At 36.6% G+C, this 72,089-nt stretch overlaps 1 long non-coding RNA gene across 1 annotated transcript; it reads left to right on the top strand.

Moving 5' to 3' along the window:
- Positions 1 to 23,109: 23,109 nt before the first annotated feature.
- On the top strand, positions 23,110 to 37,577 carry LOC149135631 (uncharacterized). The gene is made up of 3 exons (XR_016241932.1): positions 23,110 to 23,320; positions 35,575 to 35,632; positions 37,090 to 37,577. It is a non-coding gene; the product is annotated as an uncharacterized LOC149135631 (long non-coding RNA).
- Positions 37,578 to 72,089: the final 34,512 nt, after the last annotated feature.

Here is a 72,089-nt window from a genome sequence, read left to right as displayed (position 1 = left end):
AGTACACTGCGGACAATATTTCTCATAATATGTAGGGAATGTTATCGTTTGAAAAATATTGGCACATGGCCAGCAATTTCGGGGGAGGGATAAAGTCGATTACATCGACCTTAGTATTCAACTGGTACATATTTTATCGACCACGAAAGGATGAAAGGCAAAGTGGACCTTGGCTGAATTTGAACTCAGAACATAAGGACGGACGAAATGTTGCTAAGCATTTTGCACGGCGTCCTAACGATTCTGCCACCTTACCGCGTTAGTTGTATTATATATATATATATATATATATATATGAATGTAATAATAATAGAAATAAAGTGTATAACATATAGTGTAATAATTATATTCGCGGGATCTATTTTAAAACGGGGGCGCCAGTTTTCATTTATGTTTTATGTAGTGTTTTTGGTACGGAAAGACTTTCAAACTTCGTATACTTATCTATTTTGTGTTATAGAACAGAAAAATATTTTTGTATTCGAATTTATTTCATGTAAAAAATTGTCCTATTTCGATAATTTCTACTAATCACTGACGTCTATTCAGTTGAAAACAGTTAGCGCTGTAACGGTGTATATCGTATTAATCCCCTAACCCTAACTAGACTGTTAACCGTAACCCTAACCTTAAAACTAACCCTAACTCTAGAATCCGAACTCTAAAATTGTTACACACATAGATACGCACAGCGTAATTTATTATATAAACAATATATGCGTATAAATTACGATTAAACCGGATGAAATACGTCACAGGGAATAACATTTTTATGACCGCCCAGCAGTAACTCTATTGAGCTGAATAGACGTCAGTGATTGGTTGAAATTACAGAAATACGACAACTTTAACATGGAATAACTTGCGAATTCCTTTTTTTTGTTAAGAAGACTAAGAGTAAAAGATGTTTTATATGACACATTCTACCAGTGTCCCAAGTTTCAAAGTGTTTCGTTAAGAAAATACTGGCGCCCCCGTTTTAAAATAGATCCTATTCGCGTTATATATCATATATTATGCACTTTATTCTGTTTTGTTATTTGCATGATTCCCTCGATCCGTGGAAAAATTGTTTAGTGTGATACCAGTCTGTAGAGCAAAAGTGTTGGGAGACCGTTAGTCTAAATAATTTCGCTCCATTAACTTTAAACATATGGCAAGACATTTACCCGATAGATATTACATCACCAAAATGTAAAGTGTGATTTATACACGGCGTGATTTGAGAAATACAGAATATCTACGGGGAAAAGATCGACACTTGACGAAGGTTGTGCATTGTATAAAATGCATCGATAAACCGTATAAACTGTACTAACACTGCTTCATCTTATAAGCAGTATTAACACCACTACATATTAAAACGTGCACCAGCCACACCCTGGCTTATAAGATTCACCAACACCGCAGTTAAGATGCTTCAGCAATATAACATCTAACAAAATGCACCAGCAACACTAAATCTTTTAAAGCGCAGCAGTAACACTACATTAAATGAAACAAAACCGACAATTTTTTTATAATACGCTACATCTATTAATATTCCATATTTTGTTTCTACTTCTTATCAACATAGATCGCTTATAGATAGCTTTGTATATGGTTTTTCAGCACAAACACTAGATTCTCAATACCTCCTACTCCTCCTGCTCTCATATCCTTCACTGTCATCACTCCCACTACAACTCTTTATCTATCTATCTATCTATCTATCTATCTCCTGTATTTTCTTTCACCCCAAAACCAGGAATTTTCAACATCCCCTCGTATATATATGACCGCGTGTGTATTGTTGGCGATGTTCTTTCTCCGTCATCCCTTCTTTGGACTTTTTCTATATTTCTGATGAAGAGCTCCGCTCGAAACGTGAAATCCTCTTTCTTTTCTTTCCTTTCTTGAGCGTCCAATAACACTGTACTTATTCCACGTCCTCGCGTAAATGTTTCTATTTTCGCTTTTGTAAAACACAATATTTTAATAATTTAGAAATATTTTTAAGTGAATGTAATTTCAAAAATGTATGTTGTTTGTACAGTAAGTATTTATATTTTAGCTTTCTGTAAATAGACAATATTTTAATGCTTTTTAAAATTATTTTCAAGTGAATACCATTACATAAAATGTTTTTGGCATAGTTAAAAAATATCTTAAAGTGAAAATGACTTAAAAATACGGTAGATATTTCGTAAAAGACCCGTTCGTAACCTCGGTGTGAAATAATTTTTTTCCATAGTTTTTTTTCGAGTGCATTCAACGTATTTGACCTACAAAGATTTGGCTGCTATTTCTAGCACGCCATGCTACCACGTAACAGCTGTTTGCAATAAAGGACTCGAAATAGTTGTTACGTGGTAGCAAGGCGTGCAAGAAATAGCAGCCAAATCTTCAAGCACATGAAATAACCGAGAAAAGAAAAAAAATCCAGGAAACAAAACTCTGTTGCTGGGAAACTCAGTTTTCTGGTGACCCAACGAGTCACGGGTTGTCTAGTCTAGTATATGTGTGTATCTCTCTCTCTCTCGATCTTTCTCTCTCTCTCTTTCTTTCTCTCTCTCTCTCTTTCTCTCTCTCTCTCTTTCTCTCTCTCTCTCTCTCTATGTATGTATGTATGTATGTATGTATGTATATATATATATATTCAGCAACACCAGTCAATACATTATCCCCTTTAACGAAGGATTTCGCCCTAAACGTTAGATTTCTTTACTTCCTTAATGCAAAATAATTTATTCCTCTTTGTAAACTTTTTGTACCAACATCATTTACCGACGTCGACTGTCGCTAGTTTCCTGGGAATTCTACTCTCTAATGATCTCTTTCAGCAAACGCCATTAACATTTGTGTCTACTGTTTCAATCTCATATTACCCAGAGCACCAATTATTACTTATGTACACACACACACACACACACACACACACACACACACACACACACACACACACACACACACACACACACACACACACACACACACAAAGACCGACCGTCAATTGGCAGAATCATAATTGTTTTGGTCCTATACGCTTGGAGCTAGAATCCTGATGATGTCATTTTTGCTTGCCATCCTCTCTGGATCCATAAATAACGTATATGTCTCCCGCTGGAGTCAATTTTTTCCCACGCTATTTCTTTCTGTCTGTCTGTCTCCCTAAGAAAAAGAATCTGCTATGGTCAGTCCGCGAGAAGGATGGGCTCCATTATATCAAAGACAATCAAGACTCGAAGCCTACACACACATACACACACACACACACACACACACAAATGTGCGTTTTCTGCGATGGTTTGGTAAGCGGTGTCGATTTTACAATTCTGTAAATAATAATAATAATATTTTATATGCTTAAAGATTATAAGCGATTACCGATATAAGTAAACTGTTTTTTACGTCCAATTACATGATAGGATCTGGTCTCTAGTGCCCTTTAGTTTTCGTAATCAATATTTTTTTTACAAATTTATTGCTCTAAACGTGAATTCGGATCTTTTTTAAAACGGGGGCCACATTTTTCATTAACGAAACACTTTGAAACTTAGATCACTGGTAGAATGTGTCATATAAAACATCTTTTTCTCTTAGTCTTCTTAAAAAAAAAAGAAATCCATAAATTATTCCATGTTAAAGTTGTCGTATTTCTGTAATTTCAACCAATCACTGACGTCCATTCAGCCGATATACATTAAGTGCCGACTACATAAACAAACGATTCTGAAACAATTAACCCTAACTCTAACCCTAACCCTAACCCTAGGGTTAGAGTTAGGGTTAGGGTTAAAGCAAATTTAAAATGAAAAAAGCAAATAAAACGAAGAATCGTTTGTTTATGTAGTCGGCACTTAATGTATATCGGCTGAATGGACGTCAGTGATTGGTTGAAATTATCGAAATAAGACAATTTTTTACATGAAATAAATTCGAATACAAAAATATTTTTCTGTTCTATAACACAAAATAGATAAGTATACGAAGTTTGAAAGTCTTTCGGTACCAAAAGCACTACGTAAAACATTAATGAAAAATGTGGCCCCCGTTTTAAAAAAGATCCGTGAATTCATTTAATTTTTATTAAGGTTTTTACTGAGATAATTTGTGATATAAACACACACACATGCACACATATTCTTGACCCTGCTATATAACAAATTTATTAGCTGCAATCACGTGACATTAATGGTATTTTAAATTATACTATCGATTTCCATTATAATGCTGCAAATAATTTTAAATCACGTTTGCAAAGTGCTTAAGCATGAAATTTTAGGCTCCTGAATAATTCTATAGCATTTTTAATAGGTAATTTGTATGTATATATGCATCATATTTATATATATATATATATATATATATATATATATATATATATATATATGCATATGAACCAATACGCAGAGCATGTGACAAATTCATTTATTCACAATTATAAACAAACAGGTGAAAATTTTTTTTATCACGTATTCTTTGTATTGATAATTGAATAAATGAATGGTTGAACTACTTTTCAGCGATTTCCCCACCATCCATTAAAACTCGATCAAAAATCTTGTTTCCATGTATTTACGGATATTTTAGCTTGTATGTCGTCACACAACTTTCTCAGAGTAACGCTCGGAGAAGTTTCTACGTCTACAGGAATATGCACATTTTGATTTTAAACTTTAAATACTTTGCCTTCGTTTGAAAACAAAAACCTTCTCTAAGCCATAAATATGCGTACGTCAGTCTATATATATATTTTATATATGAATTAATAAAATCTGACCCTGAAGAGATACAATATTCCATATTTTATAACATACAGGAGTGAGTCGGGATATTGCATCGAAATGTTCATTGGTCATTAATAAAGTCTTTACAATGGATCGCGTTATAGCTCTTATTTAAATTGATATGCACACAAAATTGTATAAATATATATATATATATGTATATATATATATATGTACGTATGTACATATATAAATGCTCGTGAAATTTACATGCAAATGGCTGAACACTCCATAGACACGTGTGCCTTTAACGTAGTTCTCAGGGAGATTCAGCGTGACATTGAATGTGACAAAGCTGGCCCTTTGAATTCGGGGGTACGACTCATTTTTACCAGCAGAACAGCTGGACAAAGTGAAATAAAGTATCTGCTCAAGGACACAATACGCTGTCGGGAATCGAACTCACGACCCTACGATTGTGAGCCGAAAACCCTTGCCATAAAGCCCACGATATGTATGTATGTAAGTGTGTGTGTGTGTGTGTGTGTGTGTGTGCATAATACATGCAATCTCTTGTTTCAGTCGCTGACTTGCGGCCATAGTGGTGTACCGCTTTGAAGGATTTTAGTCGGACAGATTACTCCTAATATTTATTATGGGGACGTAAACAAACCAACACCATTTGTCTTAAGGTGGTGGGGTACAGAAAAAGATACACATATATACATATATCGAGAGAGAGATGGGCTTCCACACAATTTCCTTCTATCAAATTCCTTCACAAGGCATTGGTGACCCGGGGTTATACAGTAGAAGTCTCTTGCCTAAGGTACCATATGGCAGGCCCGAACTCGAACCACACAGTTGCAAAGTGAGCTTAACCACACAGTTATGTCTGCGCCTATACCCACTTAGCTTTAAGTCAGTGATTCTCAACCATTTTTTCGCCTATGGAGCCCTTTTATTTCTATTTTACTTTTCTGGACCTCTATAAAGCATTCAATATATTTAAGAAATATTCTACTGTATTTCTATAATTAAATATTATTAGGAATTGTATAAAAAGATTATTAAAATACTTTGTGTATTGTAAATGTATAAGCAATTTGTTACACAATTTTAACAACAAAATCTTATATGTACCCTTAAGGGCCATATGGAACCGGTTCAGAACAACTGCTTTAAGCTCTGAGATTTTAGTAATCGGAGAAAGATTTGGTCATAGTATAGTGCAACATGCTCTATATTTTCTTGAAACGATCTCACGGCTCTCTGTAACTAACCAATAATACGCTTTGATCACAAAGAACAAACGGCTTTTTGTGTCTTAAAAGCAGCTTCCTACTCGATCAAAAAAATGTGTTTGTTTAAGTTTCCTGAAAGCCACAAATTCCTCGTAACAAATTTTCGAAACCACTTTTTTGCAACGCTACATAAATTCAGAGGAAACTGGCGTTTATTTATAGTACCATCCCTTCTACCGTTCTGGTTTCTAGTTTCATTCTTGATGAATTATTGTCTTCAGTAAATGTCCCAAATATTCATCTGACAGCAGTCTACTTCAGCAATTACTACAGCGATAAAACATCATCAACCTTTATCGTTATCTGAAGCAAACAAGGTGGAGATGCGCGTGTATATGTGTGTGTGTGTGTGTGTGTGTGTGTGTGTGTGTGTGTGTGTGTGTGTGTGTGTGTGTGTGCGCGCGCGATAAATTCTTGTTGGAATTGCAAGGAAGCCTGACCAGAGAAACAAACCTCACAACTTGCTATGATTCTATTCGACACTTTGATATATATTGATGAAAAATGACGTGAGGTCCCCCACCACATGTAAACTCAACAAAAATAACAACGGCAAAATAGTTAACGCGCAGAGAAACAGAAATGTCTTTAACGTTTATATGCATACATACACAATGGCTGTCCACGCGTGACCAAGGAAGACCATCACTGACCATTAAGAACATTGTGCACTCAAATTTATACATTACGCTTGTAGTTCCGCTAGTAACTAATGAGCCTAGCTCTTGATAAACTTACATATCCACAGGTATTGCAGTTCAGGCTTCCCCCATTCACTACACTGGCGAAGCATTTTCGAGCATCTCGCTTAAATTTTGCATGAAAAATGCAAACTTTTATTTCGCAACCATCGGAGCGCTAAGCGCTATTCACGAACGCACGTTCGTGAGATGGTTGTAATATATAAACAATTCTGTATAGGAACCGGAAAGAGAAGTATGAACACGCAATGCACATTTGCACACTGAGATTCATAAAGCGGAAGAGAAATTAAAAACGCAATGCCACTATAAAGTCAGACAGAGAGTCGTTGTACGAGTTTCTCAGTTGGAGTCAGTGTCAGTTACGTGATATATACGACATCGAGTTACCGTCAGAGTAGACGTCTCAAAGTCATTGTCGTGCGGAGCGATCAGCGATAGCACAATAGACGAGCAAAAAACAAGACGCGGAATACCGCCACAATATAATAGTGACGACAAGAATATTACAGTGCCGACAAAAAACATACAAGGTAGCAAGGTTGTGAAGGAAAGTATCTCCTGTTAACCGTCATCCATTAAATCTTAAGATCTTGCAGATTTTTATAGTCCTAGATATTGTGATCATGTGTAGCATATAAATTATGGATTTGCATTCTCTCCCTAAGGTTCAGTTCTGGGGTCTAGGGAGAGATTGGTATGTATCCTGTATGTATGTGTGTATGTGCGTGCGCGCGCACGTGTATTACCTTAAGCACTTCATTCACGAACAGAATTGCATATTTTACAATATATGAAGCGAAAGCGAAAGTAAACGAATATCTTACTCCTATAATTCTTATAGCAAAATCCCACAGAATACTCTTGCAACGAAATTATTAATTTATAAAATATGACTTTTAAATAACAACAAATTGACATTTCTCTCTTATCTCTCTTCCCTATCTTGATTAAGAGCATATGCAGGAAGCATATCTATCTGTCTCTCTGTCTGCCTGTCTACTTGTGTAGACAGTATAGCACTCACGATCGCGAGATTGTGGTTTCGATTCCTGGACCAGGCGGTGCGTTGTGTTCTTGAGCAAGTCACTTGATTTCGCGTTGCTCTGCGATCACTTCAACATCCGACGTGTGGTACATCGTGCACTTTTACAGGCAAAGTCCATTTGATGGAGGAAATGAGCTAACATGTAGCACAAACATTTAATCACTCTTGACATTTCACCTGTGTAGGTCGTATAGCAAGAAATTGCAGAAACCCATCTTCATCTATCTTCTTCGACAGGACAATACGCTGTGCGCGCGCGCGCGGTTTTATTTACCTCAAGGTAATTTTCATTGACTTTACAGTTATTATTATATATTATTTTTCCTTATATGCAGTTCCTGACAGAGAAACATAGACTTCACTGTAGTTATCAAAGTAATGATGGAAGAATGACTATGTAAATATGTAAGAATGTTCATTGGTTGGTATAGGGCAGGGGTTTTCAAACTTTTTGACTTGCGGACCCTTTTGTATTCCAGGCTTTACCTTAGGGACCCCCTTATAAACGCTTATGAAATTTATGCATAAATATTTGCTTAAAATAACATATATTTTTACATTTATTTATTTAACAGTATTTAACAAATAGGTTTATTGTCAATTAAAAGATTTCGATTAAAAAACATATATAAAATCAAATTGCCCATAAAAAGTATTTGCTGTCTTGTTCTTGCGGACCACAGTTTGAAAACCCCTGGTATAGGGAACCAGAATTGTTTAGAATGTAAGTACTTCTGACACGCCATCGGCATTGAAACAAAATAGTTAACTATAGTCAGTTTTCCTTAAAATTATAATGTTAATTCAATGCATTTCCTTTATTCCTTCCTTCTAGATTTTAGACATCTCTAGAGGGAATTCTGTATTTAGTATGAAGAATGCTGCTCTTCGGTATTTCTCCTCATTCATCGTAATGGTATTCATTATCGTTGCCACAATAGTCCTCTCTCTTCTGTTTACACACGCGCGCGCGCTCACACACACACACACACACACACACTAGCAGACATTCAGTGTAGCGAACTGAATAGAATATACTTTGCAGACCACTGACGAGGTGTAATAAGACTGAAACATGTCCTTTATTACCACAAGTTGGCTTTTAAAGACAATAGTCACGCCCATTCTAATTGTCAATATTTTCCAAAAATGTCGATAACTGTTCTTATTAGATTTACCTCCCTTATTTATTACTTTTAGATTTTAAACACATCCCCAGACGAAACTTGGATAATGCCAGTCGATAGAAAATTATCAACTCATTATTTTGACATATTTGTGACTCTATTTACATTATTATGTATTATTTCTAATGTCTTATTTCCAATGTCTCTAAAGTTTTCGGCTTCTGATCTTCATTTAATTGTATTTCTTTCAACAGACATTTTCTTGCACATCAAATGAACAGTCGTGAAATATCTTTATTGAGCCGTTTAATAGGAAGGCGCTGAAAGTTTCAACGTTTCTTGGTGTTTATCTTCAATATTTACTGTCTTTCAGCTTCACCAGACTGTTGTATACGCATTATTAAACAAAATGTTATAAGCTAAGAGACAGCTTTGCTTAAATGTTACTGGTGGTGGTGGTGGTGGTGATGACGACAACGGTGGTGCTGGTTGTCATGAGGACGGTTGTTGGTAGCGATGCTGGTAGTTGTGGTAACATTCGTATGCTTTTACAAAGAAAATATTATGTGAAGTAGCAATATCTATATTAAACAACTGTGCGGCAACTCTTATCTTTACACACACAAACAAAATACACACACGCATATATAAGCATGTATGTATGTATGTATGTATGTATGTATGTGTGTGCATACAGATATATGTCTGTATATACATATTCATATATATTTTTACATACACACACACACACACACACACACACACACACACACACACACACACACACATATATATATATACACACATACATACATTTATGAATATATCTATACACACTCACACACTTTATATATTTATATATACTGTATATATTATTTGTACTGATATGCTTATATATACACAGACATACTAAACCACATCAAGAGAAAATCATTTGACAGAGTGGTCAGAAGGTTACATACAACACGCTCCAGTTTCTTATCTACAGACATGCAGGTTCATCTCACTGCTTTTTATACTACTATTGTAATGGCCTCTGCTCCACTGAGTTCGCTAGTAACGTACCGTCTCCTCTCAGTCACTCTCGACTCACTCGTCCTTCCTCCTACTCTCATCACCCATATTGCACCTACTTTCTTCTGACACTATAACTAGCCATGACGCTCAGTTCCTTGTCCCAGAACGTCGGTTCTTTGGAAATCCCTTTCTGCTCAAGTTTCTACAACTGTCGTTTCAGTGGAATGTTAAGAAAATCATCAATGTCTTCAGTCTGACAGGGTCGATGAAGGTCATAGGCACTGCTTGACAGTGATATATATATATATATATATATATATATATATATATATATATGCTCGAAATATGAGACTAGAAAAATAGCCAACAACTGATGAAGGGTCCTTTATGGTGTTTGTTTTCCATTTGTGTCTTTCGTTGTTCGAAAGAATAGTTCATGTACTTGTGCTTCGTATTTTTTGTTGTACGCGTTTCGTGACGTCCTCTGCTCACATATGCATATATATATATTATTTATATTATATATATATATACTTTATTATTAAAGCTGAAAAACATCACAAAAACTGCTACTCAGTAGTTTGTACTACAAAAGGAAAACAGGACAAGTAATACAAAGAACGACCCTTCATCATTTGTCGGCTGTCTGTCTACTCCCCATTTCGAGCAATCAACGACAATATAAGTCTTCGAAGACAGTTGCTCCCATAAATACCAAAATAGAATTTTGGATATATGTAGGATCAAAGTTGGGAACAAAAACAAGACACTGGAGACATACAAAGAAACCGAACGAAAACAAACATGGAGGTTCATTAGACCAGAACGAGGGGAAAAAAGTGAACACTGAGAGAAATATTTTCTTTGAAAAGAGAAAAGATAGGAGAGATAGGAGACGTCCAGTTCTAAGAACGTCCGTGCAGGAAAAGAAAGATGGACGATGGTCATGTGTGAGCAACGAGAGAGAAAAAGAGAAAGAGGGGAGAGAGAGACAGATAGAAAACAGTGAAAAAGAGAAAAGGGGAATTAGAGAGGATTGGGAGAAAACAGTATAGAGTCGCATCGAAAAGGTTAAGATAAACTTACTTGGAAATGGATGCGTGCCGTTCAATTAAATAATAATATAAACGACAGGAGGCTCAATGGCCCAGTGGTTAGGGCAGCGGACTCACGGTCGTAGGATCGCGGTTTCAATTCCTAGACCGGGCGTTGTGAGTGTTTATTGAGCGAAAACACCTAAAGCTCCACGAGGCTCCGGTAGGAGTGGTACCGAAACCTGCTGTACTCTTCCACCACAACTTTCAGTCTTTCTTCCTGAAATCAACCCTAGTGTTCAAATGGTACTTATTTCATCGACTCCGAAAGGGTAAACGGCAAAGTCGATCTCGGCCTAATTTGAACTCAGAACATAAAGACAGACAAAAGCATTCTAAAATACATAAACAAATACATCTCCATTGCTAGTTTATGAGCGATTTGTGTATTTTTAAAGGTGTGTAATGTTTAATATCTCGTGAATTTGTGTCTCTGTTGTTCTGACTCGGTCTATTAGACTGTAGGAATATCCGTTGTTGATTAATCTTTGCTTATTCTGTGGATTCCTTCATTTAGTTCTTCGTTTGCAAAAGGACACCAAATAACTTTTTTAAGAAGGGATTTTACAACTGACATTTTGTTACTGTGTAGAGAATTGCTGTTTCCATGTGAGTATACGCATTTGTGTTTCTCGTGTACACACTCACACACACGGATGTTATATCTGTTCCTTTTAATCGGGATGTTTATACCTAGCAATGTTGTATTTGTTTTTATTTGGATGTTAAATTTCCACACTACTTTATTCTTTATTTGTGGATAGACAGAATACCTTGAACCCATGGCGATTCCATCTTTTTTGTTTATATGAATTTTCTTCTGAGCAGGGAAGAGAAACTTCCGCTGTACACGTTAGAAATAAAATCTACGAGAAGTCGGATTGTAAGACGCGTGGTTTTAATTTAAGGTGTTTACAGACAATATCTAAGATAACTTCAATTATTTCTGAGACGGGAACATTGATAAACAAACCTTCGACAATTAAAGCGAACACGGTGCCTATTTCATTGGTTTCTTTTAAAATCTCTAGAATTCCTTCAAATGACCAAATATATTTCTTCTGCGTATATTTAAAAATAACGCTATCTACTTGTTTGTCGATTTTAATAGGGTGTATATATTCGTGCTGTTACGGATCGGAAATTTTTTGTTGTTGTTGTACTTCATTTCACATTGCTTCAGTTACGGTTAGAAATATATTCCAAAATATAACTACACGTGAACTGTTGGCGATTTTGTTTTCTTCCTTCCTCCTTTTCTTTTGGAATTTCCTATGTCTCCTGTTTCCGAAGAAGAGCTTTGCTCGAAACGTAAAACAACCACTCTTTCTTTCCTTCTCTGGGCGTCTTATTGATACTTTGCATGTACCACGTCCTCACGTTATTTTTTCTCTTGTCTTTTTTTTCTCCGTTTTTAAAAAAAAAATTAATTATATATACTAGCCTCTTGATAATATTTTCACATTTGATACCCAATTCTGATAATTTTTACATTTGACATCTAATTATTTCTTTGTATAATAGTGCTCACTTGCTTAGTAAATATTGTTTTCATTATTTTATCATAGTCATAATCTCTCTTTTTTTTAGACAAACATCACAGTAGTCCAACAACAGAGGGAGAAGCAGTTTGTCAAGTTTTATCTTCCCCTCAAAGCAACATAGAAATTTCAATTCAGTAACCCGTCTGTAAGCTTTGCAGTGTGTGTGTGTGTGTGTGTGTGTGTGTGTGTGTAAGAGAGGGAGAGAGAGAGAGAGAGAGAGAGAGAGAACATTGCAAACAATGAATGAAATAAACATGAAATGAAAAAATTGTATAAATAAAAGGGCGTTACTATAGATGTATACACCCCACTAACTTTGTTGCCTCATGACATCCAGAAAAACGGATGCTTTTTACCAAAATTCTCTACAAATATCGCTTAGATGTTGTGGCTTCAGAGTATATAGGGATTTATGGGAAAGAATTTTTCCGAGGGGGTAGAGAGAGGAGTTTCGGAAAATTCACATGATTTGACTTTTTTCCCTCATAACTTTCAGGAAGATGGGTATCTTTTAATGAAAATTTATACAAACCGCTTTCAACCGGCATAGATTACGATTATAAAGAAATCTGTGGGGAAAACTTTTCGGGGATTTTCCCATTTTATTTAAACCACTGCCTTCAAAATGATGGGGTTGGTGGGGACATCTTTGTATGAAAAAGTTTTGAAAACTCTTTTTTATTACACCCCTCCCTCATCATCCCATTCAGGACCTATTTTGGCCAAAGAGCATTTACGGTAAATAAAATAAAAGAAATTGTTAATATTTTCAGCGGGAAGAGTGATTTAAGGGCAATTTGGCTGTTGTTTCTAGCACATCCAAAGACAACCCTCTTCATGTCTTTATCACTCTCGCATGTATTGCTGTTTTTCAATATCCGCCCCCCCTCCATAAATACATTTATATGCTACAGAGAAAAAAAATTAGGAAATTAGGAATTTTTTGCAACCCCACTCCCTGCACCCGATTGTTTCTGCATAGAAATTAAAATATTTGAGAGCATGAGAAAGTCATTGCTGGTATTTATCCACAGTGATTTAAAAAATTACGGAGATGTACTTGCATAGCACGTGACTTGATCTGAGATCGTGTTCTGAAGCAAAAACAATTGCAGTATGGAAGATATTTGTAAGCCATTCAAGAAGACACAAAAACCGTTGGTTTCAATTCAACATTAAAATTTCATTTGTATCAAAATATTTTCATCGCTTTGTAACCGCGACCTTTTCACTGATAAAACTTCACAAAAGTGATGCAGCACGAAGTTTTGTCAGTGAACAGCACACACACACGCACACACATTAATTGCCTTTCATTTGTGTGTATGTGTATCTATGTGTGTGTATTAGTGTGTGTGTGTGTGTGCGTGTCACTGTTGAAGTCGCTCGTGCAACTTGTTTGTGTATATATTGGCTTAGTGGTACAGAGAATGGATCTGTTCAATTTGGCTCACAGATTTTTTTGATTAATTTTTTTTTTAACTAAGCAATTTGAGACTTCGTATACTGTTGTTGTTCCTCTTCGATTACTATCGCAAACAGCGGTAGTTTTTTTTTTCAACTGAATATACGTCGATGATTGGTTGAAATTACCCAAATACGACAACTTTAACACGAAATGACTTCTAAAATACCAAATTCTGTCAAAAATGTTCAAAGTAAACTGTGTTCTGCGTGAGACATTCCACCAGTATACGAAGTTTCAAATTGTTTAACTAAAAAAATTAATTAAAACATCTGTGCACTAAACTGAACAGATCCTTACATTACGTGTACATTAATAGAATAAACTGTCGGTTTTCCAAATAGCGAATTAAAACTTAAAAGAGAAAGTGAGAGACTTTTCAAATGAAAATGGAATACTCCGCAGTGAATGCAATGAATATCTAAATTCGTGAAGAATTGGTCGTAGTGAATGCAATGAATATTTAAATTTTCTAGAAATTGGAATTTAAAAAATTCAATAAACATGAGAAATCGAAATTATAGGAAATTTCTTAGAACATGGATCTATAAAAATATTTCCATATGGTCAACCCTTTAATAATTGCTTTCTTTTAGTACTTTTAGTAATTGTTACATACCTAATTAATAAGCAGCTTTCTCCATTATAGTACACACACACACACATACACACACACACACACACAAGAGTTAAGGAATGGAGTTCCATTCCTTAACTCTTATATTTTATTCGCATACCTGGCAACCTTAGCTGCCTACCGTGAAAAATAAAACACCTTTTTTCAGCTTACCGTACTTCAATACAGAAAAAATCCACAACCTTCCGCCTCAATAAACCACTGTTGTTCCTGAAAGTTGCTTTTTACATTTTCTACAGTTTACTTGAAGCTAACCTTCTTCCTTCACCTCGATCCTTGGATCTTACACACACACGCACACATATGAGTGGATGCTGAAAAGTTCATGGCTTTGGGTAAAAGAAAATAGAAGAGAATTATGATTGCCCCAGCATGGCCACAGCTCATGAGCTGAAACTAGATAAAATGAAAAATAAAATGAAAATTCCCCACTCAGATTCACACACTTACTGAAGCGGTCTTTCAGTTTTTCTAAGCTCTGTAAAAGAACTCGTAAGGTTGGGTCTCCATCCAGGCCTTTCGTGACATCCTTAGAGCCAGGAACTTTTCAGCACTCATTCGTATATACTGGGGAATATTCTCTTTCGATGTAGTAGGGAAAAGGGGGGCTCCTAATTGTGTGTTTATTGTAGTAATTAGTTTATTGTAGTGAAACTGTTTTTCATGTTATTTTTCTGTTGCTTAAAATGTTTGCAATATTTTTGTCTCGGCTCATCGTTAATGACTTAAGAATTGTACGTAACTCACAGGAAACATATATACAGGTTTGACCAAAAGTCACCCGACAGTAAATTAAAATTCCATAAATATTATCTGCAATTCTGTATTGACTCGAATTGGAAAAATTTGTCGCTCAAGAAGGACTTCAGTTTGAACAATTTTCATGATGTTTCATATTTAGATGTTTTTATTAAATCCATTCAGTTGTTAAACATATATAAATCTTGGAATTAAATGGTTTTGATTTACTGTCAGGTGACTTTTGGCCAACCCTGTATATGTCACAAACAAAATAACATATTTCCAACACCTCCCTCAAACACAATGGGCTTCTTTCAGTTTCTGTTCACCAAATTCCACAAAGAAGGTATTAGAGAACCCTAATGTACTGCACAGTAGAATCAAACTCAAATACACATGACTGTGAAACGAATTACTTAAACTCAGTAATTTCAAGAGGCAAAGTGTTTTTCAACCTTTCAACGTCTTCATTTTCCCTACGCTAATATAATGTATTGTGTGTAAAAGGCGAGTTATTCACACATCTATTGATATTTTTCAATATTTTTCTCCCCATTATTGAATGATTATGTCAAAGTTACACACGTGTAGTCCCAACCGAGCGAGGCTGTGTTATATGTGCGTGTAAGAAAAAACCCCACATAAAAACATCTTTAATGTTCGTATTAATCTGTCAAATGTAATGCTTATTTGTTCACACTATTTTGAATTATTCAGGTTCAAAAGGTGTTTCCACAATATTTGCTTGTAACTTTGTAAATTTTTTTATATACAGATTTGAAATTTTGTCAGTCTGTGCTTTATATACCATTAGTTTATAGTTATGTAATTTTAGCTGATCTTGCTGAGTAAATTTGACTTTTATGGGCAGGTAAACTCAATTAACGGGTGTAAAAGCAATAACATTATGGATAAACACTAAAATTGAAATTCTTAACGCATCTTGCTTGTTTGATTTATTACTAAAATTATCCCAGATGGCAACCGACAAAAATTTTGCCACTTTTCAAGGGGAGGTACATTAATTTGAATTAATTAAAATACATGTATAATCGGTACAAGACTTTATTCTTTCGGCAAATATTTCATACCTCGGTGTGGAATAATTTTTTTCCAGTTTTTTTCGGGTGCATTCAACGTATCTGACCTCCAAACCCGCCGCAAGTCACTTTTTTCCGGAAAAGAAAGGTGGGAGGGGTGGTTTTGTTATCTCATTTTGTTTAATATATATATGCATGCCCAAATTTTACTCCTCACTCGCATCACTATTGAACCAAGACGGTTTACACACACACACACACACAGAGTTGCAGGGTTCATTAGAATCTAAGTTTTTCAACGTGTAGGATGCCAAGAAAGGCCAGGTACTGGGCTTGCTATATTCAGTTGTCGTTAGCTGGCTGTATGGTGTAAGTATGTATATACATGTGCACAAGTCGATCATAGACCGATAGAATAAGTACTCGATTTTAAAATACAAGAGTCGATTTGTTCCACTAGAACCGTTCAAGATGGTGTCCCAGCATGGCAGCAGTTTAATGATTGAAGCAAGTAAAAGATAACACTTATGAATGAAGGAGAGAGATCCACTTTCGCTTTATTACAATCATTCATGAACAATACCCACTTTGGACAGAGTTGAAAGGGATGGGAAAGGGACCAAAAGAATAATCAATAGTTCATTGCAACATATTTTGCAAAACAGGCAAAAGGTTGGTATCACATCGTTTGTTTACAGTCTATTGGGTTTCAAATAAATAGACACTAATAATTAATTTATTTCTGACAGCGTAAAGGGTTTCGTTGTATGGTAAGAGTTAATAAAAGTACGCTTCAGCACGAGTTTAACTGATTTGTTAGCCCCGATATTAATTTCAATAATCCATCTCTTTCACACGAGAACTTTGTTGGATCTCTATGGTTTATTGTATTTCAATCCAAACAATTAAAAAAAAAAATGTAACTCGTTGTATGCTGAAAGTGATTATTTCAAAAGATTTATCAGAGAATGCCTAATAGCTGTTATCTTTCTATAAATATTGTTTGTTTTGTGGTACAGGCATATTTATTTTTTCTTTATTTCATCTTCGTAAAAGAAATGTTCTAACAATAATGAACAACCCCAATAAAATACAAGCAATGAAACAAGAACACAGAAACGAAAGAAGAGAATACTATAAAAAACAAAAAAATAGAGAAAAAGAACTCGAAATCTGAAAAGAAACTTCTGTTGATTGAAACGTCAGACCATCTTCTATCTGTTTCCAATTGCTTGTTCAAATCAAATTAATTTCTGAAATTAGTTGTGAGTGATCTCTTCCGTTTTATCTTCACAGATAAGTTGGTATTTTGAGTTCTGAATAGAAACGTTTCGTTTCTTTTTTAATATATATATATATATATATTTTACAACCACCGTTATTATTGTGTTTTAGCAATATTCACAATTACAGACACAAAAAAATCAGCTTGTCTCATTTTCTTTAATATAGAATAATTTGGTGCAGGCTTTTCAATCAATACTTATGTTAGTTCATCCATTTTTTTCTTTCTTTCACATATGTTGTATACTAAATTAAATTATTACATCGCTTTATTTTTATATAGATTATTTTGACGTACATACATATATACATACATCGTATAATATAAAATAATAATATTTGTAATGAGTGTCTGATTACCTACGCACACATTTTAAATTTGTATGCAGTTGATACTTCACCCCTAAGTTCGTGTAATATTTGAGGTTAATGTTATAATACTAAGTATATTATTGGTTTCTGAATCCCCCTTGTTAGTATAGGACCTATGCCTAACCACGAGAATCAGGGAACCAGTAGAATTAATAGCCCCTCTCTTCTATCCTCTATCGCGTTTTCCCAGCATTCGCTCAAAACAAAGCCTGAACGAATCTTTGGGTATCTAGGGAGTGAGCTACTAATACTATACAATGAATTAAACCTTCCTACATGTATTTTTCATTAGCAATCATAAACATTAATGAATGTGTGTGTGTAAATGTATGTATATTTGTGCAGATATGGGTGTGAGCTTGAAGTCGCTTTGCAGCCATGTGGTTTTTTTGGGCAACTATGGCGGCACCTTGACAACGGCTTTTCTGCGAAAGCTCATCATCATTATATATGTGTGTGTGAGTGTGTGTGTGTGTGTGTGTGTGTGTGTGTGAGAGAGAGAGAGAGAGAGAGAGAGAGAGAGAGAGAGAGAGAGAAAAATTAAATACACAACCGAAAGAGCTACTAATAGTTTCATGCTATTATGATACTTGAACATGCATATTTCTAAAATATGTCATGTATGTGAAAGAAATTTTTCAGGCTCTGCTTGTGTGTGTGTGTGTGTGTGGGGGGGGGGGGCGTGTGTTTGATTCCCTCCCGACATCGTTTGACAACCAGTGTTAATTTGTTTACGTCCTTGTAACTTAGCAGTTCGGCAAAAGAGACCGATAGACAAAGTACCAAACTTAGAATAAGTATTGGGGATCTCAGTCTGTCATCTGTCTGACCGTGTGCCCCCTCTCTCTCTCTCTTTTTCTCTCTCTCTCTCTCTCTCTTTTTCTCTCTCTCTCTCTCTCTCTTTTTCTCTCTCTCTCTCTCTCTTTTTCTCTCTCTCTCTCTCTCTTTTTCTCTCTCTCTCTCTCTCTCTCTAGTTCCATCGACTTCACGTTCCATTACTTGAAGTGTTATGCCTGAAGGCAGTCTTCAGATGAAGGTTACTGGTAGAAATAATTTTAATAATGCCGTTGCCTGATAGAAAACTAATGAGATAAAATGTAGACTTCTGGACAACAATATTTAGTGTGGAGATTAGTAAACTTCCAATGTACTGGTCATTTGCATCTAGGTTCTCAAAGTGGCTCAATTTTTTTAATATAAATGGCCTATATATAATTTCTTCTTGTTTTACTGATTATTTTTTTTTTTTAAATTTAAAGCGTCTGACGTCTTACATCAGATTAAATATTTTTCTCATTACAGAAGTGATGAAAAAGAAGGCCATTATAATGTCCATTACCAAAAGCTGCAAAGCGACCACATTATTTGAAAGATGGCATAGCTCTGTTAATTGCCTTATCTATCCCCTCTCTCTCCCTCTCTCCCCCTCTCTCCCTCTCTCTCCCTCTCTCTCCCTCTCTCTCTCCCTCCCTCTCTCTCCCTCTCTCTCTCTCCCTCTCTCTCCCTCTCTCTCCCTCTCTCTCTCCCTCTCTCCCTCTCTCCCTCTCTCTCCCTCTCTCCCTCTCTCTCTCCCTCTCTCTCTCCCTCTCTCTCTCCCTCTCTCTCTCCCTCTCTCTCTCTCCCTCTCTCTCTCTCCCTCCCTCTCTCTCTCTCTGTCTCCCTCTCCCTCTCTCTGTCTCTCTCTGTCTCCCTCTCCCTATCTCCCCTCCCCCTCCCCTCCCCCTCCCTCTATATATATTTACACATACATGTATATTTATCATCATCATCATCATTTAATGTCTGTCCCATGCTAGCATGGGTGGGACAGTACCACAAAAGCCAACCAGGCCGAACCCTGCACCACACTTCTGTGACTGTACTGGTAGGATTTTTACAGCCAGATGCCCTTCCTAACATCAACTACTCAGCAGAGAGGACTTAGTGCTTTTTATGTGGCACAAACACTGGCAAGGTCAGTTTTGGCAAGGTTTTTACAGCTGGATGTCCTTCTGAATACCAACCACTTTACAGTCAGGACTGGGTACTTTTAAGTGGCACCTGCACTGACAGGGTCACCAAGTACTTGCAAGACAAAAACTTTTAAGAGGGAAGGAGGGATTGAAGGAGGTGATGATGAAAAGGTTATAGTGAGATAGATACAGGTGTCTTGCTGTAGAGGAAGTACAAGGTTACCTGGCTGGAGAAAGAAAGACAGGAATGTAGATAGAAACAGGTGTGCTACCGCAAAGAAAATACACAGTTGCCCAACATGAGGGAAGTGCAGGAGAAAGAGAAAGAGAGAGTAGGAGACCACAGGATGGAGATGGTAGCAAAATGCTGGGCATACTCACAAGGAATGGGAGATCAGAGTATAAATGAGTTGGTTGAGTAAAGGAAGAGAGAGATATAGAAAGTGGCAAGTGCCAGAGCATACCCTTGAGGTTCAAGTGCCATGATATAAGTGGCAGGATATTGCAAAGGGAGTGTGATTAAAGAATGAGTGTAAGTGTCAAAATACCTGGGTATATATAGAGTTGGAGGCGCTACCGGGTAGCAATGATACAGAGGAACAAGGGTGTGAGGACAGGATTGGGGAGTGAATGAAGTGAGGAAGGTGAATTTCCTCCTTCATAGTGAATGAAGGAGGAAATGTGAGAAAGAGAAGAGATGTAGATTGGTTTGTTGGATTAGGGTGAGGGAAAGTTTTCTTGTTATGTGTTGTTGGAACACCCAGGTCGGGGGCTGGCAGATGGCAATAACAGAGTGAGACAAGGGTTGTGGGTAGAATGCACAGGTCAGGGGTAATCAGAGAGCAATGATACAGTGGCACTGGGATAAGAGGACAAGATTGGGGAGTGGGAGGTAATCATAGTACATGAAGCAGAAATGTGAGGAAGAGAAGGGATGTTGAGATGCAGTTTGGTTCATCGTGTGAGAAGTTTTCTTGTTGAGTGTGGGTGGGATATACAGCGCTTCTAGAACTCAGTTTTGCTGATGTGGGTGGGTCTTCTCAAGAACTTCATACCACCAGACATCTTGGTCCATGGTCATTTCTTCTGTGAGGTCCAACTCCCTGAGATCATTCATTACCACTACTTCATCCCATGTCTTCCTGGGTCTCCCTCTTCCATGGGTACCATCCACTTTCAGTGATCGGCACTTCTTTTTGCAGCTGTCCTCAAACATACACATCAGATGTCCAAACCAACGTAGTCTTCTCTCTTGCATTCTACATTTGATTCCTCTTATGCCCAACTTTTCTCTTAATACATTTGCACTTTGTTGTACATGTGCACTGATGTTGCACATCCAATGGAGTATACTACCTTTGTTTCTTTCCAGTCTATGCATGTCTTCAGCATTCAGAGCCCATGTCTCACTACCATGGAGAATAGCCATTCGTACACAAGCATTATATAGTCTCCCTTTCATTCTGAGAGAGAGGCCTTTTGTTGCCAACAGAGGTAATAACTCACTGAACTTCCTCCACCCAATTCTTATTCTTGAAACAATACTTTCAGAGCATCCTCCACCATTGCTAATTTGGTCACCTAAGTAACAGAAACTATCTACAACCTCAAGAGAGCCTCCTGGGCATTTGAGAGAATCTAATTCCTGTGTGCTCTTAATGCTTATTGTTCCTGCACATCTGCCACATACAAAGACTATTCTATCTATTAATCTACTTGTGACACCACTGCATTTCTTTACACTGGATGCAGTGAATGGAATTTCTTCCAACTCCTTTCCTACATACAGAGCAGGGCCATTTAGCTGATGCAAAGAAAGTTTTATCTTTTTTCTTACTAACAACCACTTTTGTATTAGCTAGGATAACTTTAAGGTCCTTTGATTCCAGGTTTTGTTTCCATACCTGGAATTTTTTCTCCAATTCTGCTAAAGATTCTGCAATAAGAGCAAGGTCATCAGTATATAGTAGTTCCCATGGGCTCCCAGTTTTGAATTCCTCTGTTATGGTGTGGAAGACTATAATGAATAAGTGTGGGCTGAGAACTGAGCCCTGGTAAACCTCTACCTCTGTATTCATGGCCAACTCTCACCTTACTGACAGCACCACTGTACAGTGGCTATGAGAGAAATCCAGGTCATCTGATATGGAGACCGTGGTGCAGATAACCAGGATTAAGCTTGATATCTATATACATATATATATAAACACATATGAATACAGATAGATATATACAAAGATATGTATAGATACAAATAACTATATTCAGGAGAATACATATGTGCAAGCATATAAGATACATTTACATGGAACATAATAAATACAAAAAACATGGTATTTTTTAACTTAACAGCTATTTCTGAGAGCTCAGAATTGTATAATAAATAATTGTAATGTTCATAATTAGTAGATATAATGTGCAGAAAGTCAAGGACACGCACACGCACACACACACACACACACACACACACACACACACACACACACACACACACACACACACACACACACACACACATGTTTGGTGTTCAATATAATCAAGAACTTGATAAATATTGTAATATCTCTGTTATTCACCATATTCATAAACATATTCACCATATGTGGCTAGGTAAGATCTGTAAATATAAGAAACTTGATATTTTGATTCCTGCCCACAGTTGAGGGGCTTTGCAAGTTATTTGGTGACTTCACTTGTGCTGGTATCATGTTAGCAGCACTTAGTACACTATGTAAAGTAGTGTGTGTTAGGAAAGACATCTAGTTGTGAAAACCATGCCAAATCAGACAGCCAAGCTTGATGCAGTCTTCTGATTTACTAGCTCTTGTCAAACCATCCAACCCATGCCAGCATGGAAAATGGAAATTAAATAATAATAGTAATGACGATGATGATGATGAGGATGTACTTGGTTGGATTAAAACGGTCTCTCACCTCTGTTTGCTAACCACTTTACTAAAGGGTTTGAGTGCATTTTATCAAAGCAACAAATGCTTGTTGTAGTTACCTTGTGTCCAACAAGACTAAAAATATTTCACTATTCTATGATGTCTCCATTTGTTCAACACAGAGTGACCAAAGGCAAGATGAATAGAAGAGAGCAATGACAGAAGTTTCAAGGTAAATGGGTGAAGGAAGCAAGAGTACAGAGAGAGAAGCAGAGCAAACGAGAGGATGGTAGAGGTGGGAGTGCAGGAAGAGGCTGTGATGGCAGCTATATATTTGCTGCTGTGTAGCACCTTGCACAAGTGTCTTTTGCAATGGTCCTGACCTAACCAATAAATTGTGAGTGATTTTTTTATAGATGGAAACTGTATGGAAGCTCATCATATGTGTGTGTGAATGCATGTCTGTATGAATGTTTACATTTTTGTATTTTGCATGAATAAAAGCACTGAACTGCAAGTAATGTTGTTTGTTGATAAATTCCTATCAACTAATTGTCTTCTAGAGTTGCACTTTTGAAGAGGAGAGCAATGAAGAATCCCTTACCTGAAAAACAGGTAAGGGTTAATGATAGAAAAGGCATCCAGCTGTAAAATGATGCTGCAATACTATGTAATTGTCTAATCCATGTTAACGAGGAACAAATATTGCAAGTGAATGAATAAATATTTGTACATACATATATGTAATTCAAATGTGTAACTGTGATGTAAAGGAGGAAAAGACAGAAGCAGAGAGTGAATTATGGCAATCTTATCTGTCTATCTGGAAGGATCACTCACAACGTCCACATGTTCTGTCTGACGCTGTACCGTCTAACAAATCTGCTCTTGTATGCTGTCCACTTCCAACTGACTGCTGGTGCCTTGATGACCCTACAGCCCACTGTGGCCCTTTTGGTGGGACCCACAGGCCCCACTTCCGACAGGACATGTGTACTCCTTCACTTCCGGTCCTTCCTTACAACACAACCTGGCTCACAACACCAAACGCCCCCTCCCGATCTGAAGATCATTCAACCAACCTGCCCACACCCTCTCCTCAACCCTGACCACACGCCTTAACTTTTCTCCTAATCAGCCAACCAGCGAAGAGGGCACTGCTCCCTCTGCAACCAACGTGGGACTTCAGAACTGGCCTCAGCCTCTGGCATGTTGCTGCCAGCTTCGTCCCTTTGTCCATTACTGTTAACTCCATCCTCCGACGCATTGATGATCCTTCACACAGCCAAAACATGATGTTCCTCAAATTTACAGAGGTTATTGTCCTCTTTCCCCATTGTGATGTGCATCGGGTATTTGGGAGTTTAACCCAGATTTTTTCCCCAACCTGCATAAAGGCATGGTCTTTCTCTTCTGCTGGTTGCAGTAATGCAGTACATGGATGTCTCCACTCGTACTTGAATATTGCCCTGTGTGGCACTGATTCCTCAGCCCATCCCAATCTGGGTGACATATTATATCAAAAAACAGTCTTGACTGGTGAGATGTGGCCCCTCTCTGCAATGGTCTTGATGATGTGATGATGCCTCTCCACAACCCCATTGCCACTTGTCAAGCATTTCCCTCAGTACCTCCAAGTGAAATGCAGTGCCATTGTCCACAAGCAGATCATCTACAGGGTCTTGTTCTAGGAATGTCTGATTTAGTATTCTTGTGATTTCCTCTGCGGTCCCCCTAGACTGGCACCTGTCACAGCTCCTAACTGCTCTCTGCACACTCTGCCTGGTCACATCAGAGTCAACTTTCCTGTCCACCACCATGTGATGCATGGTATGCAGTCCCCTCAGCTCTGAGTCACTCATTCATCACACTGTAGCCACGCCTTACTCCAGATCCTCTGGCACCTGCAGCCAGCCTTTCTTTACTCTGGTCAGAATATCTGCTCTATTCCTCTCAGAGGGTACAAAAACCACACTCAGCTTCAGGTCAAACTCGGCAGCTAGCTTGCACAGAATTCCCAAAGAATTCCCTTATCAGCATCTCTGTGCCCCCTTTGGTTCACACCCTCCATTCGCTGGTGACCACTGATCCTACCCATCTAAGTACAGTGGCAGAATTAGTCCGGATCTTGATGGTGCGCAGCCCTCACCTCAGGGCCAGGTTCACCCCTTCAACACAGTATCCAGCTCTGTCACATTGATGTGGTTGCAGTTGTCCTTCTTCCTGAATCAGGCTGCATCCTCCACCACGACACCTCCAATTTCCAGGACAATTCCTGTTGCTATGCTGCTAGCATCACACAACACAATCCCATTCTTCAATTTGGGCATGTACCAGTTTCCTCTTGGTTGAGTCACTCTCTCCAAGACTTCTTGCATCATGGCAATTGTCTTCTTACCCACTTTGTCACTCCACCTCACTCCTTCAGCTCATCTCTTGATGAAGCTGCATGCTGTCCGGAGCCATCCTGCAATCGGGTAGTGTCTCAGCAGCTTCCCACACGCAGAAAACAGTTCTCACCTACTCATCTCCTTCCCTCTCTGCATCAGCCTTGTCTCTCCATAGCTTGAGTCACAGTGCAGCTCCTCCTTCCATCGCTTCTTGTGGTTTGGCAGTTAGCCTGAAACTCTTGAGGTAGCTTATGACCTCCTTTGCCAACACTATACTCTTGTCCACCAGGATGTTGTCAATATAGGAATTGGTGGCTCTTTCACTTTGTCTGCCTTTTCCAGGATGGTTTTGAGAATCGTCGCCATAATCTTTGGTACTGAATTCAACCTGAATCCCAACCTGGTCAGGCAGTATGTCTGACCCTTGTACCTTACTAGCTGATATTTCCACAGTCTCTCAGCTACATGCAGCTGCAGGTATGCCAGCTTTAAATTGACGATTGTGGAGATCCCTATCATCTGCCTCCACTCTCTCAAAGTTTTACTGCAAATGTCCATGGCTTCGCTGCCCGTATGTCACAATACGTGGTTGTTCAGCTCTTGGAAATCTGATACCGGCCTGACTTTATGCTTCATCAGTGGCACCACTGCCATCTGTGGTAGCATCCACTCTCCGCTTTCTCCTTCCAAAGGATCAGAATGCCTTCCTTGATCCACTGTTCCACCTCTCCCCCGAACTCACTTTTGGCATCTCCTTTCAGGGTATGCTTATAGTAGCCTACTGCGTTTTTCAATGTCGGAGGATCTCCCTTCCAGTACCATTCCACTGTTCACTGCTGGCTGTCGAACACAGTTCGAAAATGCTTGTCTGCAATGGTGTGTGCAGCACGTTTTTCTTCACAGCTCTCACCACTCTCCTGTCATGGACTCATGGTGCATAGCGCCCCTGCATCACCGAATGTTGCACTGGCTTCATTGACTGTGACACCTCACAAATGGACAATGGTGTCAATCCCCATCACCACATCGATTCTGTCCACCACGCAGTTGATCACAATTGCATGCAACCTCAATCTCGTTCCCCGTACCACCGTCTCCATATCGCAACTTCCTCTGCATTCAACTTCTGTACCGTCAACAGCCCTTACATTACTCACTCCACTCCATTCTTCTACCACCTTTGGAGTAATTAGGGTTGTAATTAGAGTCACAGTGCATTCAAGAGAATGTGAAATAAGTTTTGTTTTTTTAGCATTGAATCTCAAAGCGCATAAAGCTATAAGTGATAGTATGTAAATATTGAGTTGAAAAGCCCTTTTTGGAAGAAAAATTTGGAGGCTGCACTTCTGAGATGTGAAGTGCATATGGGACACAACTCATCTCCTGTAGACATGACAAGCTTTTGGGGGTTACTATTTATAGCTTCATGTCCTCCAAGAATGGCTTTTCTAAAAAAGAATTTATTATAAGTCTTCATTATTGCTTTGTTAATTAGGAATAAAAACTCAAATGTATTGATAAGAGAGGGTGAGGTGATTAAAAGATTGTGTGACTTTCATGGCTTTTTCACAAGCATTAGGAATGTAATTGGAATTAAATGTTTACAATTAGAAAATTGAAACTGGCTTACAAGATACCAGTAACCAAGAGCTTGCTTCCTCTTACAATCAATATTGGTTACTCACATTGGCAGGTTGAAGGAAAAAGAGATTTTTTTGGAGGTGCAAAGATCAATATTACAAGTTACAATCAATCAATATGCTCAGACTGGTTTCTTTATGCATTTTTTCCTTCCCCCCATTATTCACATTTTTTTTTGTTTCTCATCTTCCTTCTATTAACTGAAAATGTCATGAAGAGCTTTCTGACTTTATTTCTTTTGAGAAATATTCTAAGCCAGAACCAATACTGATTAGTTGACTTCAGTAGCAGACTGATATAGGCTTCTAAGCCAAGTGAAAGCCAGCATTCTTATAAAGTCATTCCTCAGCAGTAATGTGATTACGGTACAAATAACATTTAAGTCAGCATTATTGAATTTCCGTTCTGCAGTCATCAAAAGCTGCAATGCAGAATAGATACAATGTCAAAGTCAAACAAGTTTTTGGTGGCATAGAAGATGACCTTCCATATTTTTATATTTATTTATTTATTCTTAAAGAACGGGCAAAAGCTTAACTTTTGGTAAATTATTTCTGTCATTAATTATTGTTTGTGAAATAATACTAGTTCCTTAAAATGAAGATTGAATTAAATATTTTATATGAAGGGCCCTTTTTTGTTGTTATATCTATTATTTTTTAACCCCAGGTCAACCCTGATTGAGCAGAACTTTGACCTGAAGTATTCTGGCTACGACCATCCCTTAATTTTTAAGAGTGTATGGGACTGCATTATCTAAAATCTACATTTTTTAAAGCCAATACAGTGTGATTTGAGGTAGATTTGACTGTTATTTCTAGTAAGTTGCTCAACTTCATGAAGGCTGTCTTGGTTTGCTTTTTGTGTTAGACCAGAAAGCAGTTGCTTTTAGCTCAAGGTCAGCCATGTTCAAGCAGACCTGTTGCTAAAAGCAATCCATCCACGACCATCCCATCTTTTTGCATATCTGGAACTATTTTGTCCAAAATGTCTTTTCTGTTTTATGATTGTAGAATGTGGTTAGAAAAAAAAATTGATTACTATTTCTATTGAGTCAAATAACCTCATAGATGCTTCCTTACTGATCTTAAAGAATTTAGTTTACAACATAGATTGTAACCCTACCCATAGTATGTAAATTTTGTCCCATTAACTCTATTGCATATCAAAGACAGCTTTTAAATGTCTGGTCATTTCCTGTTCTCAGCTTGTAAGTTAAATTAGTGCACATATGAGGAACAAAACCTCACCTATCCCTTAGTAAAATTAGTGCAAATATGAGGAATAAAACCTCACATATCCCTTAGTAAAATTGGTGTACATATGAAGAATAAAAGTCACCTATGTCCTAGTAAAACTAGCATATGTATAGGGAATATAACTCATTTGTCCCCAAGTAAATTTGGTGCACATATAGGAAATAAAACTCACATCCCCCTTGTAAAATTGGTATACGTATACAGGAATAAAAGCCATCTTCTTTGTAGTCTCATAAATTTTCTTGAATTTCCCATTTTCCATTTTAAACATGCATTATTTCTTCTACAAATGAAATATCTGCCAAGTTCTGCCAATTTAATAAATGGCCGTATAAATCTTTATTATTTTCATGTGAAAAATATTTCCATCTTTTGTGGCATTCCACATTAGTTTCCTTTCATGTTTTAATAGTAATTAAATTTTTCTACAAGAAATATAGCTATGTTTTCTTTTAACAATTATAATATAGTGTATGAGATTATATTGAGGAAACTAGTAGACAAAAAGTGCAGGAAGCCTATTTAAGATTTAATAAGTGCAAAGCTCTTTTGTTTAGGTCAAGACAGCTCTTGGAGTTTGCGGTTATCTGAATTAGTTAATGCATGCACATATATATGTGTGTTCTGTGCAGATTTATATTGTGTATGTGTTTGCATATGAATAAACCTGCATTCATGAGTGCGTGTGTCGCAACAGAACATGAGTGTGTATGTTTCATTAGTTTGTATGTGTGTGAATATGTATTCCATATGTATAAGTAATTGCGTGTCTGTTTACCCAGGAACCTCAAATTGAGAATCCCTGAAATGCTATGCAAATTTTATGTTTTCCTAATCAATTGCATCTGGAGTATGCAAATCAGTCTAGTCTGTCCTTTTTTTGGAGTACCTGAGTATTTTTTAAGGTTTCTATGCAGATCTGTTGCATTTATGATGATAGGAACAAATGAAAATCTGTAACCTGAGTACAAGAGCTGTAAGTTTCTCATCAGTTTTCCATAGATGTTCCCCAACTTTTGAATAGACATTCTCATCTACTGGGCAGCTGATCTCTACAGTGGTGCATGACTTTTCCTCCCTGTCTCATACAGCTATATCTGGTCCTCTGTATTTACACCAGGTTACTATTTCTATTGGAATGTTCCAACAGTATTTTTTATTTTTTAAAATGTGGATACTTTCTGTTCTGGTGTACTTTTAGTATGGCAATCAGGACAATCCTTCTTTCAATATAGCACTGTAGACCATCTTTGCAACAATGTCATGTTTCTGTGAGAGGTAGTCTTTTGAGGACATTTTTGGACAGCTACTGATATGAGTAACACCTTGCATCCTGCTATGGCATAATCAACATTTCCTATCACAGTGTTGAGGGTTTAGACATATCCTTATCTCTTTTGTTGATCAGGTATTTATTTGCTATTTCCTGTTCCATTATAGCAAATGAATAGCCTTCTGGGTGAGATGTAATGTATTTATAATCACAGGTATTAGAGAGGCTGGTATTTTTGTCAATGTTACTAGAATTCTCTGTGGAGGCACAATGGCCCAGTAGTTAGGGCAGCAGACTCATGGTCATAGGATCGTGGTTTCGATTCCCAGACCGGGCGTTGTGAGTGTTTATTGAGCGAAAAGTACCTAAAGCCCCACGAGGCTCCAGCAGGGGATGGTGGCGAACCCTGCTGTACTCTTTCACCACAACTTTCTCGCACTCTTACTTTCGGTTTCTGTTGTGCCTGTAATTCAAAGGGTCAGCCTTGTCATACTGTGTCATGCTGAATATCCCCGAGAACTACGTTAAGGGTACATGTGTCTGTGGAGTGCACGTTAATTTCACGAGCAGGCTGTTCCGTTGATCGGATCAACTGGAACCCTCAACGTCGCAAGTGACAGAGTGCCAACAACATACACTAGAATTCTCTAGCTTGCAGGATTTGTACCATGCATGACATTCTGCTGGTATGATGTGCATGTCTCTGTTTAAGTAGGTCACTCCAACCACCTTTGGTTCACAAGGAGCAGTGAGAATATGTGTCCATGTTTATATATTCCATGCTTTTTATCACTTGAGTGAAGCAGTGTTGATATTGACCTTCTGCTTTGACATCATTAACTGGACACTCTGCACTTCCAAAGACCTGCAGAATAAAGATGTCTCATATTTGATAAAAAAAAAAGTAAAGGTTGGCATCAGGAAGAGCATCCAACTGAAAAATCTTGTGTCTAATAAATCTCTACTCAAACCTGTGTACATTTGGAAAAATGGATGTCAAACACATGAACAAATGACCAATCATCAAATTGTATTTACTCCATGTTAAATGTGACTGATAAAACCTATAACTGAAGACTTTCAGGATATGACCATCCCATCTTTTCCAATGTCTCCTTCCTTTTATTTTTTTTATTTTTAATGGCTGTGAGATTTGGTTGCTATTTCTAGCATGTTCCCTCATTGGCTTGTATTGCTAAATATTGAAATCAGCAGTAAATTAAATATGTATAACTTAATACTTAAATCTTCTAATTAGTCTGTCTTAATGGTAATGTAGTTGATCAACATATATAGTGATAATTACTGTCCTGAAGGACTTCTAATATGATAAATGCAAAAACTCATTTCTGTGTGTCAGTGTATCACACTTTCACCCCCTCTCTCATTTTTCAAAGACTTCTACTATTGCTCATGTTGGGGTGAGAGTAATTGTAGGCATAAAGATGGTGAGGGCAGTGGTGAAGACAGAGAGAGAGAGAGAGAGAGAGAGAAATAAAGAAAAAGAGAGGGAGAGAAAGAGAGACAGAAATTTAGGGAGAGTTGATGATGTTTTATTAAAAGTAGTAGTGTTGATGGTGGCAGTGGGGGTAATAACAAGAGAGAGAGAAAGAGTGGGTATGTGAGAGAAAGAGAGACTGAACACTGAACTAACATATTGAATGAACAAACACACATTTAGCCTTTTTGTGATGGTAATGAAGTCATAGTAATAGTATTAGCTGTAGTTGTGATAGAAGCAGAGGCGGCGGTGATGATGGTGGTGGTAGCCAAGGTGGTCAGGGATGACAGTGAGAGTAAGCGATGTGAAAGACAGTGGTGATGGTGGTGGAAGGGAAGGCAGTGAAGTCAAAGGTATTGATTGTGGTGGCATCAGAAGTCTGAATGGTGTGCGTATGGCAGATGTGGTAGCAATGGTGGTGATACTGTTGTTTATCATGCAGCTTTGCAATAAGTTCCAAGTCGACAAATTATATCATTGTTTTGATGAAAATTGTTTATTACTTGAAATATATCGTTCAAGTTTAATAAAATTTAATATGTACTCAATGCATGAAGTGTCATTATTGGGCTCAAGGGCTAATGAAGAACCCTCCACAGGAGCTAGCTTAAGAGCCGCCCTATCGGGTGGCTTTTAAGCTAATTATAAATAACTCTTTCTGATTAACATGGCATCAGTTTTATCCTTGTATTAAAAGCGTTCAGTATTTCTCTATGTCTGTCTCAGTCTATCTATATCAGTCTCTCTGGCTGTCTATGTCAGTTTGTCTGTCTGTCTCTGTCTTTCTGTCTGTCTTTCTTTCTGTGTGTGTGTGTGTGTGTGTGTGTGTGTGTGTGTGTGTGTGTGTGTGTGTGTCTCCCTCTCACTATGTGAATGTGTCTTTCTCTGTGTCTCTGTCTGTTTGTCTCTGTCTCTCTTTCTCTCTGTGTGTCTGTGTCTCTCTCCCCACCCCCTAGTGTAATGAATTTACTATGCTGACGTACTCCAATATTTAAATGGTAACCACCCTCATGTAGATAAACCTTGCTCAGTTTCAAACCACAACTATTGAATCTTAAATTAGTTTTAAATGAATAAAAATAATAATAATTTCTGAAATTGTTTCAAAGTTTCAACTAGAAACTTGAAGCTTGTCTATAATTAATTTTATTAACCTTTTTACTAGTAATTAATTGATAATTGCTTCATTGGCCTTGGGGGAATAAAAAGACAAAGTTGATTTCACTGAGATTTTTAATAGGAAAAATAGAACACTTCACTCTTTTAGAAGTCTTGATTCTGTTTTCATGATGATGATGATGATGATGATGATGGTGGAAAGGAGAGGAGTAGGAGGAGGAGAAGAAGAAGAAGAAGAATACTTGCATAGAAACAAGGCCACTAATTTGGAGAGTGGGGTTAATCAATTAAATCAACCCTAGTACTTCATTAGTGTTTTGTTTTATTGACTCCTAGAAGGAGAAAAGATAAAGCTGACTTTGGTAGTATTTGAACTCAGAATGTAAAGGGCCAGAACAAATAATCCCAAGACATTTCTTTTGATGCTCTTACAAATTTGCCAATCTACCATGCTAATGATGATAATGATGATGATGATGATGATTTCAAATTTAATATGGTTAATAATAATAATAATAATAATAATAATAATAATAGTGGTTTCTAATTTTGGCAGAAAGCCACTAATTTTGAGGATAGGTCATAAGTTGATACCATTGAGTCTAGAAGCTGAATGATACTTTATTATATCAACTCTGGAAGAATGAAATCCAAAGTTGATTGCAGCAAGTTTTGAACTCCAGATGTAAACAACTGAAACAGATACTGTAAAGCATTTCTTCTGAAATGTAATGATTCTGTCATATTAACAGTGACTCTAGGCCAGTAATTTGGAGGGAAGTGTATAATTATGGTGATAATGCTGATGATGATGATGATATTTCTTCCTAATATAGGCACAAAGCCTGAAATTTTTGTTGGGTGGGCTAGGATTACATTGATTCCAATGCTCAGCTGGTACTTATTTCATTGGTCCTGAAAAAATGGAAGGCAAAATCGATCTTGGTGGAATTTGAACTCATAATGTAAAGCCGGAAGAGATACCATTAAGCATTTTGTCTGCCAAACTAATGATTCTGCAAGCTAGCTACCTTAATAGTAATAATAATAATAATAATAATAATAATAATAATAATAAATATTCAAATACATAACAAAAACACCAGGACTTACAAATATATATAACATACAGAAAATTGCACTACTGGGCACTGCACACATCCTATGCAAAACACTTTCAATACAGTAACCATAAGAGCATCACAGCAAACCACAGCACATACCCAAGGCACACAGAGCTGCACTTGGTAGTGAAGTGAAAGCACACTATAAAAATAAAACTACTGAATAATAATAATAATAATAACCCTTTCCATTATAGACACAAGATTTGAAGTTTGTGTGGAGGGGTGGGGGGCAACCAATTGCTATTTCATTAACCCTAAAATGTTGGAAGTGAAGTTGACCTCAGTGGAATCTGAACTCAAAACATAAAGTCAAACAAAATGCCACGAAGCATTTATGTCTGGCATGTTAACAGTTCAGTCAGTTTGCCGCCTTAATAATAATAATAATAATAATAATAATGATAATGATAATAATAATCTTTTTTACGATAGGCACAAGGCCTGAAATTTTTGGGATACTTGACTGGTGCTTAATTTATTGACCCTGAAATGATGAAAGGCAAAGTCGACCTCGGTGGAATTTGAACTCAGATAGACAGACAAAATACTGCTGAGCATTTCGCCTGGCATGCTAATGACTCTGCCAGCTCACCACCTTAATAATAATAATAATAATAATAATAATAATAATAATTAATAATAATAATAATCATCATCATCAGGTAGTGGGTCTCATGGCTTCTGATCTTAACTGGTTGGAAGTGTTATCATGTACATTGTTTTGTCTTGGTATAAAAGATGGGCTACAGCAAATATTCTGCTCAATACCACAAATTTGCTTGACAGTTACTTGACCTTGACCAGTTGAGCATGTCCCTTAGTGGCTGACGATATGTGCATCTCTGATCATGAGCAGAAGTAGTGGGGGAGCATCATAGCCATGTGTTGATAGGAATTCTTTGGGGTTTGGATAGTTCATCTCTGGAAACATGGGTGTTTCGTTCATCATCCTTAAACAACCCTTTTTCAGGGACCTTTTGAGCAGGATGGGCTACTCGACCTGAAGAAAATTCTAACTGGGCCCCACCAGCAAGATCATGCACTGTTTATCCTCATATATGAGAACACTATGTCACACACATATGGTTGTGATGCATGTGCCTGGTGTACCCTTATCAGACTGGTAGTCATGGTGGGTATATTGAGTTTTGTATATTTTACCCTTGTGCCACTTTGATGACATGCACTGCTCTCTCACTCAATAATAATGATGATAATCCTTTCTACTATAGGCACAAGGCCTGAAATTGTGGGGAAGGGGTAAGTCAATTACATTAACCCCAAAAGGATGAAAGGCATAGTTGACTTCAGTGAAATTTGAACTCAGAACGTAGCGGCAGATGAAATACTGCTAAGCATTTTGCCCAGCTTGCTAACGATTCTGCCAGCTTGCCTCCTTAATAATAATAATAACAACAACAACAACAACAATAATCCATCATGCACATAATAAATTCCTGTAGTCCTTTGGCACAGAAAGATCATAGATGTAGACATGACTGTGTGGCCAAGGCACTACACTAGGACATATTACAGCAAAGAGGATTTAAAGGTGGAAGAAAATGGTATGAACGTCAACCAGAAAGGGTAATAGAGAATGACCAATATGTAATTTTATGGGATCTTAATGTACAGACTGATTACGAAATTCATGCCAGGTTACCAGATATCATGGTTCCTGCCAAGGGGAAAAAAGAGTGTACCATCATAGATGTGGTTATATCTGTGGACATGAATGTAGCAGTCAAAGAACAGGAGAAAATAAGAAAATACCAAGTTTTGATATTTCAAGTTTAACCTCAACATGATTTGAACTCAGTTTATGGAAATATGAAGTTGAGTCTTGAGAAGCATCTAGTGTGGTGCATTACTGCTTCAGGCATTCCGCAAATAATGACTAACTCTATGGAAACCTTTCAAGATAATTATAATGCAGGACTTCAAGGAAATGTGTTTTAGTGAAGAAGCACATGAAATAGAATAACTATTGGAAAGTAAGTATCTCATTTATTGGCATCAGCTCAAGAAATATCAAAATAATGGTTATTTTGAAGGAGTAAAATCAGAAACATTAGAATGACGTATGCTTTTTTGAACTGTGTGAGCAGATCAAAAAAGTTTCTCTCAAATATTAAGAATATCATGGTTCATGATGACAGTATTTTGGATTATGTATGCATAAGAAATATTAACACAGTAATTACATCTATCTATCCATCTATCTATATAGTATTATATATCATATGATATGCACATATATGTATATATATTATATATATCATATGATATGTTTATATATGGTATATATATATAATATTATACATATATCATTTTTTCACAGTGCTTAAGAGTCAATGCTGTTGTCTACGCAGAGGTCCTGGAGAAAGTTGTGAAGCCTTGTATGTATATATCTATATCCATTTATCTATCTATCACAGTATCAAAAGTGTTGTTACATACCACTGGTCACAATGCGCTTCACATTGCTTTAGCTTTCAAATGATGCCACCCCACTGGTTTGGCAGGCAGGTCAACATTCTCTCTTCACAAAACACCACTCCATTGCAGGGTTACCCATTGCAGCTGAGTATGTGTGTGTGTGTATATATATATATATATATATATATATATATCCTTTGTCATTTATTTTTTACTTCTTTCAGTCATTAGATTGTGGCCATGTTGGGGCACCACCCTAGAGAATTTTTTTAGTTAAACGAATTGACCACAGAAATATTGCTATGTTACTTAGGTAAATATTTGAATTATATTACGGCAGAAAACTTGGAATACATATTGGTGTAGGATCACTTATATATGACAAAATTCAATTAAAAAATTTTACTCTGTAAATATTACTACCTTATTTCTACTGTAAGTAAATGATATTACTATATTAAGTAGTGATGTATTACCAAGGAAATTGTTTATATAATACCATACTATACTTACATATATACAGAGAGACAGGCTGGCAGGCAAGCCAAGGGGATCAAATAAATTTTGGTAAATTAACCTAGAAGTGTCTCCATGTACCTTTGGATAAGCAGATTATTCTGGAAAATGTATTCCAGCTAATTCAACTGGTCAATTCAGCAAGAATGATATCTAATATGTTACAGACTCATATTTGGAACAAACCATGCTATCAAAATGCTTGTAGTGATGTTTTGTATACTATTAGAATATATATTTACACCCACACACGTGTGTGTATGTGTGGCCTGCCCTCTTACCAAGAGAATGGCATCATTCAAAAGCTAAAACAATGTGAAGTGCACTGTAACCAGTGGTGTATAGCAGAATGTGATACTCTGGTTGATACCATGATATATATATATATATATATATATATATATATATATATATATTACATGTTGATATATTTTCACAGTAGAGCGATGGTTTATATTCCCTACACAAAATATGTGTATAAATTACCACATGAACATGTATATTTCTTGGGTAGGATTTTATATAACATTACCACAGAAAATATTGGTATATATTATAACAGTAACTATCGATATAATAACTACTACAGTAAGTATTTTTATATTACCAAAGTAAATATTTATATTACCATAGTAAGTATTGCTCTATTACCACAGTAAATTACCACTATGAATATTTATATATTACACTGTAACTATTTATATGTATTTACAATAAGTATCAATGTGTAGAATGTATAGTATACAACGTGGAGAATATACCACCATCATTGCCCAAACAACCTTAACATTAGTTTCAGAATTCATCTGAGGCTGGGACCACATATCATGCACCTCCTACATAATTCAGGCTCACAACATATAAATTTACTCACTGCAAGACAATTTCTTTTCCTCAACAGGCCCTGACCTATTTAACAATATCCTAAAACAAATCAAAGAAAAAGATTCCATCGCCTTCAAATGAATCCTGGACAAATTTCTTCAAGACATACCAGATAAGTCACCTATATCCGGATACATTTCAGTCAACAACAACTCCCTACTTGACTTTAAAATGACTTAACAGATCCTATCAGGTGGTGCTATAAAGTTAGACATGACCTGGATCAATCTTTAGCTGAAACATATCTAAGTTATGTACTACACTAATTTATATACTACCATAGCAAATACTGATATAAGTACCACAATAAATATTGACATATTAGCACTTAACGAATTACCATGATAATTTTTTTTATTCGTGATGGAAGCATTACAGCTGGCTATTTGCAACATCAGTGCCTGAAGTCAGTAGAATTCTATAAATCATTGGTAGTGAGATTTGGTTGATATGTGGCTATTGTTACCCCTCTGGCATAGGTCACAGGTTATGGTCTCACTTGGCTTGCCGGGTCTTCTGAAGCACAGCATATTTCCTTTTAAAGCCTAGCCAGGCTCATGGGTCCAGTTTCCTGGTTTCCATGGCGTATGTGTTCGCCAGCTGGACAGGACTCCAGTCCATTGCAGTGTTACTCATTTTTTGCCAGCTGAGTGGACTGGAGTAACGTGAAATGAAGTGTTTTGCTCAAGAACACAACGCATCGCCCAGTCCAGGAATCGAAACCACAATCTTACGATCATGATGCTGACACCCTAACCACTAAGCCACACGCCTCCACTTACACATATATATATATATGTGTGTGTCTTTGTGTTTGTGTTCTGTCCATGTAACTTAGTGGTTCAGCAAAAGGAATTGTTAGAATAAGTACCAAGATTAAAAAATAAGTACTGGAGTCAATTTGTTCAACGAAAATTCTTCAAGGTGGTTCCCCAACATAGCTTCAGTCTAACATACATTCATACACGCATGCACGCATGCATGTGCACATACACACACGTACTTATATAGATGCATACATATATGATGGGCTTCTTTCAGTTTCTGTTTATTAAACCCAGTCGCAAGGCTTTGGGTAGAGTAGAAGACACTTGCTCAAGATGCCACGCAATGGTACTGAACCCAAAACCTTGTGGTTGGGGAGTAAACATCCTGTCATACTTCTTGCCACATTATTTTATTCCATAATTAGATTTTAATATCTTTAATTCAGAATTCTAATTGAAATTCTTCAAGGTACTCTGTAGTACTTTTAGCTATTTAATTAATATTTTATTTAATTAATACTTAATTACAAACTCCATAAAAAGAATTTATATTTAAAACTTTGAACATACAATGTAATTAATAAGATCAAAACTGACTTTTAATTCTTCATATTGAAAAGACAAAAAGAAATGTAAGTAAAGGCCAGTATAATCAGTGGGGTGGGGGGTGGGGGTAGTGAAGGCAATTGATTGATACAAAATCAATAATGTCTTACAGGCAAGAAAGAATCAGAATTTTTATTAAGAGTTGGGTCTTTCACAAAGAGAACTAACATGCTTTCAAAGCTACAAAAGTTGCATAAAACTTTCTCTTCTTACCATAAAAAAAAAACCTAGTTTGAGAAGACGCATATCAAAGGCATTCTATTTATAACTATTCTATAGTTATAATGCAGTGGTTCTCAACTGGGGTCCATATAAGATTTTGTTATTAAAATTTATGTGCAATAAATTGGTTATACTTCTACAATTCACAAAATATAACAAAATTTTATGTAAATTCTGAATAATATTTAATTATAAAAATATAATATGTTGTTTTTTTTTTAACCCTTTGACATTCAAATGTTCTACTTATTTATCCACATTATTTTGAATTAATCGTGCTTTATCTCATAACTTCAATATTTTAATGATGTGATTGTATATTTTTAGAATGACTCTGTAAGGTTGGTATGAGAGGTTAGATCTGGCCAGTTTGAACATAAAACAGGTAGAATATTTTGACCAGATATGGCTGGTTTAAACATCGAATTGCTTTGGGGTCCATCTGAGTAAAATATGAATCAAGGGGGTTTCACAGACACAAAATGGCTGAGGACCAAAGGCCTAGTGTGTCCTTCCATCTTATAAGACAACAGCGTGGTTTGATGGGCATTTGGCTGCTATTCCTAGCAGGTATACTTCTTTACAGATTTCTTCACAGTCTAGTAGTGTGAAGTAGTTATTGATATTGCAAGTGGGGTGATGCTTCTTTACAGATTTTGAAGTGTAGTGTAGTATATTCTGTGAAGAAAAGTTGTGTGGTTAAATGTAACTTCAAATAGATCATACAAACACATACACACATCACATCTATAGAAACACAGATACACATATATACAAATAAGTGCAGACAGACACTCTCTCTCATGCACACACACATTAAAATATTTCACTCAACACATATACAAATTCATACACATATGAACATATAAAAATGTATATACAAAGAGACTCATATTACACAGATATATGCACCTACAGATAGGCATACTCAACACAAATACACATAGACAAACACATACCATATATGTTTGCATACACAATATACACACAGAAACACATATTTAATGCTCATACCAAAGTAGTTTGAATCTAAAGAATTTCACAGTAGTATTTTCACCCTGGGCCCTAACCTGGACAAATTAGCTGCTTCCTTGCATTTAAGGTTAGGCAATGAAGCCAAAACAATTTGCTGGTGCTAAACATGAATGTCAGTGAAATATTTTATACCCTGATAACATTTAAAAGATTGGGAGTAAACAATTATAATTGTACCTTTAAATAATATGAGACGAAAATTACATGAGTGTGAATGTGACTGCAATCAGGACAGACCTATTGTAGCATAATTTACTGAGATTATATTGATCAGAGGCTGTCATTAATAGGCACGGCTGTCATGTGACAGTAGTTGTCACAGTAACAGGGAAGTATATTTTCATATCTGATATCTGTATTGTTCAGTGTGGCTTTGGAAGATTATTGGACTGCAGTCATGTTGGGGCACCCACTCCAACTTAAACGTTTTTTTAGTTCTGGTACTTATTTACTTATTTTTTGAGCCTGGTACTTATTCTAACAGTTTCTTATGCCAAACTGTTAAGTTACAGGATGTAAATGAACTGACACCAGTTGTCTGTCAAATGGTGGTGGGACAAACACAAAGACACATGCATAGATATACATGCATATGCATACAAATATACATACATATATATATAGGAAAATGAAAAAAAAGGCAGAATGCTAAACTGGAAGCATATTTTAATAAAGATTTCTAAACTGGAAGCTTATTTTAATAAAGATTTCTAACCGGTTTTCATTGCGAAAGCAAATTATCAAGAAGGAGAATGAAAATGTTTTTTACAAAGAAGTACAAAATGAAGAAAATAATATATAAAACAATAATATATAAAAAAAATAAATATACCCATACATTATATTGTCTTTGAGCTTTTGAAGTTCAATAGTAGTTCACGTATATAGTGGTAGGAAAAATAAGGATGCATGAGAGTTGAGAGTTTTGTTAGGTTTAAAAAAAGGGTTAAAAGTTTGTGTTAAGCAGGAAATGTGGTGTCAAAACAGGAAGTGTGTGTCAGGGGAGACAAATGTTTTTAGTTGGAGTTATGAACTCTTTTTCAACAGGAAGTTTATGTCTGTTCCTAGAGAAATAAGGTCACTGAGGGGTGTGTGTGTTAAGAAATGGTTGGAATTTCTCTATGAAAAGATTCTCCTTGTTGATTCTTTCTTGTGTGGAGATTCTGTCTTTACATTGATAGAAAGGGAATATAATGAATTTAGGGTTTTTGTTTCTGGCGCAAGAGTCTATGTGGCCACTGAGTGGAATTTGGCGGTATTGAGGGAGATTTATTTGTTCCTTATGGACTGCTACTCTTCTATGCAACGGGAGGCTCGTCTGTCCGATATAGAAGTTTTGCCAACCTGCGCAAGTGAGGACATAAATGAGGTTGCCAGAGGAACAAGAGAAATTGGTTTTGATTTTAAACTTTGTTCCTCGTTTGAAGGTAAATTCAGAGCCTTCAAGTAGAGGGGCAGGTACCACAATTAGGGCGTGCACATTTTTTAACTGATGGGGGTGGAAGTGGTGTATGTAGTTTGGCATTGGTTAATAGTGTTTTCAAAGATTTGTGTTGCCTTTTGCATTTAAGGACTTTATGTGTATTGATGATATTGTTCATTTTCAGGTCTGTGGTGAGTAAGGGGAGGTTTTGTTTGATTGTGGTGTATGCTTCGATGTTTTTGGGGTTGTGGGTGGAGATGTATGGAAGTATGGAGCAGTGGTAGTATGTATTATGGGTCCTTTTAAAATAAAAAAAACCCTTCATAAAAGGACCCATAATACATACTACCACTGCTCCCCACAAACACCACCCCAAACCACACTACAAACACACATACCCCCCTACCTCCCTCCACACAAAATACATCCTCTCCCAACCCTACAAAAACCCTTTTCCCCCACAAAATAATCCAAACAAGACCCAACTCAACCATTCTCCTCCCCCATGGACAAGAAGCATCATGAACCCTCCTTACGCTTGTTATTATCCCCATCTCAATGCCCCTTACTCTCACACCAATAACAAACGGAATCCTACCCACACCTACGCATAAATCTCCCACCCAAGGAACCCCATACCGTCCACCCAACAAACACCCACAATCATACCACTTTTTCTACAGATCTTCATACCCACGCCACTCACAACAACAGAACCACAATAACTACCTACCCCACTCCAACCTTGCATACAATCCACCCTACAAACACCCAAAAACCCACCGCATTTCTCACAAAACCTTAAACCATCACATCCCATACCAACACAATCACTATACCTACCCATCCACTTCCACCCTCTCCACCCAACAATACCCCTACCCCTACCCCTTCTACCAGAACTCTAACAATCACTACACCCCCTACTTCAACAACCATTTTCTAGACAGAGGGGAGAAAAACAGGCACTACCGCTAATACCGACCCATCAAAAGAAAACTAAAAAGAAAACTAAAATAATAAATCTCTCTAATAAAACCCTTACACAAACCCAAATTAACATCCTAGCCAGGGGCTTAACATTCACACCCACCCCAAGAACACCCAACCCCCCTGAGATCAAGGATGACATTTCAGAATTTTGCAGAAAGCTTCGTTTAACAGAAGCTTTTATAGACTTCAACAATGAGGATGACTCAATTATTAAAAACAAAAGCAACTTCATACCTTCCAAAGGAAGGAATAAAGCACTAGACGATTTTTGCAACCACATCCAGAGTTTCCCTTTTACCCCACATAAAACCAAGGTCAAATCAAACTTTAATAGCATAGAATGGAAAAACCTAAGAGACTTACAACAGGACAAAAACCTTACTATCAAAGAAGCTGACAAAGGTAGTACTGTAGTCCTAATGAACACAGATTTTTACGAACACCTAGCACTCTCCTTACTAAACGACAACTCCTTCTATGAAATTATCACCAACTATAAACAACAAAAAACTCTCAAAAACCTCACCAACCTTATACTCCAGCAAGGTCAAGGACTCACGGACAAAGAAAAGGATTACATCACTAATTTCAAATGCAAGCCCAGCCTCTTCTATGGCCTCCCTAAAATCCATAAGAACAAATCCATCACCGAAGCTTGCAAACTCTCCTCTGAAATCTACATCAACATCAAGGCACCGGAAGATTTAAAACTAAGACCCATTATAGCAGGCACCTCCTGCAAAACACATCGCTTAAGCAACTTCTTGGACATTCTTTTGAAACCTTTCCTAAGTCACATCAAAAGTTTCATTAGAGATGATCTTGACATGCTCAATCACCTCCTGAAAACAACAAACGAGGAGTCACTCTTGGTTTCTTTTGACGTGGTCAACCTTTATACAAATATCCCTCATGAATATGCTATTGAGGCAATTAAATTCTGGCTGCACAAACACCCAGAAACATTTCCTAATCGCATCAACACAACTTTTATCATAGAATCACTTAAGTTCATTCTGACCAACAATTACTTCCTGTTTGCAGACACATACTTTCGCAAAAAATGTGGTATCGCGATGGGTACTAAAGCTGCACCAGTCCTTGCGAACCTCATAATGGGTTTTTTTGAATTAACACTATATGAAATCTCACGCCAGAAATTTGGACACCTTTTCCACATCTATTTAATGGATAACTGGAAAAGATACTTGGATGATTGTTTCATCATATGGAAGGAACCTTATGAAAAACTTCTAGAATTCAAATCCATACTTAATAACATACATCCTAGCATTCAATTCACTATGGAATTCAGCAAGCATCATCTCTCTTTTCTTGATCTCTTAATTATAAAAACACCTAATAACCAAATCACAACCGACATCTACCACAAACCTACAGACTCACAACAATACCTCCTTTTTAGCTCATGCCACCCAAAACACACCAAGATAAATATCCCCTTTAATTTAGCTAAAAGAATTTGCACCATTGTCTCTGACCCAACCACTCGAGAAATACGCTTACAAGACCTCAAAAAAACACTGTTACAACGCCAATATCCCTCCACACTCATAGATTTTGGAATAAAACGTGCCAAGGAACTTGACAAAAACACACTAAAAACCAACCAACATAATAACACACCCAACCCCAAAATACTTCCATACATCTCCACCCACAACCCCAAAAACATCGAAGCATACACCACAATCAAACAAAACCTCCCCTTACTCACCACAGACCTGAAAATGAACAATATCATCAATACACATAAAGTCCTTAAATGCAAAAGGCAACACAAATCTTTGAAAACACTATTAACCAATGCCAAACTACATACACCACTTCCACCCCCATCAGTTAAAAAATGTGCACGCCCTAATTGTGGTACCTGCCCCTACCTACTTGAAGGCTCTGAATTTACCTTCAAACGAGGAACAAAGTCTAAAATCAAAACCAATTTCTCTTGTTCCTCTGGTAACCTCATTTATGTCCTCACTTGCGCAGGTTGGCAAAACTTCTATATCAGACAGACGAGCCTCCCGTTGCGTAGAAGAGTAGCAGTCCATAAGGAACAAATAAATCTCCCTCAATACCGCCAAATTCCACTCAGTGGCCACATAGACTCTTGCGCCAGAAACAAAAACCCTAAATTCATTATATTCCCTTTCTATCAATGTAAAGACAGAATCTTCACACAAGAAAGAATCAACAAGGAGAATCTTTTCATAGAGAAATTCCAACCATTTCTTAACACACACACCCCTCAGTGACCTTATTTCTCTAGGAACAGACATAAACTTCCTGTTGAAAAAGAGTTCATAACTCCAACTAAAAACATTTGTCTCCCCTTACACACACTTCCTGTTTTGACACCACATTTCCTGCTTAACACAAACTTTTAACCCTTTTTTTAAACCTAACAAAACTCTCAACTCTCATGCATCCTTATTTTTCCTACCACTATATACGTGAACTACTATTGAACTTCAAAAGCTCAAAGACAATATAATGTATGGGTATATTTATTTTTTTATATATTATTGTTTTATATATTATTTTCTTCATTTTGTACTTCTTTGTAAAAAACATTTTCATTCTCCTTCTTGATAATTTGCTTTCGCAATGAAAACCGGTTAGAAATCTTTATACAAAACCCATTTTATATTTTTTAAATTTTATTTTTATTCCCATATATATATATATATATATCTATAAAACAGGCTCCTTTCAGTTTTCCTATACCAAATCCACACACAAGGCTTTGGTTGGCCCCGTGCTATAGTAGAAGACACTTACGCAAGGTGTCACACAATAGGACTGAACCCTGAACCATGTGGTTGAGAAGCAAACTTCTTGCCACACAACCATGTCATTGTTGTTGATGGTGTTGTCATTGTCATTGTGGTTGCAGTTGCTTTTCTTAGCTCAGTTTGTAGAAAAGAGCAGTGCTCATGACTTTTGCAGGCATTTTTTTAGCCAATGAAATTGATGCCATCGATGTTCCACTTGAACCATTACAAGTCAACAACTGCAGGAAAAATATGGTTTGAAAGGGAATTCCAGTGGGGTAACATTTTGGGAAGGAAGGATTTGAATAAGTGGTAAGAGAAGGTCCTAAGGTTTATGGTCAAAGCAAAATGGAAGATGAAGTTATATTATAATAATAATTTACAGTATAGCTGTAACATTAGAACTATCAATAACCAATAAGTTGGTTATTTTCCTCCATGTCAAGCAATTATCGTTAAATAAAATCATTGAACTGATGAGAAATTAAATGAGTTAATTAATGAGTTAATGAACTGTTAGTTCATTACTTAATTGTAAATCCCAAAGTTATTCTAACCTAGTACCATTTCCTGTTGGGCAATTTATAGTCATGTCTTGTTTTGGTCTCTTCTCAGATATACAACAACAACAATAATAATAACAATGATGACAATCATAATGGGGACAGCAACAAGAACATGAAGAACAATGACAACAACAGCTACAACAATGGTGAAAATAACAATGGTAGCAATACCAATGACAGCAAAAAATAACAACAAAAAACACAACAGCAGTAACAGTAACAACACCACCAACACCACCACCAAAAACAACAGCAATAACAACAATAACAGCAACATCTTAATTTTTGACACACTTTGTTCATAGATTCTGGAGCACATGCTCACACACACACACACAAGCACACACACACACACAAGCACACACATACACAAGCACACACACACACAAGCACACACACACACACACTCAGATTCAGATAACTTGTGTGACATTACATACAAAAATTCTTTATTTCCCTTATCAATCTGGTCAACGAATAATAAAGCTTGGTATTGAAAAATATAACAAAAGTCCTGTGTTTACTGTGGTTTCAACTGAATTAATGTTTTATATTAATACAGTAAAAAAAAAAAAGGTGTGTGATCCCTTCGCTTGGTAAAAACTGAAAATTTTCCCAGTAGTGAGATTTTATACAATAAAGTTTTTTCACCTTTGTAGATGAATGGAGCCACAGAAACTAACAGTGTCTTGTATGCTACTGCAATGTAGTTTATATGAATCATTGATTCTTTGCAAGGAAGGCGTGACAAAAAAATGTTTATTTGTCCATTGAGGAAAGTAGGTAAACTGGTTAGTGGCATATTTATCCAGAAACCACCATCACCCCCATTCACCTTAGTTTAAAATGTTTTAACTTTTTATTGTTTGCTATGTCATATGCCACTTACTAACTTAAGCCTTTCATTCCTTAAGGAGCATAGGCCAGTGGCAGCTCTCTCATTTCCACATGTGATATTCGGTAGCCATTTTGGCTATACAAAATCTTTCTTGCTTTCACTTGGTGCTCAGCAGTTTGAGCAGTTATTTCTTCTTACTCTTTCTACTATAACATTACCAAAGGTTGCACATTGTGGAATCAGTCATTCTTAATGCAGGGCTGTAAGGTTTTTCTGTCCCAGATCTTGGTTTTGAATTGTCAGTGATGCTTCAGTGGCTTTGCTTTTTTCTAAGTAGGGCTGTAGGCCCTATACAAAAACCAAATTTTACTTCTGGGAAGAGAGGGGTCCATATTAGTCCATTCTCTATCTTTTGACTTGTCCAGCATGGACAAGGAGCTTGCATCCTACTGGCATAACTCTCAGAGTCATTGATGGACATAAGCCACCACATCACAACAAAACCTGGACCTTGTAGGTGGTATGTCATACATAGTATATGCTACTTTTTATGTCAGTAAGAGTTCAACAACTTTCTCATTTCCAAATGTGATATTCAGTAACCATTTTGGCTATACAAAATCTTTCTTGCTTTCACTTGGTGCTCAGCAGTTTGCGCTGTTATTTGTTCTTACTCTTTCTACTATAGCATTACCAAAGGTTGCACATTATGGAATCAGTCATTCTTGCTCACATTTTCACCTGTCTTAAATAACCAGATGTTTAAGCTGAACAAGAAACAAAATTGCTGAATCATTTTCTGTAATATCACACATGTAAATAACACTATGGTTGACAACACACATTCATAATATTAGACTTCATATATATGAAAATATTTATTATAAATTGCCTACAACATGTTGTATATAAACCTTCTCTTTATTAATGTTGTGATTTGAAGCTTGTTATGTTTCTCTCTGTTTTATTGTTCATTTTCAATCTGTATTTATTTTCTTGCCTTTGTGAGAGCATGTGCCATTTATATACGCATACATACATAAATGCATAAAATATACAATATTTGTATGCATATGATACACACACACACACACACACACACACACACACACACACACACACACACACGTGTGTGTATATGTATTCATACTCAAACATATATATATATATATATATGTATGTGTGTTTGTGTGTAAAGGCATGTGGCCTAGTGCTTTAGGGTATTGTGCTTGTGATCTATAGATCATAAGTTTGATTTCTAGACCAAGCGGCACTTTGTGTTTTTGAGCAAAACGTTTCATTTACACATTGCCCCAGTCCACTCAGCTATAAATGGCTGATCCCTGCGATGGAGTAGCCTTCTAATCAGGAGTAATGTTGGCCTGCTAGCTAGCAGGGTGGCATCATTTGAAAGCATTGTGACCATCAAGGTATAATAACACCCAATAGTCTGGTTAACCATATGATCATATGAGATATATATACATGTGTGTGTGTGTGTGTGTGTGTGTGTGCATGTGTGTGTGCCCGTGCGTGTGTGTGAGTGTGTTTTATTACAGTTGTTACTTACAATCGCAGAGGACTGGGTAGCATCATGTACAATGCTTTTGCCGTTGTTTGTGGGTTTCCATGTAATCATGAGTAGATGCAAACATCCTTCTTTTCTCTCAAAGTCTGTGACAAATAGGATATACAAAACCCCTAATGTTTCATGATATTATTGCAGAAAATATTTAGATCTGTCATATATGATGGAACCAGCTGTATCAACTATGAATTCTATTTGGTTGCATGCACTTAATCATCACCAGTTTTAAATACTTTTGAAGGAAATAAAAGATGAATATAACAATTTGTCATACCATAATACTGTAAGGTGTTTTAGCAGCAGAAAAAGTTATAAAACAACTTCTCTGAACTTCAGGTGAAGATTGACTTTTTTTTTTCCTGGATGAGAAAACTCATGCTCAGCTGCTACTTGTAAATGATGAATGGTTGTAGAGCCTGACATTATCGGCTGACTTAACGGCACATCTTTATAAGATAGGTCTTAGATGACAAGGTGATTTTGAACATATGTGTAATATATACACTGTTGTAAAAGCTTTTTGACATAAATTAACCTTTCTTCATTCCAAGTGAGTAATAAATAATTTTAAACCACTTGGCCTGCTGCAAAAAATACAAACAAGAAATGAAATATTCCATTTCCTTTAAAATACACCCTAGACATTCTATCTTTTCTGAAGCTACAACAAAATTTACAGTATTTTTATGATCTTGGTGAAAATGTAAGCACATTAAAAACCTTTCAAAATCAATTTTGACTATATTTTTAAGGAATTTCCTTCAGATCTTCAACTGGAATTTATTGACCTGCAATCAATCTTAAAAGTAAAATATTAAAGGAAAAACAGGATTGGTTTTTATTTAATGTCTCCAAGATAAAGAATGTACTTCTTTAAAATCCTTTACTCAAAGATGGGCTTCAACATTTGGCAGAGCATATTTATGAAGAGCACATTCAAAAATGAACTATATCATATCTATTTGTAGATCAGTGTTAATAGGTCACTACTTATGGGCAGATTTGATTGCAGGCATCATACCACAAACTTTCAATGACAATTTGACAATATTTTATCCTCATGTAAAAAGAATTTCATAGTTCTCTATTTATGTCAGTATATTACTGTAATAAAAAAACCCAATAAAGTAATTAAAAAAACAAGCAGTTTTATAATCTTGTGTAATCACAGTTTCATATTTTTCTACTTTGGCCCCCAAAACGTAAAATATGTCCAATCTAGCTTGCATTTGAGTGAGGACTTAGTCTATGAGATTAATACTAGTGCTTGAATATTTATATTTATCAACCATAGGAAAAGGGAGGGCAGAATTGACTTAAACAAGATTTATTCCTTTAGCATTTAAACTGGCCAAAATTTTCTACCTATTTTATGTTCAAACTGGTCAAATCTGGTCTCTCACACCCACCCTAGAATGCCATTTTAAAAATATGACATTTAAAAATACAATGTCATTTTTAAAATAAACTATCATATTATTAGAGGCTTGGAACCAACAGATAATACATAATTTACTCAAAACACTATGAATATAGATGCATTACATTTGACAGACTAATCTGAATTCCAAAGGGTTAAAACTACAAACATATTGGAACATAATTAAATGCTGTGAAGCATTTTGTTGGCTGTTCCAGTCATTCTACTATTTACCATTTCAGGAATTACATATTCTGGTCTGAAAAGATAAAATAGCATGATGACATTTAAATCTGGTTTTATTTACATTCTCCACTGGTCAATAAAGCAATGTAAGTATTACAAGTTATATTGACCATCATAAATTGTATGTAAATTGTATAGACAAAGAAACAATACATATCAAAAAGATAAATGCTGTAGAAGTGATGAAGATGCAAAATATTCTACCTGTTTATACATGGGTTCAGGCTAAGCAAAGTCTCGTGGTGGATTTAGTAGATGGAAACTGAAAGAAGCCTATACACTCATATATGTATATATCATCCTCATCATTATCCTTTAGCATCTGTTTTTCATGCTGGCATGGGTTAGACAGTTTGACCAGAGCTGGTAAGCCAGAGAGCTGCACCAGGTTCCTGTCTGGCTTGGCTTGGTTTTTATGGTTGGATGCCCTTCCTAATGCCAACCACTTTACAGTGTGTGCTGGGTGCTTTTAACGTGGCACTGGCATGAACGCTTTTATGTGGTACTGGCACAAGTGCCTTCTACATGGTACTGGCACAAGTGCCTTCTACATGGCACTGGCACAGGATTCTTGTAGGTCAGTGTGTGTGTGTGTGTGTGTGTGTGTGTGTGTGTTATGTGTACCTTTGTATAGACATCACATAAAGGCTGTAAATGGGCATACAAGTGAGGTTCTTCTTTTCCAGTCTTCTATGAAAAACATGTCTAGCTTTGGGAAAATATTAGCTTGCTTGGAAACATGTGAGGGTTGGTGATAGGAAGGGCACCTGAACCTAGAAAATCTGCCTCAACAAATTCTGTCTGATATATACAAGCATGAAAACGTGGACATTGAATGATGATGAGATGATGATGATAAGTGTGTGTGTGTGCATGTATATGTGTGTGCATGCATATTTGTGTGTGTATGTGTGTGCATGCATATTTGTGTGTGTATGTGTGTGCTTTTGTTATCTAGGAGTCAGAAGTTACAGAGGAGGTGGTTGCTCTGAAAGTATAGCAGTCAGGGTAAGAACAGGCTGGAAAAAGATCACAGACAGCTATTACTGCTGCTGGTAACACAGGTCTGTTTCCTTGTGAGTGAAGAGCAGATTGTATAGTGCTTGTGTTAGAACTGCAATGCAACATGGGCCTTGAATGAAAAAAAATCATTGTGAAGACTTGAAAGAAATGTAGCCAGCATACCCCAGTGGATGTGCAATGTTAGCATGTATGAATACCAGAATATAATTAAGCTAAGAGAGAAACTGGGTGTAAGACAAACCAAGAGCAGTATGCAAAAGAGAAGGCTGCACTGGTATGGGCAGATGTTGCTTATAGAGGATGACTACTGCATACAGAAGTGCTGAGTACTTTAAGTTAGTGAAACCTGTAGAAGAGGGAGACCAGTGACAAAGAGAGGAAGGCTGACTGTGAATGCTGTATCACACAGGAGATGACAGACGATTGCACTGGTTGGCAGCATGTAGTGCTACAGAAAACTCAACTACTAAATTGAAAAATGCACCCTAATACACTTTACACATAGATACAAACCTACTCACACACATAAGTGTATACACACATACACACACGCACATATATATATACACATGTGTGTGTATCTCTACTCTTCTATGCCACTTAACTATTGCTGATACAAGAAAATTACTTTAAAAGATGTATATATATATATATATATATATATATACATGTATATCCATACACACACATATATATGCACACACATATACATATTTATATATATATATATATATATGTATATATATATGTGCTCTCCATTATAAGCCAAAATCTATTGAGCATCTTTAATCTTTCTTTTTAGAAATATGACACCAGGATATCTACATTAGTGTTTTGTCTTTAAAACCTCAAACAGTTACATAAGATGATTTCCTACAGACTGTTCTTTGAAAATATTGATTTGAAGAAAGCGAAAGAAATATATATATACTTATATATATATATAAATGAATACATAAATGGAATATAATTTAATATTCAATGTGGAAACTGTTACATTTACATATGTATTTATATAAATTGATGCACTAGTTTGTATTTACCAACAAGCTGGAGTATTTATACACTATTTTATATTCTAATATGTCTGAGTACTTCTCTTTGATATTTAATCTAAAATATTCTCAACTTTGCAATTCATTTTTCTCCCTTTTCATATTTTTCCTTTTTATCATATTTTTAGCTATTTCTTTTTGCTTTCCTCCATTCTTTCTCTATTTTTGTCTCCAATATTTCCTTTGGTTAATGTTTTTGTTCTTCTTTCTTCAAGTACTCACTGTCTTTATTTGTCTTTTATTGTAAAGAATCTCGTTTTTATTTCCCATAAAATTATAATTTAAAATTGGAAGCCATATTCATTGAGTTTTTTCTCTTTTAGTTTTAACCCTTCAGAGTCGTTTCTGTGTCCAGACATCATCAATATTTTGTAGTTATCTTTGGTGCTTAGGTATAAACACTATTGTATATTTACTTCTGGTGTTCAGATGTAAACACTACAGCTACCTCTGGGGTTTAGATATAAAGTCAACTTTATAGTTATGTTGGAGTTTTAGCCGTCAATAATACTTTCGAATTTGCAGTATCTTGGGAGGGTCATTCTGCCAGTAATAGACATACACACTGGCTCACTTTCACTTCATCATCTAATTGTCAACTGGTCAACAATTTAACCAATGAACTGATCAATTGTTTGACTAATTGTTCAATCAGTCAATCAATCAATCCTCATGTTTTTCAGATGACAAAAGAACTTTGACAAATCTGATTGATTGACTGAATGAGTACTCAAAGAATTGATTAGTTAATTGGTTAAATAGTTAACCAATTGATAGATTGATAATAAAGAAGTGAATTAGAATCTGTATGTTTGTTTATTATTGGTATAATGGCTCTGTCCAGATACAACAAAAGTTTCAACATACAAGTTCACAAAAAGTGTCTTGCAAACCAAATAGAGAAACAAAATACCTTATAATATTCTGACTGAAGACAGTAATAAGAAAAAAAGAAATAAATAAAAAAACATGGGTACAAACAGTGTAATATATGCATGCATACAAGATACACATAGATATACTAAACACATAGTTGTTGTTGTTGTTGGCATTCCGTTGCTTACGACGACGAGGGTTCCAGTTGATCCGATCAATGGAACAGCCTGCTCGTGAAATTAATGTGCAAGTGGTTGAGCACTCCACAGACATGTGTACCCTTAACATAGTTCTTGAGGATATTCAGCGTGACACAGAGTGTGACAAGGCTGGCCCTTTGAATTACAGGCATAACAGAAACAGGAAGTAAGAGTGAGAGAAAGTGGTGGTGAATGAGTACAGCAGGGTTCGCTACCATCCCCTGCTGGAGCCTCATGGAGCTTTAGGTGTTTTCGCTCAATAAACACTCACAACACCCGGTTTGGGAATCTAAACTGCGATCCTATAACCGCGAGTCTGCTGCCCTAACCACTGGGCCATTGCGCCTCCACTAAACACATAGACACACACACAAATATCCAATTGTAAATGCATGTGCAGATAGGGATACATACCACAGAAAGACAAGATGGAATAGACAGGACAAGACCAGAGAGGAGACACAAGGGACAGAAAGTTGCTGAAGAGGTCATGAAATGCCGCTAAGCAATTTGCTTAGTAGCATTTAGCCCATCTTTACATTCTGATAGTAATAATAATAATAACTAGCTGAACCTGTGAAAAATTCATGGAAAACATAAAAAATGTAAGCATCTGTAAACAGTGTACTGGTGTCATGAGAAATGTTTGTATATTATGACTGTCTGTCTTTATGTTCTGAGTTCAAATTCTGCAGAGGTCAAGTTTACCTTTCATCCTTTTGAGGTCAATAAATTAAGTACCAGTCGTATACTGGGGTCGATCTAATCAACTGGTCCCCTCCCCACAAAAATTTCAGTTCTAGAAAAGTAGATTGTGACAGTTACAGAATATAGAAAGTAACGTAACACCAACGACTATATAATCCAACCAAAATATGTTACACAAACGTAAATGGAATTACTATTTAACCTTAAAATACATCGAACATATTCAAAGAACCTTCTTGGTTTAGTGGTATGGAACGTTTTTCTGGTATTCTTTTATTCTTTTACTTGTTTTAGTCATTTGACGGTGGCCATGCTGGAGCACCACCTTTTAGTCAAGGAAATTGACCCCTGGACTTATTCCCTGTAAGCCTGGTGCTTATTCTATCAGTCTCTTCTGCTGAACAGCTAAATTACAGGGATGCAAATATACCAACATTGGTTGTCAAGCAATGGTAGTGGTGGGACAAACACAGACACAGACAGACAGACACACACACACACATACATACATACATACATACATAAATATATATACATATGATGGGCTTGGAGGTAGTGGTGATGCTGGCTGGTGTGATTTTGTGGTTTGCTGGTATGCCGAGAAAGATCCAGCAAGCCCCAAACTAGTTCTCCGCTCTTGAAGGTATAATGTGGATGTGTAATGATGGAACGGCTGGTGTGGTGGTGATGCTAGCTGGTGCAGTGGTCTTCCTCACAGTACTTTATGGTAGACAATATTTTGTGTGTATGTCACACCATGTTTTTGGCCTTGTCTGTTATCCCAATTGAGTATCATAACTCTTACTTTGATATTGTTCATAGCTCGTGCTTTTGAAAATGTGACATATAAGTGGCCGTGAGAAAATACCGGTTGAAGCAAATGTATTCGTCCTTTTTCGAATGTTTGCCCTTGAGCCTTATTAATTGTCATTGAAAATGCAAGTCAAAGTGGAAACCGAAGTCTGTTTAGTATGAATGGAATGTTTGCATCACTTGGGCTCAGTTTAATTCTGGGAATTAAAACTGTACAACATCTGTTGGAGCTTGTCACCAATGATGCCTCCACACAATGTTCATGAAGTCTTTGCACTTTCATGTGAATTCCATTACATAATCCTTGACTGATCAAAAGATTTCTTAGCAGCATTACAATAGCCCCTACTTTTAAGTCAAAGTGATGAGGAGGCATACCGGATGAAGTGAGTGATTTTATGAATTCAAATAGATAGTTTTGAACTGCCTCTTCATTATTGCAGGACACTGAATCTGTACCTAAGTACGTTTTAAGTGCCTCTGGTATAATATTAAGAACTTTTTCATTTATTGCAAGACAGTCAGAATTTTTAGGAGATAAAATTACTCATTTTTCCATTTCTTATGGCATGCAGCTGTTGAAAATTTCTGGGTACAAATACAAAAGCCACCATGATAGACTAGGACAGTATTGGAAAATATGTAAACACTACAAAATTGGCACTCTTGCTTACTTGTACGAGCATCATCCTGAGCCAGTTGTTGAAGGTAAAAATGTCACTATCCTCTGGGATTTTCCAGTATCCACAGACAAAACAATCTAGGCTAATCGACCAGACATAATTATTAAAGACTGGGAAGAAAATACTTGAAGACTAATAGATGTAAGTGTTCTCACTGATAAAAATATATCTGTAAAGGAATTTGACAAATTAAGTAAAGGACCTGGAAATTGAAATACAAAAGATGAGGCATCTTAAAGCATGAACTGCTCGTGTTATTGTAGGTGCCCTAGGTATGATTTAAAAAAATGGATGTCAGAAACATCTAGATAACATCCCTGGAGAACCATGTCTCAGAGAAATCCAAAACATTGTACTGACAAGTACTACCCACATCCTTAGAAAAACCCTATCAGTTTAAACGTCTGTGTTGTATTACATGAAGATATTTTGCTACTGCCCCTGTCACTTCCCCTTCCTAAGCTTTTAGTAATATTGTAACATCTCTTATCCTTCACTCACCCTAGGATGCTGGGTGTGTTTCAGTAAGTGATTGTAACAAACATGCAGATTAAAAGTAAATAGCAATAATAATAATAAAGCTAAAGCAGAGATCAAGTAAATAGTGTGTGTGCTCATTGGCAAAAGATGACCATCCCCAAATATAACAATCTTATAATTGCCCTGGTGTCAACTATAAAGTATTTTCCCTTGCACATTGCAGACTGGTTGGGTTGATGAGGGAGAAGGATTGGAAAATTGTTCAGCATGGTGCCAAAAAGTGGGACACAACAGAATCATACAAAAAAGAGAAAGAGAGAGATTGCTATGTCAAGTGTATATGGGTGGAGGTGGTTTATGCAACTTGTTTATTCAGAGGAGCAGAGACTATTGCAGTAATGGGAGAACAGGTAGAGAGAGGAGACATAGTGTGTGTGTGTGTGTGTGTGTGCATGCATGTGGTCTACAGATTGTGTGTTGGTGAGTGAGACTTTATCAATCAGCATGTGATATATATTGAGTAGCAGTAGGTTAGACAGTGAGAAGAGACAATATTTCTGTGGGTCATAAGTTGTAGTGTGCTACAAAGCCCTTGACCTAGCGAAGTTCTTAAACACAGTCATATAGACCCAATATATATATATATATATATATATTCTTTTATTCTTTTATTTGTTTCAGTCATTTGATTGTGGCCATGCTTGAGCACTGCCTTTAGTCGAACAAATCGACCCCAGAACTTATTCTTTGTAAGCCTAGTACTTCTATCAGTCTCTTTACCGAACCGCTAAGTTACGGGGACATAAACACACCAGCATCAGTTGTCAAGTGATGGTGGTGGGGGGATACAGACACACAAACATACACATGCACATATACACATACACATACATATACGTACGATGGGCTTCTTCCAGTTTCCATCTACCAAATCCACTCACAAGGCTTTGGTTGGCCCGAGGCTATAGTAGAAGACACTTGCCCAAGGTGCCACACAATGGGACTGAACCCAGAACCATGTGGTTGGTAAGGAAGCTACTTACCACACAGCCACGACTGCACCTTATATATATATATATATATATATATATATATATATATATATATATACAACAGGCTTAGTTAAGTTTCCTTCCACCAAATCCACTCACAAGGCTTTGGTTGACCTGAGGCTAAAGTAGAAAACACTTGCCCAAGATGCCACACAGTGGGAGTGAAACTGGAACCATGTGGTTGGGAAGCAAACTTCTTACCACACAGCTACGTCTGCACCTAAATATGAATATAAAACTTAAAGGTTGCCTGCATATTGAAATGTTCCAGATTGAATTCCAATAGTTTATCAATAATGTTACTTGAAGTAACAGAGAGGAAGGGGTTAGAGGTGAGAATATAAAACGTAAAAGTAACATTACAAGGGCTAATTTCTACTTCAAGTGTATTTTTGTCAGTGACAGATTCTAAGACATAACATCAATATACCTGGTGAAGGCACATATAGCATTACTGAAATCTCATTCTCAATAAACAGAACATCCTTCCTATGGAACCTTACCATTTATATTTAGTCAAAAGAATTCAATACTCTGCAGGTTGTCTAATCCATTCAGATCTTTTTCTTTATTCAGTCTTAAAGTTTTCTTTGCTGCTTTCTGAATTGATTCAGCTGTATGAAGTGAATTCAGATCATTCCCATTAAGGGACATAAAGAAAAGGTGGTAGTGGTGGGTGGTAGTGGTGGGTGGGTGTAAGGGTGGTGGTTTCATATAGGACAATTTGGATTTTGGTATTTAAATGTAGGATGAAGTGTATGTGTGTGTGTGTGTGTGTGTGTGTGTGTGTGTGTGTCTGTCTGTCTGTCTGTCTCTTTGCCTATGAATAAGAAAGAGAAAGACAAAGAGTCTCTCTCTCTCTGTCTGTTTGTCTCTCTCTATATATATATATACACACACACATATATGTATGTTTGTGTATCTGTGCTTGTCCCCCCACCATCGCATGACAACTGATGTTGGTGTGCTTATGTCCCTGTAATGTAGCGGTTCGGCAAAAGAGACCGATAGAATAAGTACCAGGCTTACAAAGAACTAGTCATGGGTTGATTTGTTCAACTAAAGGTGGTGCTCCAGCATGGCCACAGTCAGATGACTGAAACCAATAAAAGAATATATATATACATATATATATATATATATATATATATATATATATATATATATATATATATATATATATAAAAACTAAAGTACACTTCCCAACTATATGGTTTTGAGTTCAGTCTTACTGTGTGGACTTTGGGCAAGTGTCTTCTACTGCAGAACCTACTGCTTTCCCTGTCTTCATCTCCTTTATAACTTCACTAACCTACTGAAACTAGCCTCATTATCTGATATCTAAGTTGGTTAGCCATGAGGTTAACCCTCAATATCTCATTTCTACAACTCATTCAACAACTTCTCATAATCATACTTCTCTATTTTCACACTCACTGAAGATGTTTCAGCATTATTTAAGATAATATCCTTTTATTTACACTGACAGTGTATCAATGTCCTTTTGGACAATGATTCTGTATTGTCACAGAAGCTGGATATAATCTTTCCTAATAACACCATAATTTGCACAACAGAATTTACACAACAGTGACAGTTCCAAACACCTCAAATTGCAGAGCTTCATTAAAAAAACCTCCTACTCAGATCTTCTTGCTATATTAGAACACCTGATGCTTTATTTCAGGACTAGCTTCTGGATATAATAACTTACTATACTTTCTTTCCTTCCTACAAAGCATTTGCATACCACTTAAAACCCTACACACAGTACAATAGCTAATCCATTACCATGTCATTTCCAGCCTGTTTTTGGACTCTGTTTTATTCACAAGTGATACAATAGTTTGTCTCTTAGGTATTTCCAGCAGTCTTACACAAACACACACACAGACACATGTACACACACGCACATTTACAAAGGCATACTCATACACACAAATGTATATATTGGTCTACCAAAGTACGATGCAGTGAGCAGGGATCCAGAATCACCTAGCTGCTAAGCAAGCTTCTTAATCATACACCAAAACCTTCATCCCTCCATCCCTTGATTTAATACTCTTGAGCAGCTGTCTGCAATAATGTAACAGCTACTAAGGTGATATCTGCATTAGTCTACCAGTTACTCAGGTGATGTCTGCATTAATGTACCAGTTGTTAAGGTGATGCCTGTGTTAGTCTACCAGTTGCTAAGGTGATGTCTACATTAGTATACCAGATGTTAAGGTGATGTCTTCATTTGTCTACCAGTTGCTAAGGTGAAGTCTACAGTTATTTTACCACATCAATTTTAAACCTAGAGTAATTTTCAGGATTACAGGGAAAAATCAGGGAATTTCAATGGGAAAATTGTTTCTCATGTTGAAAAAAATATTTTTCCTTATTTATGCTGTTTTGTTTGGATTTATTTTCCTTAACCCTTTAGCATTCAAATTCTGAAAAATTTAAAGCTTATTTATTTACCTTGTTTTGAATTAATCATACGTTATCTCATAGCTTTCAGATTTCAATGATATAAATGTTTGTTTTCAGAATGACATTACAGGATAGGTGTGATAGGCTGGATATGGTCAGTTTGAACATAAAATAGGTTGAATATTTGGACCAGATATGGCCAGTTTAAATACTAAAGGGTTAATATTTATTTTCAAGAATGTTACTTAGTGCTAAATTGATGTAAGTCCATTAATGTTATGTAATAAATTGTATTGAGAGAATGTCTAGGGCTCTGAGATCCCTTTATTCAGCCAGCAAAAGAAAGCAAGCCAAATGATGCATGAACATCAGTCTATGGAAGCAGCAGCTCCCAACAGGAGATGACTTGGACAGTGACGATCCACCTAACCCATGCCAACATGAAAAGCAATCATAAAAATGAGGATGATGATAATGATGAGTATTAATGTTGTGTAAGAATTTGTGGTATGCACAGCACTAAACCTTGAACAGAATTTCTCATACAGCTGCTATAACTAGGTTTGCTTATCCTGTATTGATCTGGTCAGACACCAATGAACCTGCAGTTAATGTAGATGGATCTCTTCATGTATCTCTGTTGTGAAGCCAAGCCATGCTGACACAAGACAAATTTGCCTTCTTATCATGTGTGTGTGCATGTGAGGGAATCAGATGATGGACTGGTAAAGGTGAGAAATAGAGGTCACATGGTTAAGGAAAACTGCTTCACCAGATGTTGAGGTTGCAGTTTTAACTATCTTTATCGTTTACTTGTTTCAGTCATTAGACTGTGGCCATGCTGGGGTACCATTTTGAGGAATTTTTGGTTGAATAAATCGACCCCAGTATTTATGTTTCTATTGGTTACTTTTGCTGAACTGCTAAGTTATGGGCATGTAAACACACCAACGCCAGTTGTCAAGCAGTGGTGACACACACACACACACACACACACACACACACACACACACACACACACAAAACAAGCTTTCAGTTTCTGCCTACCTACCAAATCCACTCACAAAGCTTTGGTTGGCCCAAGGCTGTAGAAGATATTTGTCCAAAGTGTCATGCAGTGGGACTGAACCTGCAACCATGTGGCTGGGAAGCAAACTTCTTACCACACAGCCATGCCTGCACCTATAGAAATTTTTATAAATATTCATTTTACTTTTGCTTTCTACACTTTAGGTGCAGATGTGGTTGTATGGGGAGAAGTTTGTTTCCTGACCACATATTTAGTCTGAATATGTGGCACCTTGGCAAATGTCTTTTACTATAAATCCAGACCAACCAAAGGCTTCTGAGTGGATTTGGTAGATGGAAACTGAAAGAAGCCTGTTATGTGTGTGTGTGTGTATGTGTGTGTGTGTGTGTGTGTATGTGTGTGTACTAGTGACCAAGACCTTTGGCGATATGCGGTGCTTGAGAAGACCTGTCAAGCCAAGTGAAATCATAGTCATGGCTGATGCTGGTGTCACATAACTGGCACCCGTGCCAGTGGCACATAAAAAGCACCTTTCCAGTGTTGGGCCTCATGGAAGCAAAGTGGCTGATGCTGGTGGCACGTGAAAAGCTCTTTTCGAGTGTTGGGCCTCATGGAGGCAATGACCGAGACCTTTGGCATTATGTCGTGCTTGAGAAGAAGACCCATCAAGCAAAGTAAAATTACAGTCGTGACAGATACTGGTGTCACGCAAATGGAACCTGTACCAGTGGAACATAAAAGCACCCATTACTTTCTCAGAGTGGTTGGCGTTAGGAAGGGCATCCAGACATAGAAACCATGTCAAATCAGACTGAAGTCTGGTGCAGCCTTCCAGCTTGCCAGCCCTGGTCAAACCATCCAACTCATGCTATATTGGACAATGGACATTAAATGATAATGGTGATGATGATGATAGTGATATTTATATATGTATGCGTGTATGTATATGTGTGTGTGTGTGTGTGTGTGTTTGAGTCAGTGTTTTCTTGCTTTGACATTGCTTGGTAGTTGTAAGTGAGCATCCCTGTCATGCAAGCAGTGTCCTTTCTTTCCAATCTTTGTGGAAAACATGAATTGGAAACAGGTGAGGGTTGGTGACAGGAAGGGCATCCATCCATAGAAAATATGCCTCAACAAATCCCATCCAGTTCCAGTAGGCATGGAAAAGTAGATGTTAAAATGACAATGACGACACTGATGGTTGTGGTGATGGTGGTAGTGGGATGATGATGATGATAATGATGACGCTACTACCAACAACGACTTCATTTTCTTCTCTCCGACTCCAATTTTCCTCTCCACATCCCTCAGTTTCTCCATCTCTCTCACCAGAAACACGTTGTTCAGCTAATTTCTTCTGTTGCCAATGGTCTCCAGCAAGTTTCCTGATTATGTTGTCATAACAACACTGTTTGGTTGAAAGGTCAATTAAGAAGACTTGCACTAACATCTATTTACCACAAGGCCGTTGTTTCTATAAATTATAATGTCTTTAGCTGTCATAACTATGACGACGATGACGACGAAGAAACGAAACAACAATTATATTTCTACCAAGAACACTGAAACAACTGCAACGACAGAATATTATCATATAGAATGTTAAAGCAACTATAATATATTGCCGTATAGAACACTACAATAGCAACAGCATCAATAAGAGCATCTGCAACAACAACGACAACAACTATAACACGATAACATGACATACACAACTGTGTATGTTTGTTTTTTTTTGCATGTGTCTACAAATTTGAGGAAGACCCATGGTATGTGGTGAAACACTGTTTGTACAGACCTGGCCAACCCATGACATAGGATAGGTGAATTTGATGATGATGATGATGATGATGGTGGTAGTGGTGGCAATGATGGTTGTGGTGGTAATAATGATGATGATGATGGTGGAGGTGGCGATGGTAGTGGTGGTGGTAGTGATGGTGGTGATGATGAGGAGGAGGATTATACTGGCGGCTTTAAATAACTGAACCCCAACCTTTTCAAAAATCAGCCTTGAGATAGCATCTTCATCACTATCATGGAGTCAGTGAGTGGGAGATGGGCATTTGACTGTATAAAGGCTTCCTCATTGACTCCATGACGGTCTGTTTACCATATTATTTATTTTGAGCCTACAATAGAATTCTCTACGTGCTAAAAATAGCAACCAGATTTTCTTTAGATCACATTATCATCTTAAAATGGTAAAAAAACACTTTGGATATAATGTTATCCAAGTTACGTATATGAAGACACAGGATGGTCATAGTTGAAGTCTCTCCGATCATAGGTCTGCTGAATCAGTGCAGACCTAGGGCTAAACAACTACAACAGATGACCAACACCACTGCCGCTGCCACGACCACCAATACTAATCATGATCATCATCAACAGCAGCAGCAGCAACAATAACAACTTATACTGTCATTGTAAAATATTTTCAGATATGGTTCTCTTCTTGCACTGCTTCACTCCTCTGTGCCATCCTATTCTGTGCCTCCTGCTCTGGCAACTCTTCCACATCCCCATTCTGTCACTCATTCTCTCCCTCCCTCTCTCTCTTCTCTGTCTGTCTGTCTCTCTCTCTTTTCCTCTCTCTCTCTCTTTCTCTCTCTCTCTGCCACCCTGCTACCTCACCACTCCATCACTTCGCCACATCCTTCACTGCAAAAAATGGATAGCATCTGTCATTTTTAATTGAAATGCTAATCTCTGCCAATATTTTCATTCAACAATTATCATCTTACTAAAAATACATCGTTATTGATTTTGATAAAATAAATAAATAAATAAATAAATAAACAAAAAAAAATAAACAAAAAAATCTGTTGTTCAGACATTTTATGAAAAAATTTGCAACTTTTTCTCTATATCTGTTTAATCTTTTTAATTTGTTTCTTCTATAAGGTTTGCTTGTTTTCTTTTTTTTTTTTACATAATTGTTATTATATTGTCAATTTGAATTATATCGTCAACATTAAGGTGGTGATTCAGGTGGCAAGCTGACAGAATCATTAGCATTCTGGACAAAATAAAAAAGCAAATGCTTTTTGGCATTTTGTCTGTCTTTATGTCCTGAGTTCAAATTCTGCCTTTCATCCTTTCAGAGTCGATAAAATAAGTACCAATTGAACACTGAGGTTGATGTAATTGACTGCCCCCCCCTCCCTCAAACTTGCTGGCCATGTGCCAAAATTTGAGACCAATATTAACCCTTTTGTAACCATATTTCTGTTGAGATGCTCTGTGTTTCTTCCAATTAATTTTAAATATAACAAAGAATTTAGTAAAATAACTTAGTTATCATTAAGCTAATGTTAGGAACATAAATTGTGACTAAGGTTTGGTGGAAGATTTAAATTCAGAACTTTAGAAAATAAGACATTTGTACTACAGAGCCAGAGGTGGTTTCAGCCAGAGGTGGTTTCAGCCAGGTTGGTATCAAAAGGGTTAAGGTGATGAGCTGGTAGAATTGTTAGCATGCCAGACAAAATACTTAGCATTATTTCTTCCAGCTTTGAAATGTGAGTTCAAATTCTGCAGAGGTCAACTTTGCCTTTCATCCTTTCAGGGTCGATAAAATAAGTACCAGTTGAACACTGGAGTCGATGTAATAAAAAAAAACCCTCTCCCTGAAAAAAATTTTTGGTCTTGAGTCAAAATTTGAAATGATTATATTATCAATATTAATTATGCTCATTATATTTTATATTTTCTTTGTAGATTTTAAAAATATTAAAGTTATCAATAATGTAGGTGTTTTGTTGGTGTTTGTTAACCCAAGGTTGACCCTGATTGAACAAGCATTCTGTCGGTTGTGATGATGAGGGTTCCAGTTGATCTGATCAAAGGAACAGCCTGCTTGTGAAAATTAATGTTCAAGTAGCTGAGCACTCCACAGACATGTATACTCTTAACATAGTTCTCAGGGAGATTCAGCATCACACAGAATGTGATAAGGCTGGTACAACTCATTTTTGCCAGCTAAATAGACTGAGGCTACATGAAATAAAGTGTCTTGCTCAAGGACACAATGTGTCACTGGGAGTAGGACTTAAAATCTTATAATCATGTGCTGAATACTCATAACCACTAAGTCACATGCCTTCAATCAAAAATGTTCCTGCCATGACCATCCAAAGTGTGCAAGTCCCTTTTTTTTAATGGTTGACTATGATTTGAGGGAAATAGCAGTTCCATCTCTTCAGGTGAATACAGATAGATGTAACCAATGTTCCATTTGACACATAATTAATATCAAGCTCAAAACGAAACCTTGATTACTTGTTCTGTTAGACATAGCAATATCTCCCTCAAATCACTTCCCATCATCATCATCATCATCATTGTTTAACACCCTCCTTCCATGTTGACATGGTTTGGATGGTTTGACAGGAGCTGGTCAAATAGAAGACTACACCAGGCAACTGTGTCTGTTTTGTCATGGTTTTTATGGCTAGATGTCCTTCTAACACCAACCACACCACAGAGTGGACTGAGCACTTTTTATGTGTTACCAGCACAGGTGAGGTCAGTTTTGGCATGGTTTTTACAGCCAGATGCCTTTCCAAATGCCAATCACTTCACATTGTGGACTGGATGCAGTTTACGTGGCACCAATACTCATCTTAAAAAGTGAAGGATACAATAAAATAAATAAAGGTAGCTGTAGATATACCTTAAGATGAACAAGTTATGATAATTCAAGCTATATCCCAGAGGCCCTCTTGTTAGTTTGATAAATAAGAGCAGTACTGATAAGAAAATCTTCCAGATTGTGGACATCATCTTTTGCAAGTTGTTATTCAAATAGTTTAATCATCACCATTGTTCAATCCATAACACACCGAATGAGGGTCTAAAAGTGCTATCACATAACAAATTAGAAAATTTGAATATATATTATAGATGCAGGAGTGGCTGTGTGATAAGAAGCTTGCTTCTCAACCAAATGGTTCACAATTCAGTTCGATCTCTTGTCAACAAACCATTTATTTGCATTGCACATTTGAAGCCACATAGAACAGGAGATACCTGACTTGAAAAACAGGTAAGGGTTGGTGACTGAAGAGCATTGAGCTGTAAAACAATGCCTCAATAACACATTAGTTGAACCCATACTGACATGGAAAAACAGATGTAAAAACAAGAGATCTCTGGAGGTATGCTGTGACTGAGAAGACCTGGCAAATAAAGTGGGTACGCAGCTGTAACCTACACCAGTGTCGCATAACCAGCCCAGTCAAAAGTACCTTGGATCGCAGGGTGACATGCCATGCTTGAGGAAATCTATTGAGTCAAGTACATCAACATCAACAATATCAATATCAAGTCAAATGGAAATTGTAGTTGTGAGCCCTGTGCAGGTAGCACGTAAAAAGCACGATCCGAACATGGCTGATGCCAGTGCCGCCTTGACTGGCTTCCGTGTTGGTGGCATGTAAAAAGCACCATCTGATCATGGTTGATGCCAACTTCTCTGGTCCCTTGTGCTGGTGCCACGTAAAAAATACCCACTACATTCTCGGAGTGGTTGGTGTTAGGAAGGGCATCCAGCTGTCAAAACAGATCAGATTGGGGCCTGGTGCAGCCTCCTGGCTTCCCAGACCCCAGTTGAACCATCCAACCCATGCCAGCATGGAAAACGGACGTTAAACGATGATGATGATGATGATGATGATATAAGGAACACATTGCATTTTGTGACAAAGATGAGGGCATACATTGCATTTAGTTACAAAGATGAGGGCATACATTGGTATTTTACAACTTGCCTCAAAGCCTCATGACATACCTATGAACCAAATGTGGCATACAACTTTACCATGGCATAGCAGTTGAAAATGTTTGCTCCAAATATTACATGCCTTGTTTCTGAGTAAGAAATCAATTTTGACAGCAGAAATTAGATTAATTTTTAAACGAGAATCAACAACACAACACATTCAATGAAAAATTCGTTGTTTCATTGTTTTTTGTGGATTTAGAATAAAACATTATTTTTTTGAATAGAATTAAAAAAATTTTGTTAAACACACAGCTCTAAAAACTGTAGGAAAATTGAAATTTCTGCTTGCAAATATATATATATATATATATAAATGCCAGGAAATCTCTTAATAGAAAATTCTTCAAAATTTCTCCACTATCTGTCCATGATAGATTAGCTGACAACAAATTCTTGAAGCAATTCATTTATTTTATAATATGTGTGTCTAATAGAGCAGACTTAAGTTCCAAGATAACTGACTATAATTCGTTTAAATTCCCCACTGAAGCAGCATCACTCCATTAAAGCTGCAGCTACACTGATTTAAATCTGCTGTTACAGGCACAGGCATGGGTGTGTGGTAAGAAGTTTGTTTCCCAACCACTTGGTGTTAGGTTCAGACCTAATGCATGGCATCTTTGCAAGTGTCTTCTACTATAAGCCCTACGCCAACCCTTTTGAGTGGATTTGATAGAAAGAAGCTGAATATGCGTGTGTGTGTGTGTGTGTGTGTGTGTGTGTGTGTGTGTGTTTAGATAAAAATAGTTATGGCAGGTTCATAGGGTTACCTGGGGTTTTACGTCCATAAAGTGCTTAGCTTTACTACTACTACTACTACTACTACAAATAATGATAATAATAATAATAATAATAATAATACTAAAAGAAATGGAAAAACTTTCAAAATACAAAGACCTGGAAATGGAGGTAAGTCGAATGTGGAATCTAAAAACAGAAACAATTCCTATCATAGTAGGTGCCTTAGGTATAATAAAAAAATATTCAGACAAATACATAACAAAAACACCAGGACTTACAAATATATATAACATACAGAAAATTGCACTACTGGGCACTGCACACATCCTACGCAAAACACTTTCAATACAGTAACCATAAGAGCACCACAGCAAACCACAGCACATACCCAAGGCGCACAGAGCTGCGCTCGGTAGTGAAGTGAAAGCACGTTATAAAAATAAAACTACTGAACAATAATAATAATAATAATAATTATAACAGCAATGCTGATAATGATAATAACCATAATAATAATAGTAATGCTGGTGTTGATATTGGTACTAGAAACGACTGCAATAATAACAGCAATATCACAATCGATTCACTTAATACCACCCTAGCTACTACCAGCACTACCTCATCTCTCACTCCAATTAACCATCGTAGAACTGATAACTGCAACTGCAGATCCAGGACATATTGCCTACTGCAGGCCCAATGTAAAAGATTCAATGTTGCATACCAATGCACCATTCACTACATAGTAAATAACTCTTATAGCTACTACACTGGATCTAGCACCAATTTAAACAAAGATATTATGCACATTTAAACACATTTAAATATAAACATGTTTGTTGTCCTCTTAAGCAATTATATATATATATCTCATCATCATGGCATTGCCAATGACCATCATTATGACTACGATTCAGGGGTGCCATTTACAAGGCACCAGCGATGCCTGACTCCGATTTCACGGGTGCCATTTACATGACACCAGCACAGCTGCATTATCATCATCATTGCTTAACATCTGGTTTCCATGCTGGAATGGGTTGGATGGTTTGACTGAGGACTGGCAAACCTGGAGGCTGCACCAGGTTCCAATATGATCTGGCAAGGTTTCTACAGCTGGATGCCCTTCCTAATGCCAACTACTCCGAGAGTGCAGTGGGTGCTTTTTATGTGCCACCGGCATGGGAGCCAGTCAGGCTGTATATATATTGTATATATATATATATATATATGTATATATATATATATATATATATATATATATATATATATGTATATATATATATGGGAGAATATACAAATAATAACAACAGATGAGGACAGGTGGTGTAAATAACAAAAGTATATATTAGTATGACGCTCGGGAATACGGAAAGTCTTTGACGTTTCGAGCTACGCTCTTCAACAGAAAGAATACGGAGACAAGGAGAAAAACACGGAGAAAAAAAATTGAATAGTGTTCAGTCAACGGTCAATCATGTATATATATATATATATATATATATATATATATATATACCACAACTATATATATGGAAGTTTTTGCCAAAAGTGTTTCTTAATGTCACAATATTTAAAGAAAGATTTTCATGGAATAAAAGTTAATTATGTTAAAAAATCTTACAAAAACAGAGTGAAACGAACCTTTTGGTAGAAATACAATCAAATAAAATGAAATGAAATTGAATAAAACAATGTAAATTAAATAAGATAAAGGTGAAGGATAGTGATAAAAGAAATGAGAGAAATGATGCCAGATGAGATTTTGTGAAACATGAATTAGAAAATAATGTGTAATTAGAATATAATTAAAATGTAATTTAGAGAAAGGCAGGTTAATGCATAAGTGATGTATTAGCAAAGTAGCTATTCAATATTTAAGTCTGAAAGTAAGGCAATGGCTCGCAGAATTGTTAGCACACTGGGCAAAGTGCTTAGCAGTATTTCATCTGTTCTGAGTTCAAACTCTACCAATGTTAACTTTGCCTTTCATCCTTTCAGGGTCAATAAAATAAGTACCAGCTGAACACTGGGGTCAATGTGATCAACTTACCCTCTCCCAAAAATTATTGACCTTGTGCAGGTAAAAGGGTCTTTATTTTACCCTAAATTTATATAGCAATAAGAAAATGGAGGGGAATATGAGGTACTCATCAACTTGCAGACACTATATTCTGTTGATTAATCTGTTTATTTTATAACTAAAATGACAATAAAGACAATATACAGACACTTATGACATACCATGTCATATCAACAATTAAGATTTCAAATTTAAAGGACATCTAGCAATTGGAGAAGGGACAATCTATTCCCTCCATTTTCTTATTGCTCTCTCTCTCTCTCTCTCTCTCTCTCTCTCTCTCTCTATATATATATATATATATATATATATATATATATATATATATATACATATATACACATACACATACACAACGGGCTTCTTTCAGTTTCCATCTACCAAATCCACTCACAAGGCTTTGGTCAGCTCGAAGCTATCGTAGAAGACACTTGCCCAAAGTGCCACGCAGTAGGACTGAACCTAGAACCATGTGGTTGGGAAGTAAGCTTCTTACCACACAGCCACTCCTGCACCTATAACAACAACAGCAACAACAACAACAACAACAACAACAATAATTTGTTCTTCTATAGGTACAAGGGCTGAAATTTGTGGTGCGGGTGCTAGTTGATTATATCAATCCCAGTGCTCAGCTGGTACTTATTTCATTGACCCTGAAAAGACGAAAGGCACAGTCAACCTTGGTGGAATTTGAACTCAGAATGTAAAGACAGACAAAATGCTGCAAAGCATTTTGTTCAGTATGCTAACGATTCAGCCAGGTCACTGCCTTAAAGATAATAATAACAACAACAACAACAACTAAATATGAACAATAAAATGTAAAAAATGTAAAGTACTACTAATATCAAAAGCAATAATTAGAAAAAGAGGATAAAAGGGAAAAATCTTAGAAGAAGATAGTAGTGGGTAAAGAAAGTTATCTCCATCTATATCTAATTAACCATTTTCTCTCAGAAAATGCCAGAATGTTAATTTTGATTTATGCTTACAATTTACTATTAATTCATTGCATCTCTTTAATATACTTTCCTTATTAACTAATAGAATTTTCAAGGCCTCTCTTAGACAGATTGCAAGTTCTTCCATCACACTGGTAAAGTTTTACTGTGGCTACAGTAGACCAGTTAACGTAATAACTGTGTTCTTATATTTCAAGGAAGTATTTGGCTAGCAATATGGATAATTTTAATTTTTCACTAGTAAAGGTATGCCTATGGATGGAAATTCTTTTCTTGACCAGATTAGTAGTCAATCTGATTTAAAAGCAAGTACTATTATCCATGTTAACAAATCACTTGTACACCATATTCTCATGGACTCAATCCCAGACAGCCCTTCTTAAATTTACAATTATATTTACACTATAGAATTCGATTAATTGTTTAGAAAATATATTACTTATGTTAAGTAGTTTAGGTGCAATCAAACAGTTGACTTGTTTACTTACTATGTTACTAGAAATAGTCAGTGTTAGGGTATCAATTTCAGTATTACCCCTGTTTTTAGTACTGTTAAAAACACCAGTCTAAAGTTTCTTCTTCAGTCTTTCAAGCTGGAATTTAGATTTAGGCTGAAAATAATGAGAATCCATATTACATAGTTTACTAAGTAATGGTAATTCACTAAAATTCATTTTAAATTTTAAACCTATTAAGTGCTGCTATAGTTGCTTCCTGGTTAGTGATAGCAGGATATGGAAGTTTAAAAGTTTTCTCATTAAAAATTCTTTTGGAATGGGAGTTTTGATATTACTGGCAAAGAGAGAATTTACAAGGAAACTTTATTTTTTGTATGTTTTTTTTGTACTACTTTTAATTAACTGGACATTTCCCATGGTTTCATTTCCAAGTAGTAATGTCAACATTTTGGAAATTACCTTCTCTAGTGTACTTATCCCTGGCTAATTCATTTTGCATGTAACTGCTCTTATCCTCAATGACATAAGTACCATCTCCAGTTCTTGTAGATTTCGTTAGGTCAATGGTATTAAAGTTAGTCCTTTTACAACCTCTTACTTGTCTTCTTACTGCCAGTTATATTCCGAGTATTCACAGAATTCTTATTACTGTTATGTTAATATGAAGTGCTTTTTTTAAACTTCATGTTATCATCATCATCATCATCATCATCGTTTAACGTCCGCTTTCCATGCTAGCATGGGTTGGACGATTTGACTGAGGACTGGTGAAACCGGATGGCAACACCAGGCTCCAGTCTGATTTGGCAGAGTTTCTACAGCTGGATGCCCTTCCTAACGCCAACCACTCAGAGAGTGTAGTGGGTGCTTTTACGTGTCACCCGCACGAAAACGGCCACGCTCGAAATGGTGTCTTTTATGTGCCACCCGCACAAGCCAGTCCAGGGGCACTGGCAACGATCTCGCTCGAAAATCCTACAGGAGCCAGTCAGGCGGTACTGGCAACGGCCACGCTCAAAATGGTGCATCTCATGTGCCACCCGCACAAGAACCAGTCCAGGGGCACTGGCAACGATCTTATCAACGATGTTATCATAGTAAGAAATCATCTCCTTATTGCCACTGCATTTAAGGGCCTCATTATGATATTCAACATTATTTCTAAATATCCTACTACAAGTGGAAAAGTCAGAAATCCTTATAGAAATATTCCCAAACTATCCATAGTTGAATTTGAATGGTAGGATGATGACGATGATGGTAATGATGATGACGATGATGGTAATGATGATGACGACAACGATGATAACAATGGTGACAGTGATGATGATGACGTTTATGACAATCATCATCATCATCATCATCATCATCATCATCATTATCATCATCATCATTGTCATTTAATGTCCATGCATGCATGGATCAGGTAGAATTTGTCAAGGCAGTTTTCTTTGGTTGTATGCCCTTCTTGCCATCAACTCTCACCTGTTTCCAAGAAAGGTAATATCTCTCTATGATCAGATATGTTTTTTGGGGAAGATTGGAAATGATGGACACCACTTGCATGATGGCGACATCCATTCACAGCTATCACATGAAATCAAAGCGAGAAGACAGTAACATACATACGAGTACATGCACACATAAACACACATACACTCACACATACATACAAACATACACACATCTCTCTTTCATACATTAATTAAGAGCACATGTTTGAAAACGTTAATTGACAGTGCTAACACACGAGGAAAAAAACTTCTTCCACAAAAGGTTAGTAACATCCTCATAAAAGATTTAATAATTTTAAAAAAAATAAAAGAAATTCCCTTTATACTTAAAAACTGTATTAAGTAATTTTCACAAAGACTTTCATATATATATATATATATATATATATATATATATATATGTATGTATGTATATATATATATTAATAGTAATAGTATGTCAACAAAAGAATGAACGAGACCTTGATATTATGTAAATAGAGGAATTTATCTGTAATACAGTATGTGACAATTATTCGGTTTTATTATGACAACCGAATAATTGTCATATATTATATTACAGATATATATATATATATATATATATATATATATATATATGTATATATATATATATGTATATATATATAT

This window comes from Octopus bimaculoides, chromosome 5 (assembly GCF_046866305.1).
Source record: "Octopus bimaculoides isolate indiv1 chromosome 5, ASM4686630v1, whole genome shotgun sequence".
NCBI lineage: Eukaryota > Metazoa > Mollusca > Cephalopoda > Octopoda > Octopodidae > Octopus > Octopus bimaculoides.
Note: the sequence above shows the minus strand (reverse complement) of the source record. Positions and strands in the feature narration are given on the sequence as shown.